Here is a 72089-nt window from a genome sequence, read left to right on the forward strand (position 1 = left end):
TAAATCATCTTTGTCCCCAACTGATTGCTCTTATAAAATTGCAGAAATACTGCGATAATGATCGAGAATGCACAGAGTGGACGGCAGGTTCAAGAGAAAGTCCCTGTGAATCGCTCCGTGCACTCTCCAGTACACGCTGAGCCACTCTTTTCCTTGGTTTGAGCAATTGGGGGAGACCCCAGGGGCACACAGTCAATAGTGGATGCCACAGTTTAACTCCTCCAACTCCCTGCACAAAGCATAGAGATCACTGAGCATGCACGTACATTACTCTCCCATAGAAGTCAATAGGAGATGCCACCATTGCACTTCTCCCTCTCCATTCACAATGCACAAAGGTCGCAGAGCAATCCCACAATATTCTCCCATAGAAATAAATAGGGGATACCACCGTTCAACTCTTCCAATTCCCATTCAGAATGCATAGAGGTCATAGAGCATGCCCACAACACTTCCCCATAGAAGTCAATGGGGATGCCACTGGTGAACTTCTCCCAGTCCCTGCACAATGCCCAGAGGTCACAGTGCAATCCCACAACACTTTTCCATAGAATTCAAAATGGGATGCCACAGATGAACTTTTCAACTTCTTTCATTCTCTGCACAATACCCAGAGATCACAGAGCATGCCCACAAAACTCTCCCATTGAAGTCAATAGGGGATGCCAGAGATCAACTTTTATAACTCCCTGAACAATGTACAGAGGTCACCGAGCATGCCCACAACACTTTCCCATAGAATTCAATGAGGATGCCCCCATTGCACTTCTTCCACTCTCTGCACAATGTACAGAGGTTACCGAGCATGCCCACAACACTCTCCCATAGAATTCAATGAGGATGCTCCTGTTGCACTTCTTCCACTCACTGCACAATGTACAGAGGTCACCGAGCATGCCCACAACACTCTCCCATAGAATTCAATGGGGATGCCCCCATTGCACTTCTTCCACTCTCTGCACAATGTACAGAGGTCATCGAGCATGCCCACAACACTCTCCCAAAGAATTCAATGGGGATGCCCCCATTGCACTTCTTCCACTCGCTGCACAATGTACAGAGGTCATCGAGCATGCCCACAACACTCTCCCATAGAATTCAATGGGGATGCCCCCGTTGCACTTCTTCCTCTCGCTGCACAATGTACAGAGGTCACCGAGCATGCCCACAACACTCTCCCATAGATGAATATATATAAGCCTCTCCCATCTCCAGACCACAGGCTCAGGTCCGTGTAGCTGCTATACAGAATACCTCAGAAGGTTCAGGTCAGATTTCCACCTCCATAATCTGCAAATCATAGAATAAAGAAACTCTACAATCAATAAACAATCAGCTAAGAAGAAAAGGATAAGCGGCTCTAATTGTGACAACACTTTCCTTTCAGGGGAATAATATCAATTTTGCTCCTTTTTCTGTAAAATTCTACCCAAATATTTTGAAGAAGGAGAGAGCGGCAACTTTTCCTTTTTCCATCGCTATATTTTGCGATGTCGTAATTAGTCTCATAGTCCAAGTATTATTTCCTATATTAGGCTTAATTTTTGGAAATAATGACAATTCCTCCTGGTTTAATAAGAGATTTAATGCCTGTGATTACGTCTCTGAAGGTTCAGAAGGTCATCGTCCTTCCCGCAGACACTTGCATCAGTTTTTAGGCACAACGAAACTTCCATTAGGGAATCTGGCTGTGACTTGTTGCTTGTACACGGTTAAGAAATTTTCCACGAAATCGAAGTGCACGGGTAACACCCAAGTCCTCACTGTAAGAGAAGAAATCGCCAGCTGTGAAGCAATATAGTCTTTCCTGGTTACAGCTGAGAAAATCCTAATTAGGGCATACGGCTCAGGAAAGATTGAGCTTTTATGAACCAATTCTTTCTGAACCTATAATTATGTGAAATTGCATGGTAGATCCCCTGTTAAAAAAGATATTTTGCATACAAATATTGTTTTAATCTATTTCCAGGCCTGGTCATGACCTGCATCTGATGAGATATCAATGAAAGAGGCTTATAAGGATTACATCACATCAATAGAGGAAAAAGACCTGGGTGAGGTTACGTAGACGATCTCTACTGATAAAATGGGAGATTCACCTGGATTTGGTAATGTCAAGAAACTATATTTTATGGTTTCTGACTTGGCCTAAACATCTTGTCATCACCACAACTTTAAAAAAAAAGGAGTCTCAGTACTTGTTCCCATTTATCTGGTTTTCCAGTTTTGTGCAGATGCTACCACATCAGAAGGCCCAAGTATCACAATAGTACGTGGTACAGGGTGATTCGCTCTCTACTTTACCAGGAAAGTTCTAAAAGAGACGATCTATCGAACTGAAATTTGGACTGTACATACCTTGGTTCATGAGAAACTGATGTTTTAAAGCAGGTGTTGAAAATGTCCACCGTTCGCATCCAAAGACGCCTGCTATGTGTTACGGATCCGGGTGGTGGAACCTCTTTGCTGAGGTGCAAGGAGGGACCAGAGGGGCGTAACTAGGTACCTACTCGGCCTGACCAAGGTCGCATGGCGGCTCAATCGACTCCGTGAACCAGGGAGGGACCGAGCAGGTGGACCAGGTGCAACTCTGGGACCGACCTTGTGTGAGAGCAGGTGACTCCCACAAGTCAGATGGCAGGAACTGACCGGTACAGCGGATGAGCACGGCAGGCAGGCTGACGGGTGGTCTGGGTAGACAAGCAGGCCGATTCGGTTGATAGCCAGATGCGTGCTCCGGGTAGGCAGGCTGGCGAGCACAACAGGTAACTGGCAGGTGCTTCCAGGTAAGCAGGCTGGAGGGTATGGCAGATAACAGACAGATGCTTCCAGGTAAGCAGGCTGGCTGGTAGGTACGGCAGGTAACAGGCAGGTGCTTCCAGGTAAGCAGGCTGGCGGACACGGCAGGTAACAGTCAGGTGCTTCCAGGCAAGCAGGCGGGCAGAGCCCATAGACAGACTGGCGGACTGGACTGTAGACAGACTGTCGGGCTGGATAGTAGTCAGGTTGGCGGACTGGACTGAAGAACAGACTAGCGGACAGAACTGACTGCAGAGTTTCCTGAGGGCTGAAGCAACAGTAAGAATCACAGAGCAACAACCTTGCACGGCACCTCCATATTGGAGGAGGTGCTTTCAATATGGAAAGTCCTCTGGCCATTGGACGTTTTAGGACGGCGCGTGCGGCCCCTATAAGAGGGAGGGAGTACGCACGCATGCGACTTAAGCACAGTGCCCGGGAATCTGCGCGCACCAGCAGCAGCAGCAGGGAAGCCGGAAGACGCCGGACCAGGAGCGCGGCGGTAAGGGGGACGACGTCTCTGCCTGGCCGGGGGCAGAGATGCCGATGCTACACTATGGAATGTGATGATGCTTTGTAAGTAAAATTAAAAAACTTAAACCCCTTCTTAAATACAATAGTCCCTATATAGAATAAAGAAAACATACTCATCTCAAGGACCTGTGCCATTCCTCCTCCGTTGGCATAGAGTCTCCGCTTCCACGTGACATTATTTGCACCAGGTTCCACCAGTGCAAACCCTGCTGACATCGCGGGAACGGAGATTGTCTGTGAGGTGAGCATATGTTCTCTTTATTTTTTATGTGGATTTTTAACATTTAAGAAAAGTGTTTAGAGTAGTGGAGACCCCTTTAAAACAGAAGTCCTGAGATCCCATTTTTCTTGCTGATGTTGGGATTGAGTAGAGCAGAAAGTTCATCCATGGCGGTTGTTACTGATGTCTATTTTACTACACTCGGCTATTTTCATCCGTTTGTGCACAATCATATCACTCCATTCGATCCTGAGTGCTGCGAGAAGAAACAGAGTCTCAGGACAACCTGTTTAGTGTTTATGGTGGTCCATTATTACCTGTCTTAAGTGCCAGTCCTAAGAAAGCCCTTTTCCAGTTCTTTGGTCATTTTTCTATGAGGGCTCCTTGTATTTTTGGGTATGAGCTATTGCTCGTTCCTTGGCGTCTTTGCAGAAGACTGGCATTTACGTCTTTTATTCTCATGATTGACCACTGAATTAACCGGGCAGATGTGTTTTCATCATCTCACCAACAATATAATTCAATAATTCAGGATTTGTGCTCCCTGGATCATTCTTGGCGCCACCCGAGAAATGTTCAATGTCAAGAAGCATTTGAGTCTGTTTTAGTTAAACTGTGCAGGTTCAAACAGTCAGTGCATCTCCAGAAGGTGGATAATGGCTTCCTTGACATCACGGAGTAAAGTTGGCACCACTTATTACATGTTGTTTAGATAAGTTAGGAAATTTTCTAAGAAAACCCCCAAAAGTTTGGTGCCAAACTGGCCTCGAGCTACAACACAGCCCACCAGCTGCCAACCTTCCAGGAGAAAGTGAGGAAGGTCGACCTTTGGACACGACATCTCTCCTGGAGGGAACACGTTATAAGAACAAGGTATTTTGAAATGATTAAGAAGATGTTTCTTCAAGATGCCTGGATGTTTATACAATTAGAAATGTGAAGCAATCAGATCGAGGCAATTATTAATTTCTAATCATAATGTATTATGCATGTCAGACAAGAGCAGCAGCCGCGTTCCAAGGTTGAGAGTTATGTCTGGCTACTACCAGCATTCGTTTTTTTTGAGTAAGATTTAATCAGGTTTTTATCCTTGGGCAACTTACATATGATTTCATCATGTTGATTATGAAATGTGTTTTCTTCAAAATCACGAATATGGCTGAAGTTAAAAACAACATTAGCTTGTTTTTCCAGGGTGAACACTTCACACAATTGTAAATTCAGACTTATCATGTCCAGGTAATTGTACAGATTTAGGGGCTGTGAAGACCTGGGGTCTTCCGTGGGCGTAATACTGCTCACACAACACAGGGTGAGGGTAAAACAGCGTGGCAATACTTTATTGAAACACCAAACGGACAATAAACACATAGAACAGTCCCAGCAAATACCCAAGATGGTACAACATTACACAGTCTCACCCTTCCTTCTCCACCCGCCTGGGATAGAACAGCTGCGACTATGGGACTTCCAGGGCCGACTACCTCAACCAGTGGCCCCCTGCTTTTGGCGGGCCTCCACAGAGAGAAGGTTGCGGCAAGCTTGGGAAGCTGACAGTCCATTGAGGTACAAGGCCAGGAGACACACGGGTCCCACTCTGGCCTCTTACGAGAGTTTCCATGGGGCCAGATGACCGGCTGGTCCTAATCTGGCTTCTCTGAATGTCTCCATGGGTTCCAGGCAACCGGAGAGTCTCACCTGGCAACCCCAAACAACATATCCATGAGTTCATCGTCCTAACCTAGTCTCCCCAAATGTATCCATGGGTTCTCTGATGGTCAATGGAGCAGATCTGTATCCTTCTAGTCAGAGCCGTGTACCTTTAGGCCGGAATCATGTAGAATCCAAATCTGTGTCTCTCTGGATCAAGCCATGTTACCAAACTACTGTCCTGAAGAGTCTGACTGATCTTTGATTCTCTTTGTAAAGTCTCTTTGCAGCAGGATAGAAAACCCTTTCAATATTTACATATGTGGCTAAGGTCATCAGTCACAGGTCTGGGTAGCGGGGAGGTGCAGCACTCAGTTCTCATTGTTTGAGCTAATCCCACTGCTCTTGTAAAGAAACTAGCTAGCTTAGTACAATATGCAATTAGCATAGTAACAAACATCATTCTTCCCAAACACTGAGTCACTGTCCTTCTTGACCAGCCAAAGAAAGACAAACATTCAGAAGTCAACACAAAGATAATAGTGGATTTCTCCTGGCTTAAGAAATCTAGATGTCTGGATGATTAAGATAAGAAGCTGTTTCGTCACAGGGGCTTGCAGCAATAGTCCAGACGAAGATCTAATTTCCTTCTGCCTGAGATGGACACAAGCAATGCAAAGTTGTGCACTTAGTGCACCGATCTGGCGCTGGACCTATCCGGTGCAACAACTGATCTGCCCAGTGACTGTGAACAACCACATAGAAATCTATGGGATCAGTTCTGGCATCCGTTTCCCTTCTGCTCTTCCTTACGAAGGTGCTATAATAGCCCTTAGTTATGGACGTAGACACTGGCTGTACCACATTCACTCTAGCATTATTACAGAGATATCGTATCCTCTTCGTATTACCAGTTTGGATGGTAATATACCAGTATGTAACCCCAGTACCAGCCATATATACAGTGGGAAAAATAAGTATTTGATTCACTGCTGATTTTGACATTTTCCCACCTACAATGAATGAAGAGGTCTGTAATTTTTATCGTAGTTCACTTCACCTGTGATAGGCAGAATCTAAAAATAAAATCCAGAAAGTCATATTGTATGATTTTTACATAATTAATTTGCATTTTATTGCATGAAATAAGTATTTGATCACCGACAAACGAGCAAGAATTCTGCCTCTTACAGACCTGTTAGTTTTTCTTTAAGAAGCCCTCCTACTCTGTACTCATTACCTGTATTAATTGCACCTGTTTGAACTCGTTACCTGTATAAAAGACACCTGTCCACACACTCAATCACACTCCAACCTCTCCACCATGGCCAAGACCAAAAAGCTGTGTAAGGACACCAGGGACAAAATTGTAGACCTGCACAAGGCTGGGATGGGCTACAGGACAATAGGCAAGCAGCTTGGTGAGAAGGCAACAACTGTTTGTGCAATTATTAGAAAGTGGAAGAAACACAAGATGAATGTCAATCTTCCTCGGTCTGGAGCTCCATGCAACATCTCGCCTCGTGGGGTAAGGATGATTCTGAGAAAGGTCAGGAATCAGCCCAGAACTACATGGGAGGACCTGGTCAATGACCTGAAGAAAGTTTGGACCCCAATCTCAAACATTACCGTTAGTAGCACATTATGCCGTCATGAATTAAAATCCTGCAGGGCACGCAAGGTTCCTATGCTCACACCAGCACATTTCCAGGCCCATTTGAAGTTCACCAATGACCATCTGGATGATCCAGAGGAGGCACTGGAGAAGGTCATGTGGTCAGATGACACCAAAATATAACTTTTTGGTATCAACTCCACTCGCCGTAATTGGAGGAAGAAGAAGGATGAGTACAAATCCAAGAACACCATCCCAACTGTGAAGCATGGTGGGGAAACCTCATACTTTGGGGGTGCTTTTCTGAAAAGGGGGCAGGACGACTGCACCTTGTTGAAGGGAGGGTGAATAGGGTCATGTATCACAAGATTTTGGCCAACAACCTCCTCCACTCAGTAAGAGCATTGGAAATCGGTCACGGCTGGATCTTACAGCATGACAATGACCTGAAACACACAGCCAGGGCAACTAAGGAGCGGCTCCGTAAGAGACATTTCAAAGTCCTGGAGTGTCCTAGCCAGTCTCCAGACCTGAACCCAATAGAAAATCTTTGGAGGGAGCTGAAACTCAATGTTGGCCAGCGACAACCCCGAAACCTGAAAGATTTGGAGAAGATCTGTATGGAGGAGGGGGCCAAAATCCCTGCTGCAGTGTGTGCAAACCTGGTCAAGAGCTACAGGGAACGTCTGACCTCTGTAATTGCAAAGAAAGGTTTCTGTACCAAATATTAAGTTCTGTTTTTCTATTGTATCAAATACTTATTTCATGCAACAAAATAGAAATTAATTATATAAAAATCTTACAATGTGATTTTCTGTTTTTTTTTTTAGATTCTGTCTCTCACAGGTGAAGTGACCTACGATAAAAATGACAGATCTCTCCATTCTTTGTAGGTGGGAAAACTTGCAAAATTGTCCGTGTATCAAATACTTATTTTCCTCACTGTAGTATCAATGATCGCTTCCATGGTTACAATGTCTTTTGTGTTTTTCATTTTGTCTACAATATAAACTTTTACTTTCTAGCAGACACTGCTGGTGTCAGAAATTATTGTAGCAGATCTGTCACTAGATTACATACATCACTAAGTAGATTTCTTAGACCTGGTGATCCTGGTGTACTTAGTTTGAAATCCATGTCAGAATGGCTGTATAATACTTGTTGAAAGCTTAGACACGATCTCCACCCACTTAGTCTGTTTGACAACTCCTCAGTGTCCCTCCTCACTGCTGCTGCTAAAGTTCCACCTTTTCCAGTCTGATTGCTTCTCTGTGCCCATTGTCCCTACTATGCCTCCAGTTATCTAGCATGATTTGTATCTCCTCAGTGTCCTGCCTCCCTGCTGCTGATGAATCTCTACTCACCTAATCTGATTGACAACTCCTCACTATCCCTCCTCCCTGCTGCTGAATCTCCACCCACTTAGTCTGATTGTCTGCTCCTCAGTGTCCCACCTCCCTGCTACTGTTGAATCGACAACCACCTAGTCTGACTGACAATTCCTCAGTGTCTCTACTTCCTGCTCCTGAATCGCTGCCCACCTAGCCTGATTAATAACTCATAAGTGTCCCTCATCCCTGCTGATAATGAATCTTCACAAAATAGGCTGATTGACGACTACCCAGTGTCCCACCTCACTGCTGCTGCTAGTTCTCCACCTTATTTAATCTGATTGGCTTTTTTCTCAGAGCTTCTTGTCCCTGCTATGCCTCCACCCATCTAGCATGATTGGCATCTTTTCAGTGTCCCGCCTCCCTGCTGCTGAATCTCCACCCACCTAGCCTGAAAGACAACTGCTCAGTGTCTCTCACCCGTGCTGCTGAATCTTCACCAAATTATTTTGATTGGCTGCTCCTCAGTGTCCCTCCTCTGTGCTGCATCTGAATCTTTACCCACCTAGCTTGATTAAAATCTCCCCAGTGTCCCTCCTCTCTGCTGCTGAATCGACACCCAATTAGTCTGATTGGCTGCTCCTCAGTGTCCCTCCTCTGTGCTGCTGAATCTCCACCCGCCTAGTCTGATTGGCTGCTACTCAGTATCCCTCCTTCCTTCTTCTGAATCTCCACCCACCTAGCCCAATTGACAGCTCCTCAGGGTCCCTCCTCCCTGCTGCTGAGATCTCTAACCGCTCAGTACTAGCTGCAGCTCTCAGCCAGGTGGGTGAGTGGAGATGGAATAGCTGTCAGTCTGGGACGAAATACACTTGTACTCACGACCTCTTGTTCTTTAGTTGGACTCAATACATCTTTATTTTAATATTAGGATAATGCAACTTTTCTTAGATGGATTTTCAATGTAAGTACACCTGTCTCATCAAGTCTAAGAAATCTATTTAATAATTGAGAAATCTTGTGCTTTCAGAATACTGTTAGGGTAGACAATAATCATAGGAAGTTATTGTGTAGAAGAGATCATTAAGGTTGGGGTTCAGAAGATCTCACACCCACCTTATTGCAGAAATCTTCACATCTACTCCTGGATCTGACAAACCCCCCACATCTGATAAAGTCCCACCAATATATCTGCCCACAGAAAAGCCCCCAGAGGCGGATAGATATGGTGGCACTGTCTGGGGGCATTATTAATCCTCCGCACATCATATATACTGGATTTATGGATAACTTATAGTTTTGTATTGGAGCTTTATAGAATTACATGGTATTGTAGGTTTCTGCTATTTGTACCTTCCTCCCATTCTTTTTCTCTATTTTCGACTGCACTTCACGTTCTTCCCCCATTGATGAGTGAGACATTTTCATGGCAGTAATGAATACGTCTCCAGGGGGTGCGGATATATCACTTATGGGGCGCTGGTGAGTGCCCTCTGCCCTTCTTCCCACTATTAAGGTGTCAGCTAGAATTAGTGACAGACTTTAGAGTCAATGTTAAAAGGAAAAGGCATCTGGTGAAATCCAACACTCACAAATCACCAACATCATAAATGTCTTTAATCCCCTTAATCTGGACTCCTTGGAGGACCCCTCAGCCGAAGTGTCATGCTTCTTAATGAAGTAGTCACTGAGCTTGTCCTGCAGTACCAGGAATGGCCACTATGAGGTGTAAGGAGCGGTGTCTGATGCAGGGGCTGAATAGGAGTCAGACCTCCGCCGATCTGATATTAATGACCGTGACATTTGCAGTCATATAAAACCCCATTAAAATGCACCATTGGCCCCACTCACAGTCCCTATAATATTAGTGGAGACCCCGTGTAAGGAATGACATAAGCATCCCTCCTAGAAGACTCCAGGACTCTGACTCATTAGCATTGACTGCAAGCAGTCACCTGTCTGGACCGTGTTCGGGGAGTGCTGCGCTCCACGTAGAATGACTCAGAAAGCGCTGGAGAGCGGCCAGCCCGAAAAAAAAAAAAAAAAAATGCAGAAAGAACTATTATGACAAGCGTCATGATGCAAAAGAAGAGCGAAATAAGCATTTCCACTTATTGAGTAGGTGACATAGCGAAGTCATAAATTTTCCAGAAATAAAGCAAGTCTTGAGTTATAGGATTCCAATGTAATAGCGCCCCTAGTGGGCAAAAAAAAAAAAAAAAATTAAAAAGGGCAAAAATAAATACTAAGGGAATTTTAAAAGTGGTGCATCTGAAAAGCAGGGCGCTACCCATAAACAAAAAAATAAGATTGCATCTTTTAATTTTTAAAAGGTTTTAATATGCAAATTGCCTCTTCAGAAGAGAAAAAGAGGACTTGTACTCTATAGCGCCACCTATTGGAAGTAGCAATCCTACAAGTCACAATCAACCCTTTAACGAGTCGTGCAATATGACTTAGGATAAAAGCCAAATCAGAATCTAAAAGGTTTTAATAAATTATCCTTTAAATAGGTCATCAGTACTAGATGGATGGGTGTCAGACCCCAATCAGCTGTTTGGAGCTCTGGTGATTAGTGAATGTACGCCGTGAACAGATCCAGAACAGCACAGCGCCATACGCTGTGTGGTGGCCGTTCTCAGGTACTGCAGCTCAGCTACAGTTACAGTGAATGTGATCTGAGCTGCAGTACCCCTGAACGGCCACTACACAGTGTATGCCGCTGATTACATCCAGCTGGGGATGGCGGCATTGAATTCCCACAATCCTGGTATTGATGGCCTATGCTGAGGATAAGTCATTAATACTGCCTCAAGCTGTGGACAACTACTAGACAAGGCAACACCCTTGGGCTTATGATAGATTGGCTTCAGGAATCATAAAATTGCCTTAAATTTGGAATATACATATATATACTGTATTTAAATAGTGCTGTTATATACAACACATCTAAAAAAAACCTTTATAAATAAATAATACTGCTATATACAGTATATAAATAGTACCATAATATGTTATAGATAGAAATGAAAACACTGTATACTCTATACAAATAATACTATATATTGTACTGCCAATAGTAATGCTATTATATACTGCAAATATAAAATAGAGCTATTATATACTGTTTATATAAGTGATGCTGCCATATACTTTTTATAAACAGTACCATAATATGTTATAGATAGAGATGAGAACACTGTATATTATGTACAAATAATGTCTGCGTATATATTATACTGCCAATAGTATAGGGCTGTGCGGCCCTCCAAAGAAATGCCACCCCACACCATTACTGACCCCCTGCAAACCGGTCATGCTGAAGGATGTTGCAGGCAGCAGATCACTCTCCACGGCGTCTCCAGACTCTGTCACGTCTGTCACATGTGCTCAGTGTGAACCTGCTTTCATCTATGAGGAGCACAGGGCGCCAGTGGCGACTTTGCCAATCCTGGTGTTCTGTGGCATTTCTTTGGAGGGCCGCACAGCCCTCCATGTGCTCGCCAGAGGTAGCCTGACAGCGATTAGGTACCGAGATGAGATCCTCAGACCCCTTGTGAGACCATATGCTGGTGCGGTTGGCCCTGGGTTCCTCCTAATGCAGGACAATGCCAGACCTCATGTGGCTGGAGTATGTCAGCAGTTCCTGCAAGATGAAGGCATTGAAGCTATGGACTGGCCCGCCCGTTCCCCAGACCTGAATCCGATTGAGCACATCTGGGACATCATGTCTCGCTCCATCCACCAATGTCACGTTGCACCACAGACTGTCCAGGAGTTGGCGGATGCTTTAGTCCAGGTCTGGGAGGAGATCCCACAGGAGACCATCCGCAACCTCATCAGGAGCATGCCCAGGCGTTGTAGAGAGGTCATACAGGCACGTGGAGGCCACACACAATACTCAGCCTCATCAGGAGCATGCCCAGGCGTTGTAGGGAGGTCATACAGGCACGTGGAGGCCACACACAATACTGAGCCTCATCAGGAGCATGCCCAGGCATTGTAGGGAGGTCATACAGGCACGTGGAGGCCACACACAATACTCAGCCTCATCAGGAGCATGCCCAGGCGTTGTAGGGAGGTCATACAGGCACGTGGAGGCCACACACAATACTCAGTCTCTTCAGGAGCATGCCCAGGCGTTGTAGGGAGGTCATACAGGCACGTGGAGGCCACACCCAATACTCAGCCTCATCAGGAGCATGCCCAGGCGTTGTAGGGGGGTCATACAGGCACGTGGAGGCCACACACAATACTCAGCCTCATCAGGAGCATGCCCAGGCTTTATAGGGAGGTCATACAGGCACGTGAAGGCCACACACAATACTGAGCCTCATCAGGAGCATGCCCAGGCTTTATAGGGAGGTCATACAGGCACGTGGAGGCCACACACAATTCTGAACCTCATCAGGAGCATGCCCAGGCGTTGTAGGGAGGTCATACAGGCACGTGGAGGCCACACACAATACTCAGCCTCATCAGGAGCATGCCCAGGCTTTATAGGGAGGTCATACAGGCACGTGAAGGCCACACACAATACTCAGCCTCCATCAGGAGCATGCCCAGGCGTTGTAGGGAGGTCATACAGGCACGTGGAGGCCACACACAATACTAAGCCTCATCAGGAGCATGCCCAGGCGTTGTAGGGAGGTCATACAGGCACGTGGAGGCCACACACAATACTCAGCCTCATCAGGAGCATGCCCAGGCGTTGTAGGGAGGTCATACAGGCACGTGGAGGCCACACACAATACTGAGCCTCATCAGGAGCATGCCCAGGCGTTGTAGGGAGGTCATACAGGCACGTGGAGGCCACACACAATACTCAGCCTCATCAGGAGCATGCCCAGGCGTTGTAGGGAGGTCATACAGGCACGTGGAGGCCACACACAATACTCAGCCTCATCAGGAGCATGCCCAGGCCCTAGCCGCTGATCTCCCGACGGTAGCCGCATGGAGGTCAGTGGCGCCGCCGGTCGGGGTACTTATGCTGCGAGCGCCGGTCATCTCCCGGCTGCATCGCCGCTGACCTCCGTGCGGCAGATGAGCCGCTAACGGCCGCTATCTTTTTCTGAAATCCCGCTTCACTGATTGGCCACGGCCGGACCAATCAGCGACGCGGGATTTCCTGGACAGAAGGACAGACAGACAGACGGGATAAGATGATTATATATATTAGATGCTGTCATAATGCTGTATTTACAGTGGGTACAGAAAGTATTCAGACCCTTTTAAATTTTTCACTCTTTGTTTCATTGCAGCCATTTGCTAAATTCTAAAAAGTTCATTTTTTTTCTCATTAAAGTGCACTCTGCACCCCATCTTGACTGAAAAAAAACAGAAATGTAGAAATTTTTGCCAATTCATTAAATGGCTGCAATGAAACAAAGAGTGAAACTTTAAAGGGGTCTGAATACTTTCCGTACCTACTGTAAATAATGCCATAATAATATAATGTGGATAAATATAAAACCACCATATACTGCACAGAAATAATTCCTCCATATATTATACTATAAATATACTAGTAAATGTACCGTATCTACACTGTGTGCAGAATGATTAGGCAAGTTGTATTTTAGAGGATTATTTTTATTATTGATCAACAACTATGTTCTCAATCAACCCAAAAGACTCATAAATATCCAAGCTTAATATTTTTGGAAGTTGGAGTGGGTTTTTTTAGATTTGGCTATCTTAGGAGGATATCTGTTTGTGCAGGTAACTATTACTGTGCAGAATTATTAGGCAACTTAATAAAAACCAAATATAATCCCATCTCACTTGTTTATTTTCACCAGGTAAACCAATATCAGTGCACAAAATTTAGAAATAAACATTTCTGACATGCAAAAACAAAAACCAAAAAAATTAGTGATGAATATAGCCACCTTTCTTTATGATGACACTCAACAGCCTCCATCCATAGATTCTGTCAGTTGCTTGATCTGTTTTCGATCAACATTGCGTGCAGCAGCCACCACAGCTTCCCAGACACTGTTCCGAGAGGTGTACTGTTTTCTCTCCCTGTAGATCTCACCACAGCCTCCCAGACACTGCTCCCAGAGGTGTACTGTTTTCCCTCCCTGTAGATCTCACATTTTATGATGGACCACAGGTTCTCTATGGGGTTCAGATCAGGTGAACAAGGGAGCCATGTCATTATTTTTTCTTCTTTTAGACCTTTACTGACCAGCCACGCTGTGGAGTAGTTGGATGCATGTGATGGAGCATTGTCCTGCATGAAAATCATGTTTTTCTTGAACGATATTGACTTCTTCCTGTACCACTGCTTGAAGAAGTTGTCTTCCAGAAACTGGCAGTAGGTCTGGGAGTTGAGCTTCACTCCATCCTCAACCCGAAAAGGTCCCACAAGTTCATCTTTGATGATACCAGCCCATACTAGTACCCCACCTCCACCTTGCTGGCGTCTGAGTCGGAGTGGAGCTCTCTGCCCTTTACTGATCCAGCCTCTGGCCCATCCATCTGGCCCATCAAGAGTCACTCTCATTTCATCAGTCCATAAAACCTTTGAAAAATCAGTCTTAAGATATTTCTTGACCCATTCTTGACTTTTTATCTTATGTTTCTTGTTCAAAGGTGGTGGTTTTTCAGCCTTCCTTACCTTAGCCATGTCCCTGAGTATCACACACCTTGTGCTTTTTGATACTCCAGTAACGTTGCAGCTCTGAAATATGGCAAAACTGGTGGCGAATGGCATCTTGGCAGCTTCATGCTTGATTTTCCTCGATTCATGGGCAGTTATTTTGCGCCTTTTTTGGCCAACACGCTTCTTGCGACCCTGTTGGCTATTTGCCATGAAACGCTTGATTGTTCGGTGATCACGCTTCAAAAGTTTGGAAATTTCAAGACTGCTGCATCCCTCTGCAAGACATCTCACAATTTTGGACTTTTCAGAGCCCGTCAAATCTCTCTTCTGACCCATTTTGCCAAAGGAAAGGAAGTTGCCTAATAATTAAGCACACCTTATATAGGGTGTTGATGTCATTAGTCAACACCCCTCCTCATTACAGAGATGCACATCACCAGATTTACTTCATTGGTAGTTGGCTCTCATGCCTATGCAGCTTGGAGTAGGACGACATGTATAAAAAGTATCATGTGAGCAAAATACTCATTTGCCTAATAATTCTGCACGCGGTGTAATGCTGCTAAATGTTGCAATTATAAAACATAACTTCAGATGCTATATAAAAAATAAAACTGCATGAAAATAGTACCATAATATATTGTAGACACATGTTAAACCACTATATATCATATGGAAATGATATCTTCATGTAAATATATATATATATATTTATACAGACGGGCAGCAAGATGGCATCTGCTGCTGACAGGAGGACATGGCCTCAGTGATGAGACACCTGAGAGGTTTTGGTTTAGTGGAGCAGGGGGTTCAGGTGTCAGGAGTGACTGGTAAGTGGTGGGTGGGACCGGTCGTTCCCATCCTCCAATCCAGGAGGTTCAGCTGGAGATAAAAGGTCAGCAGAGCTGCTCATATCTGTCTGGAGGTTTGACGACCTCTGAACCTTAGGTGTCTGGGTGAAGGACGTGAAGGAAACTGGTCAGTCTCGCAAGGGCCTGCAAAGCCTGGATGTTAGGCGTATGGACAATTCTGTTTGCTCCTTTTTCCATTACCTGGAGAGTTTTATGAAGTCAAATAAAACTTCCTTTGTACCGAGAAGTTTCGTGCCTGTGTGAATGCTACTCAGCTGCTTGAGAAAGAGAGAATCCCTACAATATATACAGTATAATCTCACTATGAATAAAGCTGTTATCTATGAATAAAGCTTTTATTTACTGTAAATATAAAAATTACCTTTATATTCTGTATAAATAATGCGGCCAGACACTGTATATAAATAATCGCTTTACCTGGCAAAATGCAGGATTAAAAAAACACTCAACACTGACAATGCAAAACGAAGAAGGAAAAGTGCTGGTGTGGCGCCCCTGAGGGTTCAGTCGCCACAGAGGTACTGCACCTCACCCAGAGGTGTGGTATCTCCTTCTCTCTGGTAAGGAGGGAGTGCTGCCCGGAACCCCAACACCTACATCCAACACTACACTGCTCCAGGCCGGCTGAAAGGGCAAGACGCAATGTGTTTTCCTGCTGAGCCCTGTCCCTTGCTGGAGTGGGGGGAACCCAAAGGTAGGGGGAACCAGTAGTGGGTGTGGGTGGAGGAAGCAGTTTAGGGGAGCACCATAGAAGGAGGTATATAAAGGGAAGCCATCTTAGGGTGGCAGTTCAGTCAATGAGAGGAGAGAGAGAGTGTGTTTTTAGAGTGGAGTCTAGTGTGCTCAGAGAGAGAGCAGCATGCAGGCTGCTGTGTGAGGCAAGTTCAGGCCTACAGCGTGCACTGAAGCCTAGTGAGGGCCCTGAGTTTGGCCGAAGGCGAGAGGGGAGAAGAAGCAACGAGGGGGCAGAGGAGCGTACCAGGCTCACCCCGAACTAGACACCGGACACCGGGTTCGCGCCTACAGGGTCCCTTTATACCCAGTAGGGACCACCGGATACCTGGAGGACTACAAGTCCCAGGTCGACCAACGCTGACTACCGTACCAGGGCTAGGAGTCACGGAGGCCCCATTGTCCAGGGAGAGTGATCTCCAAGAGAAGGCCCTACCACCATGTCAGCAGGTGCAAGAGAAAGAGAGAGACAGTATTAAACCAGGCCTAGCTCCAGGCAGGTCAGAAGCTTAGCAAGTGAAAGCAACGGATCAGGAGGCCCTATACCCGCTCACAGGGGAGAGTCCAGAAGTGCACCCTTCGTACCAAGTACCCTGGACCATACCTGCATCTACACCAGTAAAGGTACCGAAGCGAACCCCCGTGTGAGTGTCTGTCATTTCTCCCTGAACCGTTCTGGCCGTCTCTCACCTGTACCACCATCCATTTCCCCACGCTGCCCTGAGGCCCGCTCCACCTGTGGGGAGCCGTTCCATCATAAGCTGCCCTAACATCTGCCTCAGAGGACTGTCGCAGCGCTGGTAGACCTTACCAGGCACCACAGGTGGCATCACGAACTATTCCAAAACCCCATATAAACCCAAACCCCCCTTCCTTTTTTGGTTGACCGCCCTGGGCCACGGTCCGGGCCGGCCACTGTGATATCCCCCACCAGCATCCATAGGCCCGGCTGCCGAGTACCCCACAGCCCTGGGGGCGCGTCAACATCAATGATGGAAATCCCAGAATGGAGACATCACTCATCTAGAAATGAGCAAACATGGAAGCAAAAATTTACAAAACATCTTCAGTCTAGAGTCTGAGCCTTGTGCAGAAATCCCAGCACCTCCAGCCTCGGCTGCTGTCACTGAGGTCATTAATGGTCATCTGAGGAAGGTTCTGCCGCTGAATGCACTTGGGCAAATCATCAAGATCCACTGCCGGCAGCCCCTGTGTAATCACCAACCAATGACGTCCCCGATGTGCATGATGGAGACAAGTCCGGAGACGCTGCTGGCAGCTCCTGTGTAAACACCGACCAATGACGTCCCTGATGTACTCAAAGGGAGACAAGTCCGGATCCACTGCTAGCAGCTCCGGTGTAATCACCAAGGTCCACTGCTGGCAGCTCCGGTGTAATCACCGACTAATGACTTCCCCAATGTGCTCGATGGAGACAAGTCCGGAGACGCTGCTGGCAGCTCCTGTGTAATCACAGATCAATGACGTCCCTTATGTGCTGGATGGAGACAATTCCGGATCCATTGCTAGCAGCTCCGGTGTAATCACCAACTAATGATGTCCCCAATGTGCTCGATGGAGACAAGTCTGGAGACGCTGCCAGCAGCTCCTGTGTAATCACCAAGCAATGATGTCCCCGATGTGCATGATGGAGACAAGTCAGGAGATGCTGCTAACAGCTCCTATGTAATCACTGATCAATGAGGTCCCCGATGTGCTCAATGGAGGCAAGTCAGGAGACGCTGCTGACAGCTCCTGTGTAATCGCCGATCAATGACGTCCCCGATGTGCTGGATGGAGACAAGTCCGAAGACGCTGCTGATAGCTCCTTTGTAATCACCGACCAATGACGTCTGCGATGTGCTGGATGGAGATGTGGCGCCCCTCCGGATCCAGTTGCCACAGAGGTACTGCATCTCACCCAGAGGTGTGGTACCCCACTCTCAGTTAAGGAGGGAGTACTACCCGGGACCCACACACCCACATCCAATACACTCCACTTCAGAAGGAAGGGCGAGATTGCTCCCAAGGGAGAGCACCGTCCTGGTCCCTAGCTGGAGGGTGGAACTAGGTAGAGGTGGTGGGTGGAAGAAGATCAGTGGAGCACAGAGGGTAGGAGTATAAAAGAGAGGGTGGAAGGACCAATGATGTGCTCGATGGAGATAATTCCGGAGATGCTGCTGACAGCTCCTGTGTAATTACCGACCAATGACGACCCCGATGTGCTGGATGGAGACAAGTCCGGAGACACTGCTGACAGCTCCTGTGTAATCACCGACCAATGATGTGCTAGATGGAGACAAGTCTGGAGACGCTGCTGGCAGCTCCTGTGTAATCACCGACCAATGACGTCCCCGATGGAGACAAGTCTGGAGACGCTGCCAGCAACTCCTGTGTAATCACCGACCAATGATGCCCCCGATGAGCTGGATGGAGACAATTTCGGAGACGTTGCTGACAGCTCCTGTGTAATCACCGACCAATGATGTGCTCAATGGAGATAATTCCGGAGATGCTGCTGAAAGCTCCTGTGTAATTACCGACCAATGACGACCCCGATGTGCTGGATGGAGACAAGTCCGGAGACACTGCTGACAGCTCCTGTGTAATCACCGACCAATGATGTGCTCGATGGAAACAAGTCTGGAGATGCTGCTGGCAGCTCCTGTGTAATCACCAACCAATGATGTCCCTGATAGAGACAAATCTGGAGACGCTGCCAGCAGCTCCTGTGTAATCACCGACCAATGATGCCCCTGATGAGCTGGATGGAGACAATTTCGAAAACATTGCTGACAGCTCCTGTGTAATTACCGACCAATGACGACCCCGATGTGCTGGATGGAGACAAGTCCGGAGACACTGCTGACAGCTCCTGTGTAATCACCGACCAATGATGTGCTCGATGGAGAGAAGTCCGGAGACGCTGCTGACAGCTCCTGTGTAATCACCAACAAATGACGTCCTCCGATGTGCAGACAAGTCTGGAGACACTGCAGCCACGGGAGCAGGTTTAGGTCAAGCAGGCTGCTCACAGCAGCACCAGCAACATGCGGCCTCTGGGACACTTTGGAAAAATTGCTGCACCACTGTTCCAGTCAGGAACGTAATGATCAGAGTCTCAGGGTGTGCAACCACAATAGAGGGGGCAGGAGGCCCGTAGTTCTGCAGGGTCACCTACAGAGAAGTGGCAGCACAGTCTTAAATCTTGCATATACTGGAGTTCAGCGCAGTGCCATGTATGCCAGCGAAGAAGTGGCTTTTGAGTTAGACATGGGACAGGATCACATGCAGTGGCTGTGCTGTGCACTCCTGCCCTGTAAGCTGAGTAGCACTTGAGGCTGAGTTGCTTGAAGCATATGGGATGCCTGAGTGTCTATAGAATGTGCTGAGTGCTGGTTGGGGGCACAGAGGACAGGAAGTGGTAAGTTGGATTTTTGCGTGCCGTGTCCAAAAATTTGCTCCTGGTGTAAGGTGCCCCAGCGAGGTAGTCGTGGGCGAGCTGTAGCCCCCTCCCGCTAAGGCACCCTACAGACAATACGTGTCCTCCCTCTGAAGTGTGGCTGTGTATGTAGTGCTCTTCACTTACTTCAAGCCATCCGATCGCGGCTGTCTCCAGGCATTTCTCTTCTGGGACCAGGGCAGCGATAAATTCAGAGGACACGAGGTTCTTAACCAGAACTTGGACTTTACTTGGGGAAGAGGAATATGTACAATATTTACAGGCAGATATAATGGATAAGGCCCGACAGGTTATCATCTGTCACAGGTGCTGGTAACTCCTTCAGCCCTGGCTCCCTCTTTAAGCGAAGCATCTCTGTGACCCTAATCTCTGGCCCAAGAGACTCTTCTGTACTGACAGCATTCTGGATCCAATATCTCTCCCCCACGTCTTAGCCTGGAGTCCTATTTGTCTTCCTCTGCTTCCTGCAGACTAGAAGTGCCCCGTGTCCTCACCACGTTTGATGAGTTTCTCCGGCAAGCTAACAGGACTCGTGCTCTTGTGTGGGGAGACTTGCACACTGGAGATCCCCCTGTCTGAGGGTACGGAGCTCCCGTCTACCCTAGCAGCCACTATAGTCAGGCTGCCTGAACGATTTGCTGTCCAATCTCTTACTGAAGAATCACTTCCTGATTCTGGAAACTAAACAGAGATTTTCCTAATGTGCCCACCCTCAGTGAGCTGTCATCACACAGCATTAACTCATCCCTGTCTGTAACACTGCTAGCAGACTCAACCTGACATCTGCACCCAGGACAGTGGCATCTTGTGGCTGTTTACAGGTACTGCAGCCCACAATGAATTATGCCAGGAACAAGCTCTATATCACTCAAGGCTTGATCCGGGCACTAAGTTCCCCCTCTACTCTACTGACTGGACCACTGAAGCTAACCCCTTAGCTTGGCCTACCACAGTTCAGAGAGGATTAACTAAGGGAACATTTTCCTTAACTACTTCAGTGCCTAGGGAAGGCTACATCCTTCCCCACTATTACATTCCCCAACACTTTAATGTTGGTCGTCCCCGACCACACTAAACAATCAACAAAAATCAGCAGCTATGACATCATATCACATTACTATAGTTACTAAAACACTTTAGTATACGACTGGTCCTGAAGTCGTCTTCTTAGATGGGAGACCGGCCCTTCTCGGTTAAGGGCCCCAGAACAGCAATTCAGGACAGTCCATTATCAACTTTTCAAAACTTCTCAGAGGTACCGGTCCATCTTGGTAAGGACCCTGGAAACACAGTGTCCATGTCCATATTTTTAAGACAGGTCAACACCTCAATAGCCCCCATTCTCCTTCAAGGGCTGCATTCTGAGGCACACAGTCACAGGTAACACCCATGAGTCTCTTTCTTCTTGGCCCTAGCGGGGGTCACCGGTTCTTCCCGCTAGGCCGCAAGTCTCTTAGATTTGGAGGATATCCATCCTCAAGGTGTGCCTCAGCATTTTAAATTCCAGCAGAAAAAGGCACAATAAGCGCAACAAAAGAAAAATAGAAAGTAAAAACAAAAAGAGCAGCTCTCCTGGGCACACAACTTTGGTGCTGCTTAAGGCCTTCCTGGCCTGGGAGGTAGGGGAACAGTCCTCCATTTTTGTCTCCAACCTAATTCAACATGGGGCACTCCGCCCCCATTGGGAAACAGTCCCAGAATCAGGACCACAGCTGGTGGGTCCTAGTAGAAGAAAAGGTGAAAGGTCAACGGACCTTTTAGCCAGCTCACTTCTTCCGGACCTCCTTCCGTTCCTTCATGAAGGCGGCCCATGCTGCAGAGGAAGGTGGCTTCTTCCACCTCCATGGCTGATCGGGGTACTTAGTAGGCCCAGGGTCCTCGTCCAAGGATGTAGCACTGCCACAGCCGACCTGGGTAGGGCCGTAGCTGGTCACTGTAAAGCTGTGGATGACATTACTGGTGCCAGCTTGAATTTCCCCGACAGCTCTCTCAGCCTCTCCTGGGTATTGTGGCGCCGACTCCTCCTCTGGCACCTCACTAGGGAAATCAGCTTCCTTGCCACTTGCGAGATCTTCCTCTTCCTCGCTCACAATCTTCCCCCACTGCCGCCTCCTAGGCTCCTCTGCTGGCGGAGCACTGGCCTTAGTTGGGGGCAGAAAGCCTTTAGGGGCTTCCTTAGCCCAGCGCTGCTTAGCCTCCCTCTTGGCCCTCTTTCTGAAGACCTCTTCGTCCTTTTCCAGGACATCTTTCCATTCATACGGTCGCGTGAGTGCAGCCGCGTACCACCCTCCGGAAGACTCGCACTTAACGAAGTGCACTATGTCCCCCACATGCAGATTGTGAAGGCGATCAGGCAGATAATCTCACTTAATTACATCGCGAGTAACGAACACCTCGTGCCCGGTCCACTCTTCCTCCAGGAATCTGTACCCCTCACGGATGTGGAACTCAAGGACTCGTCCCCGAGTCTGGGAGGCCTCCACCGACTCTCTCCGTGCCTCGTTGGACCCTTCCAGCCAGCCTCTGAGGAAGGTGTCGGTCCATCGCCGCTGCTCTCGTGGCGTCATCGGGGGGTTGCGGGTAGTCCACTTCAGACTCCCGAGCTCGGCGTAACGCTTCGCCGAAGGGGTGTTGATGGCTTCCAACGCCAGCTGCCAAAAACTCTCTTGCGGGGCCTTCTTCCTGGGAGGCCTCGCCTCTGCCTCCGCACCACCCTCTTCAGGCCTAGGGGCCCCTGTCGCCGTGGAAGCTGTTGCGGCAGGTGCCGCAGGCGAAACCGGCCGCTGGGGTATAGGCTGCTCACCTCCGTCAGGCTCCGCTGCAGCTGTTGCTCCGGCCCCACCAGAATGTTCTCCACCCTCGGCCAAGGGGGGCGGGTCTTCCGGCATCCGGCTCCAGCACCACATGCGGAACTCATGGATAAGCAGGCCCAGCTCCGGATCGGGCCTAGTAGACCACTGGACAGCCACTGGGGGTAAAGACTCACGGGCGGCATTCGCGAGCGAGCGACTCTCGCTTGCAGCCCCTGGGGTACTTGGCTCTAGCATCTCTTCCTCAGCGCACATTCCGGACAGGTCATTCAATCCTCCGGTTGCCATCTTTGCAGAGCATCCACCGCAGCACCTCCTTCCTCTCGTGTGCTGGACAGAAAATGGCGCTGGTCGCTTACCAGTGACGCGCGTCCTGCGCGTCCAACTCCTCCTCTTCCTGGGCCGGCTTTCTGACGCGACCGCCGCGTCACTCGTCACTCTCGGCAGCTCCGCCTTCAGCCGCGCCCCTTCTCTGTGCGAGCTGATACTCACGGGGCCAGACTTCACTTTACGCTGCGCCCTCTTCCTCACTGGACGTCCCATCCTGGGACGCATCTTCACTGCTGGACCCATCCTTCTTTGGGCCGGAACTCGTAGGGGCTGGACATCTTTTCGCGCTCTCCGGCGCCATCCACTCCCACGATAGGCGGTTCTTCTCCCAGACTTTACCGCCATTGTCACCATCTTGGAATCCATGCTTAGGGCTGCCATCTTGGGCCGCATGCCTTCCAACACTTTCTTCCCAGTGTTCTGCGTCGGCTCTTCCCCGCTTTCTTCATGCGGGAGCTCGCATCCTGCCGACTACGCCAAATGTAAGGTGCCCCAGCGAGGTAGTCGTGGGCGAGCTGTAGCCCCCTCCCGCTATGGCACCCTACAGACAATACGTGTCCTCCCTCTGAAGTGTGGCTGTGTATGTAGTGCTCTTCACTTACTTCAAGCCATCCGATCGCGGCTGTCTCCAGGCATTTCTCTTCTGGGACCAGGGCAGCAATAAATTCAGAGGACACGAGGTTCTTAACCAGAACTTGGACTTTACTTGGGGAAGAGGATTATGTACAATATTTACAGGCAGATATAATGGATAAGGCCCGACAGGTTATCATCTCTCTCACAGGTGCTGGTAACTCCTTCAGCCCTGGCTCCCTCTTTAAGCAAAGCATCTCTGTGACCCTAATCTCTGGCCCAAGAGACTCTTCTGTACTGACAGCGTTCTGGAGTTCTGGATCCGATATCTCTCCCCCATGTCTTAGCCTGGAGTCCTATTTGTCTTCCTCTGCTTCCTGCAGACTAGAAGTGCCCCATGTCCTCACCACGTTTGATGAGTTTCTCCGGCAAGCTAACAGGACTCTTGCTCTTGTGTGGGGAGACTTGCACAGTGGGGATCCCCCTGTCTGAGGGTACGGAGCTCCCGTCTACCCTAGCAGCTACTATAGTCAGGCTGCCTGAACGATTTGCTGTCCAATCTCTTACTGAAGAATCACTTCCTGATTCTGGAAACTAAACAGAGATTTTCCTAATGTGCCCACCCTCAGTGAGCTGTCATCACACAGCATTAACTCATCCCTGTCTGTAACACTGCTAGCAGACTCAACCTGACATCTGCACCCAGGACAGTGGCATCTTGTGGCTGGTTACAGGTACTGCAGCCCACAGTGAATTATGCCAGGAACAAGCTCTATATCACTCAAGGCTTGATCCGGGCACTAAGTTCCCCCTCTACTCTACTGACTGGACCACTGAAGCTAACCCCTTAGCTTGGCCTACCTCAGTTCAGAGAGGATTAACTGAGGGAACATTTTCCTTAACTACTTCAGTGCCTAGGGAAGGCTACATCCTTCCCCACTATTACATTGGGACCATGGACCCTTAGTTATGTCTTTGGCCCAGCTACTTAACACCCATGGTTTTGGGGTGACCAACAAGCTCCTAAGTGTGATGGTCAGATGTGCACATACTTTTATTTTTGGGTCCATTGCCCCCCAATTTTCAATGTTGCGGTGTGATTATGTTCGGCACCATCATTGTTTTTGGTGTTTACAATTAGACAATTTGGAGGAAACACCCAGAAACTCAATGAGTCACCTAAAAATGCCATGCAGATTTTATAGCTACACAATGTGCATATAGGTGGACAACGATGACCCTGGGCCCCTGCTGCAGGTGCCCACCAACAGGAGAACTTGATGTTTGTTACCCTCCACCATCTTCTTTCCATTTCAGGAGAAAAAGGTGACATGACTCCGACTGCTTCCACCTCAGTTGGTTCCCAAGGACCTTCTCAATGGTGTGTCCCCTTGTTAGTCTGGTTGTAGCCACATCTGCAAGGCCTCAGTACCACCCAACACAACCAAGGAGCCGCCAAGTCACAGAACTTTGATTTTTGGCTCGGTCCAGTTGGCTTTCTGCTTAGCAAGCTCTTTAGCCGTCTTATATCATTGCTATAAGTTAATGCAGGTCATTCTTTGTATGCCAGCCTCGCCCACAGGAAAACTTGTCAATATTCCACCCTGTCGGCTGAAATTTGGAATTGAGACCATCTGACTCACATTACACCGCCACAGTGTGTGGAGCCGTGAAGGTATGATGCGGTGATTCACATTGCTGAATTTTGAGCATGGCGGAAAAAAAAGATTTATTTCTCAGGACTCTATTTGTCATCTTTTTGGCCGCCGCTCGGCGTTTTCAGTGGATTCGAGCTATTTCCAGATAATAGAAGTCACGTGTGTTACATTTAGGCCGGTGCACAGGATCAGCGCTTGTGCCAGTGAGAGGTAATCTCTGCGAATGCTCTCTGCTTGGCTACTCCATAAGTCAGCTCCACAAATGGAATTAACGGCAAGTGTTTTATATTATTTGCATGTACCGTAATTCGAAAAGGTTTTTCTAAGACGTGTGGAATGGAAGAAATGTGTTCGTAAGCAACCTTTCATAGCACAGGCCATTATATGTGCAGCGTGCTGCTTGTGTTACCAGAGAGCGGGATATTGGGATCACTGTGATCAGTAATCTGGAGAAATATGGAACAATTCTTTATGGAAACTCTTACATATTAACAATGGCTTCGATATATTATGCAGGGGTCCCGGTCATTCGCTTGGTGCCTCAGATTATACATGGCGGTCAATGACCCTGCATGTGAATCTGAATAACTCTGAATAATTCAGAATTTAGCCATAATTTGCAGCTAATTATGATTAGATTTCATCTGTTAAATGGCCACAGTGTGAACGTGTTCTTATACATTGCATGCATACGAATTTATGCTCCGGTTCATTTCTTTGGTTTTGCTGTAGTTTCTTGTACTTTGTACAATCAGGAGCGTGGCGCCCCTTTTTGAGCTAAACATTATACCTATACAGCTTCCCACGGGCAGGGGCCTGAACAGTCGGGCCTGTGTCCTGTTCTGCCCCCATCTACATTGAGGTCGTCTGACACAAGGTCAGGTTTTCATACTAAAAGATAGGACCGTCCCGATGGGGGCACCTTGTCATGGTGGGATAGCTTTTATGCTTTTTTTTAATCAAAAATAAAGTTTACTAACTCCTATGTTACTTACATGTACTATTGCTATTTACTTACTACAGGGTAAATTCTCAGTTTGTTTCTATCTTAGGTTTTAACCATATTTTGCCGCTAAATATAGTCTTAGGAATACCGTGTACACTTACAGCATGGCGTCCTATATAGTGATGTATTCCTCAGAAATGTTATGTCGTACCATACTCAACCATTACAACATCAATCACCGCTATTGAATGCTAATGAGGGTAGGTTTGGTGGCCTAGAGACCCTCAGAGCAAAATATTGACAGCTTTAACTGTGCCTTCTGCCATTTCCAGGTATTGCTTTATTACCGCCCCAATTCGCCTCTGACAATTCATCAGTTCAACAAGGTTTTACATTTTCAGGAAAAAGGACCCCAAAAATGATCTAAAAGACCTAAAACAACAAACAGAGCAGGCACTCAGCCTCCCCGGATCCAGCACCGGCACGTTGACAGCTCAAATCAGTGAGCTTGACAATTCAAGCTGTCTACCTCGTTAGAGACACTAAGTGGTTGTGTGGGCTGTCGAGGTGACGCCACCGAGCCCGGGGACTGCTTTCTTTTATGTATTTTAGACGATTTGGATCCACTTTCCTGAAAGTGGAAAACCCCTTTGATCCTGGAATTTTAGACCAATCCTTGAAGTTCTTCACCTCTCTCTGTCTGATCTCCTGTGTTTGACCCGACCTTCCCTTTGCTACACTTTTGGCTTCGATCTGTCCTTCTCCTTATTTTTTCGGCCAGTAGCTCCTCTTGGGGACACAACCAAGAAACAACATTTGCCAGATCCATGGAAAGAGCTGAATGAACGAAACATGGGGACCTGCTTTGCAAAGTGGCTAGTTTAAGGTCTCCTGGAAGCCACACATTTTCAGTTGAAAGAGCGTGCCTTTTATTGTACTTGGTGCATCTGTAAGGTGCCCCAGCAAGGTAGTCGTGGGCGAGCTGTAGCCCCCTCTCGCTCTGGCACCCTACAGACAATACGTGTCCTCCCTCTGAAGTGTGGCTCTGTATGTGGTGCTCTTCAGTTACTTCAAGCCATCCGATCGCGACTGTCTCCAGGCATTTCTGTTCTGGGACCAGGGCAGCAATAAATTCAGAGGACACGAGGTTCTTAACCAGAACTTGGACTTTACTTGGGGAGGAGGAATATGTACAATATTTACAGGCAGATATAATGGATAAGGCCCGACAGGTTATCATCTCTCTCACAGGCACTGGCAACATCTTCAGCCCTTGTTCCCTCTTTAAGTGAAGCATCTCTGTGACTCTAATCTCTGGCCCAAGAGACTCTTCTGCAATATCAACATTGATCGGGATCCAATATCTCTCCCCCACGTCTTAGCCTGGAGTCCTATTTATCTTCCTCTGCTTCCTGCAGACTAGAAGTACCCCGGGTCCTCACTACCTTTGATGAGTTTCTCCGGCCGGCTAACAGGACTCTTGCTCTTGCATAGGGAGACTTTCACACTGGTGATCCCACTGTCTGAGGGTATGGAGCTCCCGTCTACCCTAGCAGCCAATATACTCAGGCTGCCTGTAGGATTCTCTGTCCTATCTCTTACTGAGACACTCCTCCTGCTTCTGGAAACTTAAGCAGGAATTTTCCTAAAGTGCCCACCGTCGGTGAGCTGTCATCACACAGCATTAACTCATCACTGTCTGTAACACTGCTAGCAGACTAAACCTGACATCTGCACCCAGAACAGTGGCATCTTGTGGCTGTTTACAGGTACTGCAGCCCACAAGGATTTATGCCAGGAACAAGCTCTATGTCACTCAAGGCTTGATCAGGGCACTAAGTTCCCCCTCTACTCTACTGACTGGACCACTAAAGCTAACCCCTTAGCTTGGTCTACCAACAGTTCAGAGAGGTCTGACTTCAGGAACACTTCCTTTAACTATCTCAGTGCCAATGGAAGGCTACGCCCTTCCCCACTTTTACACATCTTTCAGCCAGCGTAAGAAATATACTCCAATCATGGACTAGAGTACATTTCTGTAGCAATCGACATCACTTTTGTGGCCTAATTAAGGATACATTTTATTTTCGACTGTATCCATCAACGCCCTTCTCCTCATGAAGTGCCGCCTAACTTTTCAAAAAGTTGGCAAAACAAATGCAAACTTATGCGACATTTTAAATAGTTTTATACCAGATTTCTGGAGCAAACTGTTTGAGGAATCGGCCTCATAGGGTTCTTATCATTATTTTACTTGTACTTTTTAACTATTTTTATTCAGTATGAAAAAGCTTTAACATTGGCTCCTCTGAACTTCAGCAGGGCTAATCCTCGTGTCATTGGACTCAGAAGTTAAAGCTTCTTCTGCAGATTATGGTCAAAGTTCACAGCAGATTTGCCAGGTGTAAGGATGTACTGTGTTAACATACATTATATACTACAGCTATCAGCTTCTGCAACATACTGGTGAGTGATTGGCTTGTTATATGACAGCTCGTCCACCTCTTAGCAACAGTGAACATGATTGGACAATGCCCCGATGAATAATCTTCGCCCCATAAGCATGTAAGTATGTAGAAAAAGGTACGAGACTCAATGGCATCTGATTATACTTTCCCAAAAAACAGCACCTATGGGCATAACAAAAAATAATTCGCACAATATCCCCCCTAAAATTATATAAATCAGAATTCACAATAAATACTTATCCTTAGGACCCTCAGCAATCCGAGAATGGAGATCCCAAAATCCCAAAAGATCACTATTGTATTCAAAGTTAGTCCCACAGACGTGAATGGTAGTCGGGCATATACTACTACTCCATGCACGCAGCAAGGACCCTCAGTAAATCAGTGGTCCCAGCAGTTTGACCCCAGTGCTTTTGTATATTTCTCCCTTTTCCTATGGATTGTATGGTATTGGTACAGTTTCCCATGAAAATTTGTGACACTAGAGAGAAGTGAATTTCCCAAAATTTGCTTTGGATAGATTCTCTGGAATTGGCAAAATGTTGGATTTGCTAAAATTGGGGAGATTCATAAGGAATGTGATGCTTTATGGAGCAATTGGCCCAATTCTATGTGACACCCAATGAGTCTTATGTACGTGGTCCAAGGTTTCCTATGCTAAGTAAGAGGACAGTGACGCAAGTGACAATTAAGGAATATTGGTGTTGGGTGGCGCATACAGATTTTGCTTGCAGTGTACCGTACCTATATTCTACGTAGAGGTTGATAATTTCCAACACAAAGGGTTCTGCCAGGGATGAAGAGTGTTTTGAAAAGGACTTTGGTTAAAAAAAAAGAAGTAAAATTCTCCCTGACCGATCTCTGGCAGCTTCTGCTCCTATACTATCTTGCTACCCAACAATCTTAAATTCATGGTCGTTTCTTGAAGAAACTATAAAAGGATACAAGTGCCGGCCCAGCCAATCACCGACATGGAAAAGTTCATGTCCGCTAATTTCTCGTTTGTTGAGATCGGACCCGAAAGTAGACAAGAGCGGAGACCGGTAAGTGCCAGAATTGACGTTACCGAGATCGGTTACTGATCACTTCTTTTTTTTCCCAATCCAAGCAATTTCTTTAAAATATTTTTCATCCCGTGGAAGACCCCATTAATCTGGCAATAAAGTTTAAGAAAGTCCACAAAATTTGTACAATCTTCTGAACAAACAATCTCACCAAAAAACATGCTGGACAAAATAGTGGTTTCTGAAATTGTCAAAATAGCAGGACATTTTTTTTGTCTCCAGAGTCCATCTTCTCTCCGGCTTTCACCTTTGCCCGATATTCTTCAGAATAAACATGTTCTTGACTCCTTGACCTCCGATTGCGTTCTTTTAGACAATTTTAATAACAGGACACAAAATTATCTTCAAAGTAGGAATCTTCCTGTTATTTATGGTCAAAATGATTTCCATATAAAATTCAGGTTGAAATGGCTGAGAAGTAAGATGGCCCAGCAGTAGTCAGGACCATGAAAAGTTTTAGGGAGCTATAAATATCTGCGCTGATGAAACACGAGGATTTCTCTCCGGTTTTATGATTCCACATGGTCAAGGTATGTAGCAATTTGACTTTTTTTTATAGAACACTCACGCTGAGCTTTTCATGTGTAGAAACATCTGCCTGAACTCATGTAGTAATGTATATTTGAAGGAGGTGATCGATGAGGAACACGGTGGACAACTTACTCAACATTAACATACCAACATGTCTTATCCACCAGTCAGGCTGCAGCTACACATGTGGACTTCTGTTCAGAACCAGCCAGTGCAAACGCAATATTAAATACCAGAAGGGGTTAAAAAAATTACTTGTCCAGACAAGCCTGGCATCTTATCTTCTGAGAAGACATATCTCCTGCAGAAGGAAGTCATTGTGCCACCCCACATAACTTAGGGCGACTTTGCACCAATTTCCGCTGCCAGCTTGTAATGTTCATTCTTATCCGCAAAACAATAGACAATAAACGTGAGAAACGGCCGAGGTAAGGAGTAGTGATGGGCGAGCACTAAAATACTTGGGTGCTCGATGCTCAAGTCGAGCAAATTGGAATACTCGGGTGCTTGGTCCGAGGAACGAGCCCAATGTAAGTCTATGGGAAACTTGAGCATTTTTCCGGCGGCTCCCCCTGGCGGTCTGCAGAGGGCCTAAAAATTGCCCAAATTTATGGGAACAGTGCTCAAATGACATGGGAACAGCATGGGGAAGACCCCTGGAAGCATTTCTGACTCCCAGGTCACTGCTGTCAACAACGTTTTACGGACTCACAATAAAAGAAACAAAAACGAAACCAAAATTGATTTTACTGGGAAAAATGTTAAGGAACATCCTTTCCAGGGTAATGACTTGTATTTGTATATAAGGCAAAATAAATAACCAAAAACAAAAATATTCCTCCACACCTTGGGTTATGTTCACACGCAGCGTCTTTGATGCATTTTTTCAGTTTTGCATTGCTTTCAACAGTGAAAAATGCATTCACCGGTAAATGTCATTTTAACATTTTACTACCTTATCTGACCATGTGGTGTGTGAGATATCATCAGACACATCGTGTTTCATTTATGATGGAGGGACTCTGAAAGTCACAAAGACTATTTTTATAGGGCCATCAGGCAGCCCTTACTATTCTTAAAGGGCCAGCAGTCGGCTATGCTTTGTTGTTCCCATTATTAAAGAGTGGGTCTCCTATACTGTTATTTCATTTGCAGTGACTGCAAGGGCTGCCAAAAATATGGACGCACCCCAATACCCCTTTGAAGAGACACAGAGGAGGGACTCAGTAAAAAAAATGTTCCCATGATAAAGGAGTGGGTCTCCTATAGTGGTAATGCCCATGCATTGACTGCAAGGGCTGACAAAATTAGGGAAAAACCCCAACAACAATTTAAAAACACATAGAGGTGGGCCACAGTAACGACATGTTCCCATTAGAAAGGAGCGGGTCTGCTATACAGTTATAGGGTATGCAGTGAAGCCAACAGCTGCCAAAATTTAAGAAAAACTCCAATAACAATTTAAAGACATAGAGAAGTGGGCCACAGTAACGATATGTTCCAATTAGAAAGGAGCGGGTCTCCCATACTGTTCTTGCTTATGCAGTGAATGCAACGGCTGCCAAAAATTTGGATGAACTCCAATGCCCCTTGCAAGAGACGTAGATATGATGATGTGGTAGATATGGTGGTGATATGGTGGTGGAGGATGAGGATGAGGAGAAGGAGGAGGACAAGAGCAAATATACAAAATCAGGAAGCGTATACCTATGCCTGGTTGTGAAGACAGAGGTGCATGGGAATACACCTCCCAAAAAAAGACACTGTTTTTGAGTTTAGGTTACGCTGCTATCATTCGGTGGTGTTGAGAAGTCTGGCCCAATCCAGTCCTTGTTCATTTTTATAAGAGTCAGCCTGTCAGCATTTTCAGTTGACAGACGGATGCGCTTATCAGTTATAATTCCACCAGCGGCACTAAAAACCCGCTCTGACAAAACGCTAGCAGCACGGCTGGCCAGGACCTCCAAGGCATAGACAGCCAGTTCATGCCATGCGTCCAGCTTGGATACCCAATAATTATAAGGCACAGAGGAATCACGAGGACGTTGGTACGGATGGCAAGGTACTCCCTCAGCATCTTCCGAACCTTTTCCTTCCTTGGTAGAGTACCCCGCCCTTCAGGGCCTTTGCAATGGGAGGGTCTGAGAAAATTCTCCCAGAACTTTGATAGTGTTCCCCTGTCTCTGCTGGATTGAAGTTGTGTCTCTCTCGCCTGTACTTCTTGGTTGTCCAACGAACTGTTACCTCTGCTGCCAGCGTTTTCAGATGGGAATTTTTTTAATAATTCCGCAAAAAGGGCCTTCTCGTACTGACCCATTTTATTAGGCCTGTGCGGCATGGGAGTAAGAGACAGAAAGTTCTCCTTGTAGCGTGGGTCTAGAAGTGTCACCAACCAGTAATGACTGTCACCCAAAATTTGGACAATGCAAGGGTCAAAGGAAAGGCAGCATAACATAAACTCAGCCATGTGTGCCAGACTGCTAACAGGCAAGACTACCGTGTCCTCACCAAGAGGACGACTGACCATGCTCTCCTCCTCATCCTCCTCTTCCTCTCTGTCCTCAGGCCATCCACGCTGAACAGACGTTATGACAGTTGTGCAGGTAGTACCGTCTATAGCGCAGGCAACTAGCTCCTGTTCTTCCTCCTCCTTTTCCTCATTGTCACCCAATCCACATTGGGATGAGATGAGGCTAGGTTGTGTGCAATCACCCTGTATGGCTCCTTGCTCCATCTCATTGTGCTCTGCCTGCAATGTATCGTCTTTAATTGAGAGCAGAGAGCGTTTCAGAAGACAGAAAAGCGGGATGGTGATGCTAATTATGGCATCATCACCGTCACCATCTTGGTGGAGTCCTCAAAGTTTTGAAGGATGGCACAACCATGAGGTTAAGCACATAGGCCAGGCATGGTACATGTGTGAGCTTGCCTCGCTTCAGAGCCACCACAAGGTTCCGGCCATTGTCACACACAACCATGCCTGGCTGTCAGTTCAGCGGTGTCAGCCACAGATCTGCCTGCTCTTTCAGCATTGTGCGACTTGCCACCTAAGCATATTAGCTTCAGCACAGCCTGTTGCCGCTTGGTCGAGGCAGTGCTGCAGTGCATCCAGCTTGTGACTGATGTGGTCATTTCGGAGATGGAGGCTGAAGAGGAGGAGGAGGTGCAGGAGCTGTAAAATGTGGGGGCGAACCTGACTGACCCAGGGCCCGCAATCCTCGGCGTCGGGAGGGCGTGTTTCATCCCAAGGTACGACTGGGTTCCGGCTTCCACTATATTAACCCAGTGTGCCGTCAGCGAGATGTACCGTCCCTGCCCACAATCACTTGTCCACGTGTCCCTGATTAGGTGGACTTTCCCATTAACTACGTTGTTGTTAATGTCTAATGTTGTGGGTCTCGTGCTCGTGTAATGAGGGGACAGCACACCGGGAGAAATAGTGGCGGCTGGAGACCGAGCAGTGAGGGACGGCCGCCGCCATCATGTTGCGGAAAGCTTCCGTCTCCACGACCCTAAAAGGCAACATTTCTAGCCCAAGCATTAGGGAAATGTGTGAATTTAGTAGTGAGGCCTCTGGAGCGTTGACTGCGTATTTGCGTTTGCGTTCCAAGGACTGGGGTAGGGATAACTGAACGCTGTGCTAGAAAACGACGTTGACGTGCTTGCTGATGATGCTAATTGAGAGTGTATAACAACACGTGCAGGGCGGGAGGCATCTTCTCATGCGCCATGGACAGGGGATTGGCGTGCACGCACAATAGTGGAAGAAGCAGTGATGTCACTCACAGACCCTGTTTCTGGACCCTGAAGTTCGGCCCACCTAGTTGGGTGCTTTTCTGTTATATGCCTGATCATGCTGGTGGTGGTCAGGCTGCTAGTTTTGCTACCCCTGCTGATGCTGGCCTGGCAGGTGGTGTAAATGGCCTTTTTTGGGGTTATCGGCAGAGTCTTTAAAAAACAACCAAACTCAGGAAGACCTAACAGTTGTTATGGCATCTTCTGTCGTGTTGGCGTTACGGGAAACACTTTCCCGCCTTGTGTCTGCAACCACCACACTGCTTCTTCCTGTCTGCTGGGGTGCTCTGCCTCCCTGCCCCTGTGTGTTGCTGTCCTTGCTCTGTATGTCCCCCTGCCAGGTTGGGTCAGTTACTATATCATCCACCACCTCATCTTCCACTTCTGCACTCTGGTCCTCCTCCTGACTTTCTGGCAATTGTGTCTCATCATCATCATCCACCTCTTGCGACAGTAATTGCACTTTCCCACCATTGCCTTCGTGTAACCATGGCTGTTCAAATATTTGGGCATCGCTACACGAGTTCTCCTCTTGACTCGCTTGAAGCTGGCCGAGCGAGAGGCCCGAATCTACAAATGGAAAAGTGAACAGCTCTTCGGAGTGTTCAAGTGTGGGATCAGTTGTCTCTGGGCACTCGGCATGGTGGGAGGAAGGACAATCAGGGTGAGGAATATGCGGTCCAGACTCACGGCTACTGACACTTGACTGTGTGGAAGACAGGGTGGTGGTGGAGGCAAAGTGACTGGAAGTGACGCGCCCCTGGGCCTGTGTCGCGCTGCGTTGCGCACGCGGGAGCTTACCCGGAGCCGGATCTGTTGAGGGTTGTAGTCTCGTGGCGGTGACCCGGTCCGTGCCCAGGGAGTCAAACTGAGCGGCGATGTATCAGCGGTAGATGTTGGACGACTACGCCACCCGTTGAGTACAGCTAAGGAGCTGCTGCTGCAGGGCAGACCGCTGAGGCCGGTGGTAGGATTGTGCAGCGTGATAGTATAACCCCCAACGGGAGGGGTATGGCCTCAGGGCAGCCGACGTGGATGATGGGGGTAGCAGGAACCACTCGGAGACGGTACGGTGTAGTTCAGGGTCTTTACTGGTGACAAAGATAGACCCTCCCGGAGTACTGGCTAGCGATTGGGGCCTGGTCAGTCCTTGAGCAGATGGGATCTCCCCTGGCCAGGCGGAGTTGTAGGCCTCCCAAACTAACTGTACTCTTCTGGCTACCTTGCTAGAGGCGGGTATAAGTAGCCCACATCCCTCAGTGTACCGTGTGGTGCTCACCCGTATGGCCGGTGACTCGGGGCTTTCTAGTAGCTTCCGCTCCACGACGGCGGTGCTGGTCCCATGCGTGTGACCGTGCCTTCGGGTTTCTTGGCCAGAGGACCTGGAATCCCCTGCCTGACGGATTCTGCTGCTGGGTAGGAGTTAGTCCCCACAGCCTCGGACTCCGGGTCCGGTAAGAAATCTTCTCAGTCAGGGCGAGCTCTGCAGCTGCCAGCCCCTGACTCCTTGTAACACTGCTCCCACAGAGCTCCTGATGTTCTGTTCCTATATTTGCTTCTTTTCTCTGTCTCTACTTCTTCTCTACTCACTAACCCTGCCTCAGCCCTAGGTTTATATAGGGGAAGTTCTTCCCCTCCCAGGACTGGGCAGGAGGTGTGGCATGCATAGGATTCCTGACCAAGAGACCTCCCACCTGCTCTCAGACGTAATATCTCTATCACTGTGGCAACCAGACCCCTGGGGTGTCACATTCCCCCCTAGTGAAATTTAGTACTCCGGGACTAAACATATTTTAGAAAAACATAACAAGATATAACAATAACAATACAATAAAGAAACACATAAAGGTGGTCACGGCATGTCCGTAACCGGGTGCAGTCTTTGAAGAAAGCAAGGTGTCCATTTCACCAAAACAGGGAGACGTAACCAGGTAGGGGTCTGTCCTGCCCCGAGTCCTTAACAGTCTTTAGTCCGTCCTGGGTTACGCTCCAACTATGTACACAGGATTCCCGGTAAATCCACCAAAGACTCCTATAAACAACTAGAAACACATAATTATACACAAGCAACAAGAAAAACAGGTAACCACAAATAAAACAATTTATACACTTCAAATCCTCCAACGTGCGGGTAACTGGCCTCTAGTGGCCCTAGTGGACCTACGGAGCTGACTGTCTAGCCCTGAACTACAGGGTGTAGGAGCTGTCAAGGGTAAACTGGGCAGCTGTCTACCGGCTCTTTGGCTCACTAGGGGTACGGCAGGCTCACTATAAGCAGAGGGTTGATCCTCCTGATCTGCTGGTGTGGGGTCTTCTGCCTCCTGGACCGGCTGTTCTTCCAGCTCTACCTGTTGCTCCGTAGGTGCTTGGGATGCTGGTTGGAGGAAGGTGAGTACGGGTACCACAACTGCACCATTGACTTGAGTCCAAGACCGAGGGAAGTCTCCGAGCACAGTACTAACCATATCTTCCCTTTCCTCTACGGGTCGATGGTCTTCTTGTTCCTCTTCAGGGTTCCGTAGCTGTTCAGGACACTTCTTCAGGTTATCCCGGGATACAATGGCTGTGGTCTCCCCTCCGTCTTTACTGATGGTACAGACCTTCGGGTTCTCGTGGCTTGAGGGCAGTACGGTGTACGGGTCCTTCTCCCACTGGTCGTCCAACTTGTGTAGCCGTCTTTTCCTCTTCAAGACCTGCTCTCCGGGCACCAGGGGAACAGCGGGAGCATACTGGTTGTAAGTTTTCTCTTGTCTCTCCCTAGCCTGACAGAGACTTCGCTCCACGCTCTCCTGTACTTTCCGGTACTGCTGCTGCCTCTCTGTGTCCCAGTCTGCTTCTGGTGAAGTGTCCTCGGGTGTCAGGACTCCCATTTCCAGGTCAACAGGTAACTTACCAGGTCTCGCCCTCATTAGGTAAGCCGGGGTACAGTTGGTGGAACCTACCGGGATGTGGTTGTATAGGTCCACCAGATCGGGCAGCTTCTCAGGCCACAGACTGTGTTCTTCCAGGGGCAACGTTTTCAGAAGATCCATTACCACCTGGTTCATTTTCTCACAAAGTCCATTAGTTTGCGGATGATAGGGTGTCGTCCTTATCTTCCGGCAGCCATACAGATTGCAGAATTCCTGGAAGACCTCCGCTTCAAAGGCAGGTCCCTGGTCCGTCAGCACTTGGTCCGGGTACCCGTGTGGACGGCAGAAGTGCTGCTGGAAGGCTCTAGCTGCTGTTTGAGCCGTTAAGTCCTTGACGGGGACGACAACCAAGAACCGGGAGTAATGATCCACGATGGTTAACGCGTAGACGTAGCCACTTCTGCTTGGGGTCAGTTTTACATGATCCAAGGCTACCAGTTCCAACGGCTGCCGGGTGACGATGGACTGCAGGGGAGTCTTCTGGCTGGCACGGTCCTTACTCCTCAGGTTGCACGGGCCACAGTCTCTGCACCACCTCTCGATGGTTCCCCTCATGCCTACCCAATGGAACCGCCCGCGCAGCAGGAACTCCAGCTTCTTCCATCCGAAATGCCCAGCTCCATCGTGGTATGCCTCCATCACCATGGCTGCGTCTCGTCGTGGCACCACTACTTGCCAGATTAGTTCATGCGTCCGGGAGTTAACCATCCTGCGGCACAACTTCCCCTTGTAAAGGAACAGTCTACTCTTTTCTGCCCACAGTTGCTTGGCTTCCTCCGGAGCGTCTGGGTCAAGGCGAGCCTCTGGCCGAGTCAGCATCTCCTTCACCAGCCGGACGGCAGGGTCACTGTCTTGCGTTTCCGCCCAGTTGTAGTGAGGTAAGGGGTTAAGCGTAGCGCCTTGCTTACTCCTTACCCGATGGGAATACTGGATAGTCCCATGACGGTGAAACGCGGGGAGTTCGACTTCTTCCAGTCCCTCTGGATCTTCTCCTACGTCCGGTAGGTTTGGCATCCTGGACAGGGCGTCCGCGTTGGTATTGGAGCGTCCTGCCCGGTATTTGATGGTGAACTCATAGTTGGACAGGCGGGCCATCCATCTCTGCTCTAGGGCACCGAGTCTTGCCGTGTCCAGGTGTGTCAACGGGTTGTTATCCGTGTACACGACGAACCGGGAAGAAGCGAGGTAGTGCTTAAAGCGTTCGGTGACTGCCCACACCACTGCCAGGAACTCTAGCTTAAATGAGCTGTAATTCTCAGGGTTTCTTTCGGTGGGTCGCAGTTTTCGGCTGGCGTAAGCGATTACTCGCTCTTTCCCCTGCTGGATCTGGGACAGCACGGCTCCTAGCCCGATGTTACTTGCGTCGGTGTAGAGGATAAAGGGCTGGCTGTAATCCGGGTACGCCAGGATTTCATCCCCCGTGAGGGCCATCTTCAGCTGGCGGAAGGACTCTTCTTCCAACTTCTCCCATCTGAAGGGCGGCTTCTGGTTCTTGGCCTTCCGGGACTGGCCTATCAGGAGGTCCTGCATAGGAGCTGCCTTTTTGGTGAAACCGGGGATGAACCTGCGGTAGTAGCCTACCAACCCGAGGAACTGCCGCACTTCCTTTACACTGGAGGGACTTGGCCATTCCTTAATTGCGGTGATCTTATCAGGGTCGGGAGCCACTCCGTCAGCGCTCACCACGTGTCCCAGGTACTGCACCTTTGGTTTCAGGAGGTGACACTTGGAGGGTTTCACCTTTAGGCCGTAGCTTGCCAGAGCTTCGAACACTTCCGCCAGGTGTTTCAGGTGGTCCTCATAAGTCTTAGAATATACGATGACATCGTCCAGGTACAACAGGACCGTCTGGAAGTTTCTGTGGCCCAGACAGCACTCCATTAATCGTTGGAAGGTTCCTGGTGCGTTGCAGAGTCCGAACGGCATACAGGTAAACTCACTAGGTCCCATCGGGGTGGTGAATGCGGTCTTCTCCCGGTCCGCCTCTGCTACAGGAACCTGCCAGTACCCACTAGTGAGATCCAAGGTAGAGAAGAAGTTAGCAGATCTTAAAGCAGCCAAAGACTCCTCTATCCTTGGTAAGGGGTACGCATCCTTGTGTGTGATACGGTTGATTTTCCGGTAATCTACACACATCCTCATGGTGTTGTCTTTCTTTTTGACTAAGACTAGTGGAGCTGCCCAGGGGCTACAGCTATCCCTGATCACCCCAGCCTCCTTCATGTCTCTAAGCATCCCCTTGGCGTGTTGGTAGTGTGCAGGGGGTACGGGTCGATACCTCTCTTTTATGGGAGGATGGTCTCCCGTGGGGATGTGGTGTTCTACCCCCTTGACTCGCCCGAAGTCTAACGGGTGTTTACTAAACACTCTCTCGTACTCTTGAACCACCCGATAGACTCCCTGTTTCTGGTGTGAGGGAGTGGAGTCAGTACCCAAATGTAGTTGCTGACACCAGTCCTCCATTGTTTTCTTAGAGCCGTTACCTTCCTCCGGGTGAGATGGAGGCAAGGGTTCCACAGATTGTATAGCATTTTGGTTAATGGTATATAATTTGGCTAGCGTGGCATACCGGGGCAGGTACACTTCCCTCTTCCCGATATTGATTATGCGAACGGGCACCCTCCCATGGCGTACATTAACCACCCCCCGTGCTGTCAAGATGGTGGGCCTACTGTCTGAGTAAACTGGTTCTACCATTGCCTGGTAATCTCTACCTCTCAGACCAATAGCTGCCCGGCACCAAATCATCATTTCACTTTTTGGGGGCATGGCAATAGGGAAAGGGTCACACATTCTCACGCTACCAATCTCACCGCCGGAGAGTTCCACCTGTTGCCGTCGCATCAGTGCCCGGATCTCTTTTTGGAGCACTCGCTGCTCGCCGGAGCTGGCGTTCTTGGCAACCTGCTGTAAAAGGAAAATCACCTCTGCAAGACAATTTTCAATTACATTAGTTCCTAGAGTTATCTTTGGGTGACTCTCGTGTTTGTCAATGTCTACAATGATCAGTCCCTGTGCTGCCAGTTCAACTCTACCAATTTTAATGGTCACCTCTTTAAATCCGATCTGTGGCACGGGCTGACCATTGCTGGCGATGATACTCAAGTCGTCGTCAGGGTAGCGGGTAATATCCGAGTCATTCCAGTACTGCTTGAAGTGCACGTAGGGGATGGTGGTGACCTGTGACCCGGTGTCCAGTAGGGCACTCATAGGAATGCCATCCAGTACCACAGGCAAGACTGGACGTCCTCCCACATATTTGTCGCGCCAGTTCGATGGGCCTGATGAACTTTTTCCTAGGGGTTGGCCCTCTACCCTAGGTTGTGCCAGTTTAAAGGACAGTACCTTGCCATATGTCCGGGTTGATTACAGCGGCGGCAGATGGGTCGTCCGTCCTCGTTGTATCGGTCGCTGGGTCTTCCTCTGGCCGGTGGGGTCCTCCTTGGTCGACGCCACGGGATGTCCTCCGGTCCGGATGCCAGCTGGATCTTCCCTGGAGTAGAAACCTGTAAAGACTGCACAGTTCGGGTTAGCGCAGCAACGCTTTTAGCTAGCTCTTGGACCTGATGGTGCAGGTCTGGAGCCGGGTCATTGCTCAAAGCCTGCGCATCAGCTCCCACAGGCCCTGCCGACAAGGGCGCCGCCTCCTGGTGGTAAGTAGTAGTGGGGCGTCTGTGGGTCACAACGCCACCTGGTGCCGGTTCTCGGAGCACCCGGATGGCTCTGTCCTTGAACTGTGCAAATCCTAGATGAGGGTCCTGTAAGGCCATTGCCCGCAACTGGGTTCGGTGGGCATTGCAATATAAACCCTCTATAAATTGTTCAGTCAACAGCCTGTCCTCGTCTCCCACGCCGTCAGGGTCGGTCTGCTTAATGGCTCTCAGGGCTTCTTGTAGGTTTAATGCATAGTCCCTTATACTCTCATGTGCCCGCTGTTTGCACCCGTAGAATCTAAGCTTGATCTCGGCTGAGGTGCGGGTATCAAAGGTGTCCCTCAGCCGGGTTAGTATCCCTGCGACAGTCCTCCCCCCAGGTGGCCAGGACTTTACCTCCCTTCGGGCTGCCCCAGTTAATTGGGCCACCAGGATGCTCACTTTTTGCTCTTCTGTGAGGGGGTACACCTGGAAGAGGCTATCCAGCTTTTCTCTAAAGTCATGCAGGGTATGTGACTCCCCTGAGTACTGGGGTAGCCAGGCCGCTCCCGGGATATAGGGCATGGTGAAAGGCATGACTGCAGCAGCGGTGGCGCTGGCGGGGGTTGAGGCAGTGAAGCTCTCCTCCGTATCCGACATCCTCCTCCCCCCTAGTGGACCGTGGCCTGCCTTGCGATGATCCTCTTCCGTAGGCCGCGGCTCCGCAGTAGATCGTCAGGGTTGAGGACCTTCCGTCGCGCTCCTGTGACGTCGGCGTCTGCTGGGCTCCTTCCAGGACCTTACGCGACGTCCGGACGTGAGGCGGGGCTTCAGTTCTCGCGCGCTTTCGGAGTCCACGCCCCTCTTCTTCCCGCGCGACATCTTCAAGATGGCGTCCAACGGCGGGAAAACTCCACGGAAGGCGGGAAGAAGGCTGAAAATGGCGCCGGATGGCGGGAATCTTCACCGATGGCGGGAAGAAGGCTGAAGATGGCGCCGGATGGCGGGAATCTTCACCACAGGTAAGTTTGAACAGTCTTTTTCAGGCACGCAGTACCCGGTGGTTGCGGGCACGAAATCCTGCCGACTACGCCAAAAGTTGACGCGCCCCTGGGCCTGTGTCGCGCTGCGTTGCGCACGCGGGAGCTTACCCGGAGCCGGATCTGTTGAGGGTTGTAGTCTCGTGGCGGTGACCTGGTCCGTGCCCAGGGAGTCAAACTGAGCGGCGACGTATCAGCGGTAGATGTTGGACGACTACGCCACCCGTTGAGTACAGCTAAGGAGCTGCTGCTGCAGGGCAGACCGCTGAGGCCGGTGGTAGGATTGTGCAGCGTGATAGTATAACCCCCAACGGGAGGGGTATGGCCTCAGGGCAGCCGACGTGGATGATGGGGGTAGCAGGAACCACTCGGAGACGGTACGGTGTAGTTCAGGGTCTTTACTGGTGACAAAGATAGACCCTCCCGGAGTACTGGCTAGCGATTGGGGCCTGGTCAGTCCTTGAGCAGATGGGATCTCCCCTGGCCAGGCGGAGTTGTAGGCCTCCCAAACTAACTGTACTCTTCTGGCTACCTTGCTAGAGGCGGGTATAAGTAGCCCACGTCCCTCAGTGTACCGTGTGGTGCTCACCCGTATGGCCGGTGACTCGGGGCCTTCTAGTAGCTTCCGCTCCACGACGGCGGTGCTGGTCCCATGCGTGTGACCGTGCCTTCGGGTTTCTTGGCCAGAGGACCTGGAATCCCCTGCCTGACGGATTCTGCTGCTGGGTAGGAGTTAGTCCCCACAGCCTCGGACTCCGGGTCCGGTAAGAAATCTTCTCAGTCAGGGCGAGCTCTGCAGCTGCCAGCCCCTGACTCCTTGTAGTACTGCTCCCACAGAGCTCCTGATGTTCTTTTCCTATATCTGCTTCTCTGTCTCTACTTCTTCTCTACTCACTAACCCTGCCTCAGTCCTAGGTTTATATAGGGGAAGTTCTTCCCCTCCCAGGACTGGGCAGGAGGTGTGGCATGCATAGGATTCCTGACCAAGAGACCTCCCACCTGCTCTCAGACGTAATATCTCTATCACTGTGGCAACCAGACCCCTGGGGTGTCACAGAAGCATTATCTGCTATTCAACAAACAACTGCACTGCTCTGTGTTCAATAGTGATGTTCTGCGGTCCCTTTGTAATTTGGACAGGAAGGTCCAGTGACAAGATGTGGGTGTTTGTTGTGGCATAATTTCGGCTTGCCCACGGCCTCGGTTTCAGCCTCTGCATGCACCATCACCATCACGTCCACTTCCCTGTCTCTTGCCATGCACCCATTTTAAATGGAGGACAATATTTTCCACTTTCAGTACAAATGGCTGAATTTGAAACGCAGTTATAGGTGATACATCTGACAGAAAACCACAGTTTTAAATATCGGGCCTGTAGGTTACTGTTCTTCACAGCGACCTTGTGTAAATAGCTTCCCTGACACACTGCAACAAAATGGAAATGGAGGCCATAAATGGCTGAATTTGGAACGCAGTTATTTGTGAAACGTCTGACGGGGAACCACGGTTTTAAATTGCAGGCCTGTAGTTTACTAATACTATTCTTTACAGTTACCTCATATGAATTGCTTCGCTGACACACTGCAACAAAATGGAAGCCAGAAATGGCTGATTTTGGAATGCCGTTATATGTGGTACGTCTGTTAGAGAACCATGGTTTTAAATTGCAGGCCTGTAGTTTACTAATACTATTCTTTACAGTGACCTCGTTTGAATAGCTTCGCTGACACACTGCAGCAAAATGGAAATTTAGGCCAATATTTTCCACGTCAACTGCCAATTTCTGGATTTTTATCGCTGTAATGTAGAAAAGATCTGGCTGTGTTTTGCAGTGCTAACAAGCAAATGGAGCAGAAAAATGGTGTACTCTGAATTGCTTTTTAAGCAAATAATCAGGATTAAGATAAAATAAAAATTAGCCCTGGCCCCTGATACCTGGGGCTATGTCTAGAAATATCTGTAATAGCAGCTGTCAGAATGTGCTATGGACCTTCTTGTGCTGTAAGCACTGCAGTCTGCACATACACTGCCTGCCTGCCTAACTCCTGCTATCACCAGTAATATATGCAGCTGGATTAGTCCTCAGAAGGACTGTTGGTTCAGTTGGATATAGATATCTGTTGTAGAATACCTACACTAACTATGAAGAAGCAAAGCTCTCCCTGACACAGCAGCAGCTCTCCCTACACTGTCTGATCCGGAGTGACTGTGACGAGCATGACGGCGGCTGGTCTGATATAGACCTGATGACGCTGTGCGGCCAGCCAATCACTGTAATGCCACAACCAACATGGCTACGGCAAGACAGTGTGTGCCAAGCAATCCCTGCATGTTCATTGGCTCTCTAAAGAGCGCCAAACATGCAGGGAGGGGACCCGAGCTCCCGCCCGAGCAACCCGGAAATACTCGCCGAGCTTGTCAAGCACCGTGATGCGACTACCGAGTAGTGGCGAGCACGTTCACTCATCACTACTAAGGAGTAAAAAGTCTACAACCTTCTACATTCAACAGTTAGATATAAAAGCTGTGTATTATTAATCTTAACAAAATACAAATGCTGTTCTCTACAAAAGAGAAAATTACTAAAAAACATGCACATGCTGAACGCTATCTACAACAATATAGCTAATATAATAATTCCCCCTATGTACAAGAATATAACTACTATAATACTGCTCCTATGTACAAGAATATAACTAATATAATAATTCCCCCTATGTACAAGAATATAACTACTATAATACTGCCCCTATGTACAAGAATATAACTACTATAATACTGCTCCTATGTACAAGAATATAACTACTATAATACTGCCCCTATGTACAAGAATATAACTACTATAATGCTGCCCCTATGTACAAGAATATAAATACTATAATACTGCTCCTATGTACAAGAATATAACTACTATAATACTGCTCCGATGTACAGGAATATAATTACTATAATACTGCCCCCTATGTACAAGAATATAACTACTATAATACTGCTCCTATGTACAAGAATATAACTACTATAACACTGCTCCCTATGTACAAGAATATAACTACTATAATACGGCTCCTATGTACAAGAATATAACTACTATAACACTGCTCCCTATGTACAAGAATATAACTACTATAATACTGCTCCTATGTACAAGAATATAACTACTATAATACTGCCCCTATGTACAAGAATATAACTACTATAATGCTGCCCCTATGTACAAGAATATAAATACTATAATACTGCTCCTATGTACAAGAATATAACTACTATAACACTGCTCACTATGTACAAGAATATAACTACCATAATACTGCCCCTATGTACAAGAATATAACTACTATAATACTGCTCCTATGTACAAGAATATAACTACTATAATACTGCTCCGATGTACAGGAATATAACTACTATAATACTGCCCCCTATGTACAAGAATATAACTACTATAATACTGCCTCTATGTACAAGAATATAACTACTATAACACTGTCCCCTATGTATAAGAATTTAACTATTATATTACTGCTCCTATGTACAAGAATATAACTACTATAATACTGCTCCTATGTACAAGAATATAAATACTATAATACTGCCCCGATGTACAAGAATATAACTACTATAAAATTGCTGACTATGTACAAGAATATAACTACTATAATACTGCTCCCTATGTACAAGAATATAACTACTATAACACTGTCCCCTATGTATAAGAATTTAACTATTATATTACTGCCCCTATGTACAAGAATATAACTACTATAATACTGCTTCTATATACAAGAATAAAACTACAATAATACTGCCCACTATGTACAAGAATATAACTACTATAATACTGCTACTATATTTAAGAATATAACTACTTTAATACTGTCCCTATGTGCAAGAATATAACTACCATAATGCTGCTTCTATGTACAAGAATATAACTACTATAATACTGCTCCCTATGTACAACAATATAACTACCATAATACTGCCCACTATATACAAGAATATAACTACAATAATACTGCCCCTATGTACAAGAATATAACTACTATAATACTGCCCCTGTGTACAAGAATATAACTACTATAATACTGCTCCCTATGTACAAGAATATAACTACTATGATACTGCTCCTATGTGCAAAAATATAACTACTATAATACTGCCCCTATGTACAAGAATATAACTACTATAATACTGCTACCTATGTACAAGAATATATCTACTATAATACTGCTCCCTATGTACAAGAATATAACTACTATAATACTGCTCCTATGTTCAAGAATATAACTACTATAATACTGCTCCTATGTACAAGAATATAACTACTATAATACTGCTCCTATGTACAAGAATATAACTACTATAATACTGCTCCTATGTACAAGAATATAACTACTATAATACTGCTCTCTATGTACAAGAATATAACTACTATAATACTGATCATATGTACAAGAATATAACTACTATAGTACTGCTCCTATGTACAGGAATATAACTACTATAATACTGCACCTATGTACAAGAATATAACTACTATAATACTGCTCCTATGTACAAGAATATAACTACTATAATACTGCCCCTATGTACAAGAATATAACTACTACAATACTGCTCCCTATGTACAAAAATATAACTACTATAACACTGCCCCTATGTACAAGAATATAACTACTATAAAATTGCTCCCTATGTACAAGAATATAACTACTATAATACTGCTCCCTATGTACAAGAATATAACTACTATAATACTGCCCCTCTGTACAAGAATATAACTACTATAATACTGCCCCTATGTACAAGAATATAACTACTATAATATTGCTCCCTATGTGCAAGAATATAACTACTATAATACTGCTCCCTATGTACAAGAATATAACTACTATAATACTGCTCCTATGTACAAGAATATAACTGCTATAATACTGCTCCTATGTACAAAAATATAACTACTATAATATTGCCCTCTATGTACAAGAATATAACTACTATAATACTGCCCCTATGTACAAGAATATAACTACTATAATACTGCCCCTATGTACAAGAATATAACTACTATAATACTGCCCCTATGTACAAGAATATAACTACTATAATACTTCCCCCTATGTACAAGAATATAACTACTATAATATTGCCCCCTATGTACAAGAATATAACTACTATAATACTGCCCCTATGTGCAAGAATATAACTACTATAATACTGCCCCTCTGTACAAGAATATAACTGCTATAATACTGCCCCTATGTACAAGAATATAACTACTATAATACTGTCCCTATGTACAAGGATATAACTACTATAATATTGATCCCTATGTGCAAGAATATAACTACTATAATACTGCTCCTATGTACACGAATATAACTACTATAATACTGCTCCTATGTACAGGAATATAACTACTATAATATTGCCCCCTATGTACAAGAATATAACTACTATAATACTGCCCCTATGTACAAGAATATAACTACTATATAACTGCCCCCATGTACAAGAATATAACTACTATAACACTGCTCCTATGTACAACAATATAACTACTATAATACTGCTCCCTATGTGCAAGAATATAACTACTATAATACTGCCTCTATGTACAAGAATATAACTACTATAATACTGCTCCTATGTACAAGAATATAACTACTATAATACTGCCTCTATGTACAAGAATATAACTACTATAATACTGCTCCTATGTACAAGATTATAACTACTATAATACTGCTCCCTATGTACAACAATATAACTACCATAATACTGCCCACATTATACAAGAATATAACTACTATAATACTGCCCCTATGTACAAGAATATAACTAGTATAATACTGCCCCTATGTACAAGAATATAACTACTATAATACTGCCCCTGTGTACAAGAATATAACTACTATAATACTGCTCCCTATGTACAAGAATATAACTACTATGATACTGCTCCTATGTGCAAAAATATAACTACTATAATACTGCCCCTATGTACAAGAATATAACTACTATAAAATTGCTCCCTATGTACAAGAATATAACTACTATAATACTGCTCCCTATGTACAAGAATATATCTACTATAATACTGCTCCCTATACACAAGAATATAACTACTATAATACTGCTCCTATGTACAGGAATATTACTACTATAATACTGATCCTATGTACAAGAATATAACTACTATAATACTGCCCCCTATGTACAAGAATATAACTACTATAATACTGCCCCCTATGTACAAGAATATAACTACTATAATACTGCTCCCTATGTGCAAGAATATATCTACTATAATACTGCTCCCTATGTACAAGAATATAACTACTATAATACTGCTCCTATGTACAAGAATATAACTGCTATAATACTGCTCCTATGTACAGAAATATAACTACTATAATATTGCCCCCTATGTACAAGAATATAACTAATATAATACTGCCCCTATGTACAAGAAAATAACTACTATAATACTGCCCCTATGTACAAGAATATAACTACTATAATACTGCCCCTATGTACAAGAATATAACTAATATAATACTTCCCCCTATGTACAAGAATATAACTACTATAATATTGCCCCCTATGTACAAGAATATAACTACTATAATACTGCCCCTATGTGCAAGAATATAACTACTATAATACTGCCCCTCTGTACAAGAATATAACTACCATAATACTGCCCCTATCTACAAGAATATAACTACTATAATACTGTCCCTATGTACAAGAATATAACTACTATAATATTGATCCCTATGTGCAAGAATATAACTAATATAATACTGCTCCTATGTACAGGAATATAACTACTATAATACTGCCCCTATGTACAAGAATATAACTACTATAATACTGCCCCTATGTACAAGAATATAACTTCTATAATACTGCTCCTATGTACAAGAATATAACTACTATAATACTGCTCCCTATGTGCAAGAATATAACTACTATAATACTGCCTCTATGTACAAGAATATAACTGCTATAATACTGCTCCTATGTACAAGAATATAACTACTATAATACTGCATCTATGTACAAGAATATAACTACTATAATCCTGCTCCTATGAACAAGATTATAACTACTATAATACTGCTCCTATGTACAAGATTATAACTACTATAACACTGCCCCCATGTACAAGAACATAACTACTATAATACTGCCTCTATGTACAAGAATATAACTACTATAATACTGCCCCCTATGTACAAGAATATAACTACTATAATACTGCCTCTATGTACAAGAATATAACTACTATAATATTGCCCCTATGTACAAGAATATAACTACTATAATACTGCCTCTATGTACAAGAATATAGCTACTATAATACTGCTCCTATGGACAAGATTATAACTACTATAATACTGCCCCCTATGTACTGGAATATAACTACTATAATACTGCTCCTATGTACAAGAATATAACTACTATAATCCTCCCCCCTATGTACAAGAATATAACTACTATAATACTGCCCCCTATGTACTGGAATATAACTACTATAATACTGCCCACTATGTACAAGAATATAACTACTATAATACTGCTCCTATGTACAAGATTATAACTACTATAATACTGGCCCCTATGTACAAGAATATAACTACTATAATACTGCTCCTATGTACAAGAATATAAGTACTATAATACTGCCCCCTATGTACAAGAATATAACTACTATAATAATTCCCCCTATGTACAAGAATATAACTACTATAATACTGCTCCTATGTACAAGAATATAACTACTATAATACTGCCACCTATGTACTGGAATATAACTACTATAATACTGCCCCTATGTAGAAGAATATAACTACTATAATACTACTCCTATGTACAAGAATATAACTACTATAATACTGCCCCTATATGCAAGAATATAACTACTATAATACTGCCCCCTATGTACAAGAATATAACTACTATAATACTACTCCTATGTACAAGAATATAACTAATATAATACTGGCCCCTATGTACAAGAATATAACTACTATAATACTGCTCCTATGGACAAGAATATAACTACTATAATACTGCTCCTATGTACAAGAATATAACTACTATAATATTCCTCCTATGTACAAGAATATAACTACTATAATAATTTCCCCTATGTACAAGAATATAACTACTATAATACTGCTCCTATGTACAAGAGTATAACTACTATAATACTGCCCCTATGTACAAGAATATAACTACTATAATACTGCTCCTATGTACAAGAATATAACTTCTATAATACTGCTCCTATGTACAAGAGTATAACTATTATAATACTGCTCCTATGTACAAGAATATAACTACTATAATACTGCTCCTATGTACAAGAATATACCTACTATAATACTGCTCTTATGTACATGAATATAACGACTATAATACTGTCCCTATGTACAAGAATATAACTATTATAATACTGCCCCTTTGTACAAGAATATAACTACTATAATACTGCCTCTATGTACAAGAATATAACTACTATAATATTGTCCCCTATGTACAAGAATATAACTATTATATTACTGCCCCTATGTACAAGAATATAACTACTATAATACTGCCCACTATGTACAAGACTATAACTACTACAATACTGCTCCTATATTTAAGAATATAACAACTTTAATACTTTCCCTATGTGCAAGAATATAACTACCATAATGCTGCTTCTATGTACAAGAATATAACTACTATAATACTGCTCCCTATGTACAACAATATAACTACCATAATACTGCCCACTATATACAAGAATATAACTACAAAAATACTGCCCCTATGTACAAGAATATAACTACTATAATACTGCCCCTATGTACAAGAATATAACTACTATAATACTGCCCCTGTGTACAAGAATATAACTACTATAATACTGCTCCATATGTACAAGAACATAACTACTATGATACTGCTCCTATGTGCAAAAATATAACTACTATAATACTGCGCCTATGTACAAGAATATAACTACTATAATACTGCCCCTCTGTACAAGAATATAACTACTATAATACTGCCCCTATGTACAAGAATATAACTACTATAATACAGTCCGTATGTACAAGAATATAACTACTATAATATTGATCCCTATGTGCAAGAATATAACTACTATAATACTGCTCCTATGTACAGGAATATAACTACTATAATATTGCCCCCTATGTACAAGAATATAACTACTATAATACTGCCCCTATGTACAAGAATATAACTACTATAATACTGCTCCCTATGTGCAAGAATATAACTACTATAAAATTGCTCCCTATGTACAAGAATATAACTACTACAATACTGCTCCCTATGTACAAAAATATAACTAGAATAATACTGCCCCTATGTACAAGAATATAACTACTATTATACTGCTCCTATGTATAAGACTATAACTACTATAATACTGCTTCTATGTGCAGGAATATAATTACTATAATATTGCCCCCTATGTTCAAGAATATAACTACTATAATACTGCACCTATGTACAAGAATATAACTACTATAATACTGCCCCTATGTACAAGAATATAACTACTACAATACTGCCCCTATGTTCAAGAATATAACTACTATAATACTTCCCCCTATGTACAAGAATATAACTACTATAAAACTGCTCCTATGTACAAGATTATAACTACTATAATACTGGCCCCTATGTACAAGAATATAACTACTATAATACTGCTCCTATGTACAAGAATATAAGTACTATAATACTGCCCCCTATGTACAAGAATATAACTACTATAATAATTCCCCCTATGTACAAGAATATAACTACTATAATACTGCTCCTATGTACAAGAATATAACTACTATAATACTGCCACCTATGTACTGGAATATAACTACTATAATACTGCCCCTATGTACAAGAATATAACTACTATAATACTACTCCTATGTACAAGAATATAACTACTATAATACTGCCCCTATGTACAAGATTATAACTACTATAATACTGCCCCCATGTACAAGAACATAACTACTATAATACTGCCTCTATGTACAAGAATATAACTACTATAATACTGCCCCCTATGTACAAGAATATAACTACTATAATACTGCCTCTATGTACAAGAATATAACTACTATAATATTGCCCCTATGTACAAGAATATAACTACTATAATACTGCCTCTATGTACAAGAATATAGCTACTATAATACTGCTCCTATGGACAAGATTATAACTACTATAATACTGCCCCCTATGTACTGGAATATAACTACTATAATACTGCTCCTATGTACAAGAATATAACTACTATAATACTGGCCCCTATGTACAAGAATATAACTACTATAATACTGAACCCCTATGTACTGGAATATAACTACTATAATACTGCCCACTATGTACAAGAATATAACTACTATAATACTGCTCCTATGTACAAGATTATAACTACTATAATACTGGCCTCTATGTACAAGAATATAACTACTATAATACTGCTCCTATGTACAAGAATATAAGTACTATAATACTGCCCCCTATGTACAAGAATATAACTACTATAATAATTCCCCCTATGTACAAGAATATAACTACTATAATACTGCTCCTATGTACAAGAATATAACTACTATAATACTGCCACCTATGTACTGGAATATAACTACTATAATACTGCCCCTATGTACAAGAATATAACTACTATAATACTACTCCTATGTACAAGAATATAACTACTATAATACTGCCCCTATATGCAAGAATATAACTACTATAATACTGCCCCCTATGTACAAGAATATAACTACTATAATACTACTCCTATGTACAAGAATATAACTAATATAATACTGGCCCCTATGTACAAGAATATAACTACTATAATACTGCTCCTATGGACAAGAATATAACTACTATAATACTGCTCTCTATGTACAAGAATATATCTACTATAATACTGCTCCCTATGTGCAAGAATATAACTACTATAATACTGCTCCTATGTACAGGAATATTACTACTATAATACTGCTCCTATGTACAAGAATATAACTACTATAAAATTGCTCCCTATGTACAAGAATATAACTACTATAATACTGCTCTCTATGTACAAGAATATAACTACTATAATACTGCTCCTATGTACAAGAATATAACTACTATAATACTGGCCCTGTGTACAAGAATATAACTACTATAATACTGCTCCTATGTACAAGAATATAACTACTATAAAATTGCTCCCTATGTACTGGAATATAACTACTATAATACTGCTCTCTATGTACAAGAATATAACTACTATAATACTGCTCCTATGTACAAGAATATAACTACTATAATACTGGCCCTGTGTACAAGAATATAACTACTATAATACTGCTCCTATGTAGAAGAATATAACCACTATAATACAGCTCCTATGTACAAGAATATATCTACTATAATACTGCCCCCTATGTACAAGAATATAACTACTATAATACTGCCCCTATGTACAAGACTATAACTACTATAATACTGCCCCCATGTACAAGAACATAAGTACTATAATACTGCCTCTATGTACAAGAATATAACTACTATAATACTGCCCCCTATGTACAAGAATATAACTACTATAATACTGCCTCTATGTACAAGAATATAACTACTATAATATTGCCCCTATGTACAAGAATATAACTACTATAATACTGCCTCTATGTACAAGAATATAGCTACTATAATACTGCTCCCATGGACAAGATTATAACTACTATAATACTGCCCCCTATGTACTGGAATATAACTACTATAATACTGCTCCTATGTACAAGAATATAACTACTATAATACTGGCCCCTATGTACAAGAATATAACTACTATAATACTGAACCCCTATGTACTGGAATATAACTACTATAATACTGCCCACTATGTACAAGAATATAACTACTATAATACTGCTCCTATGTACAAGATTATAACTACTATAATACTGGCCCCTATGTACAAGAATATAACTACTATAATACTGCTCCTATGTACAAGAATATGAGTACTATAATACTGCCCCCTATGTATAAGAATATAACTACTATAATAATTCCCCCTATGTACAAGAATATAACTACTATAATACTGCTCCTATGTACAAGAATATAACTACTATAATACTGCCACCTATGTACTGGAATATAACTACTATAATACTGCCCCTATGTACAAGAATATAACTACTATAATACTACTCCTATGTACAAGAATATAACTACTATAATACTGCCCCTATATGCAAGAATATAACTACTATAATACTGCCCCCTATGTACAAGAATATAACTACTATAATACTACTCCTATGTACAAGAATATAACTAATATAATACTGGCCCCTATGTACAAGAATATAACTACTATAATACTGCTCCTATGGACAAGAATATAACTACTATAATGCTGCTCCTATGTACAAGAATATAACTACTATAATATTCCTCCTATGTACAAGAATATAACTACTATAATAATTTCCCCTATGTACAAGAATATAACTACTATAATACTGCTCCTATGTACAAGAGTATAACTACTATAATACTGCCCCTATGTACAAGAATATAACTACTATAATACTGCTCCTATGTACAAGAATATAACTTCTATAATACTGCTCCTATGTACAAGAGTATAACTATTATAATACTGCTCCTATGTACGAGAATATAACTACTATAATACTGCTCCTATGTACAAGAATATACCTACTATAATACTGCTCTTATGTACATGAATATAACGACTATAATACTGTCCCTATGTACAAGAATATAACTATTATAATACTGCCCCTTTGTACAAGAATATAACTACTATAATACTGCCTCTATGTACAAGAATATAACTACTATAATATTGTCCCCTATGTACAAGAATATAACTATTATATTACTGCCCCTATGTACAAGAATATAACTACTACAATACTGCTTCTATATACAAGAATAAAACTACTATAATACTGCCCACTATGTACAAGACTATAACTACTACAATACTGCTCCTATATTTAAGAATATAACAACTTTAATACTGTCCCTATGTGCAAGAATATAACTACCATAATGCTGCTTCTATGTACAAGAATATAACTACTATAATACTGCTCCCTATGTACAACAATATAACTACCATAATACTGCCCACTATATACAAGAATATAACTACAAAAATACTGCCCCTATGTACAAGAATATAACTACTATAATACTGCCCCTATGTACAAGAATATAACTACTATAATACTGCCCCTGTGTACAAGAATATAACTACTATAATACTGCTCCCTATGTACAAGAACATAACTACTATGATACTGCTCCTATGTGCAAAAATATAACTACTATAATACTGCGCCTATGTACAAGAATATAACTACTATAAAATTGCTCCCTATTTACAAGAATATAACTACTATAATACTGCTCTCTATGTACAAGAATATATCTACTATAATACTGCTCCCTATGTGCAAGAATATAACTACTATAATACTGCTCCTATGTACAGGAATATTACTACTATAATACTGCTCCTATGTACAAGAATATAACTACTATAAAATTGCTCCCTATGTACAAGAATATAACTACTATAATACTGCTCTCTATGTACAAGAATATAACTACTATAATACTGCTCCTATGTACAAGAATATAACTACTATAATACTGGCCCTGTGTACAAGAATATAACTACTATAATACTGCTCCTATGTACAAGGATATAACTACTATAAAATTGCTCCCTATGTACAAGAATATAACTACTATAATACTGCTCTCTATGTACAAGAATATAACTACTATAATACTGCTCCTATGTACAAGAATATAACTACTATAATACTGGCCCTGTGTACAAGAATATAACTACTATAATACTGCTCCTACGTACAAGAATATAACCACTATAATACTGCTCCTATGTACAAGAATATATCTACTATAATACTGCCCCCTATGTACAAGAATATAACTACTATAATACTGCCCCTATGTACAAGAATATAACTACTATAGTACTGCTCCTGTGTACAGGAATATAACTACTATAATACTGCCCCCAGTACAAGAATATAACTGCTATAATACTGCTCCTATGTGCAAGAATATAACTACGATAAAATTGCTCCCTATGTACAAGAATATAACTACTACAATACTGCTCCATATGTACAAAAATATAACTACTATAATACTGCCCCTATGTACAAGAATATAACTACTATAAAATTGCTCCCTATGTACAAGAATATAACTACTATAATCCTGTCCCTCTGTACAAGAATATAACTACTACAATACTGCCCCTATGTACAAAAATATAAGTGCTATAATACTGTCTCTATGTACAAGAATATAAGTACTATAATATTGCTCCCTATGTGCAAGAATATAACTACTATAATACGGCTCCTATGTACAAGAATATAACTGCTATAATACTGCCCCTATGTACAAGAATATAACTACTATAATACTGCCCCTATATATAAGAATATTACTGCTATAATACTGCCCCTATGTACAAGAATATAACTACTATAATACTGCCCCTTTGTACAAGAATATAACTACTATAATACTGCCCCTATGTACAAGAATATAACTACTATAATACTGCCCCTATGTACAAGAATATAACTACTATAATACTGCTCCTATGTACAAGAATATAACTGCTATAATACTGCTCCTATGTACAGAAATATAACTACTATAATATTGCCCCCTATGTACAAGAATATAACTACTATAATACTTCCCCTTTGTACAAGAATATAACTACTATAACACTGCCCCTATGTACAAGAATATAACTACCATAATACTGCCCCTATGTACAAGAATATAACTACTATAATACTTCCCCCTATGTACAAGAATATAACTACTATAATATTGCCCCCTATGTACAAGAATATATCTACTATAATACTGCCCCTATGTGCAAGAATATAACTACTATAATACTGCCCCTCTGTACAAGAATATAACTACTATAATACTGCCCCTATGTACAAGAATATAACTACTATAATACAGTCCGTATGTACAAGAATATAACTACTATAATATTGATCCCTATGTGCAAGAATATAACTACTATAATACTGCTCCTATGTACAGGAATATAACTACTATAATATTGCCCCCTATGTACAAGAATATAACTACTATAATACTGCCCCTATGTACAAGAATTTAACTACTATAATACTGCCCCTATATACAAGAATATAACTACTATAATACTGCTCCTATGTACAAGAATATAACTACTATAATACTGCTCCCTATGTGCAAGAATATAACTACTATAATACTGCTCCCTATGTACAAGAATATAACTACTATTATACTGCTCCTATGTATAAGACTATAACTACTATAATACTGCTCCTATGTGCAGGAATATAATTACTATAATATTGCCCAATATGTTCAAGAATATAACTACTATAATACTGCACCTATGTACAAGAATATAACTACTATAATGCTGCCCCTATGTACAAGAATATAACTACTACAATACTGCTCCTATGTTCAAGAATATAACTACTATAAAACTTCCCCCTATGTACAAGAATATAACTACTATAATATTGCCCCCTATGTACAAGAATATAACTACTATAATACTGCACCTATGTACAAGATTATAACTACTATAATACTGCCCCTCTGTGCAAGAATATAACTACTATAATACTGCCCCTATGTACAAGAATATAACTACTATAATACTGTCCCTATGTACAAGAATATAACTACTATAATATTGCTCCCTATGTGCAAGAATATAACTACTATAATACTGCTCCTATGTACAAGAATATAACTACTATAATATTGCCCCCTATGTACAAGAATATGACTGCTATAATACTGCCCCTATGTACAAGAATATAACTACTATAATACTGCCCCTATGTACAAGAATATAACTTCTATAATACTGCTCCTATGTACAAGAATATAACTACTATAATACTGCTCCCTATGTGCAAGAATATAACTACTATAATACTGCCTCTATGTACAAGAATATAACTACTATAATACTGCTCCTATGTACAAGAATATAACTACTATAATACTGCCTCTATGTACAAGAATATAACTACTATAATACTGCTCCTATGTACAAGATTATAACTACTATAATACTGCTCCTATGTACAAGATTATAACTACTATAATACTGCCCCCATGTACAAGAACATAACTACTATAATACTGCGTCTATGTAAAAGAATATAACTACTATAATACTGCCCCCTATGTACAAGAATATAACTACTACAATACTGCTTCTATATACAAGAATAAAACTACTATAATACTGCCCACTATATACAAGAATATAACTACTACAATACTGCTCCTATATTTAAGAATATAACAACTTTAATACTGTCCCTATGTGCAAGAATATAACTACCATAATGCTGCTTCTATGTACAAGAATATAACTACTATAATACTGCTCCCTATGTACAACAATATAACTACCATAATACTGCCCACTATATACAAGAATATAACTACAAAAATACTGCCCCTATGTACAAGAATATAACTACTATAATACTGCCCCTATGTACAAGAATATAACTACTATAATACTGCCCCTGTGTACAAGAATATAACTACTATAATACTGCTCCCTATGTACAAGAACATAACTACTATGATACTGCTCCTATGTGCAAAAATATAACTACTATAATACTGCCCCTATGTACAAGAATATAACTACTATAAAATTGCTCCCTATTTACAAGAATATAACTACTATAATACTGCCTCTATGTACAAGAATATAACTACTATAATACTGCTCCCTATGTGCAAGAATATAACTACTATAATACTGCTCCCTATGTACAAGAATATAACTACTATTATACTGCTCCTATGTATAAGACTATAACTACTATAATACTGCTCCTATGTGCAGGAATATAATTACTATAATATTGCCCAATATGTTCAAGAATATAACTACTATAATACTGCACCTATGTACAAGAATATAACTACTATAATGCTGCCCCTATGTACAAGAATATAACTACTACAATACTGCTCCTATGTTCAAGAATATAACTACTATAATACTTCCCCCTATGTACAAGAATATAACTACTATAATATTGCCCCCTATGTACAAGAATATAACTACTATAATACTGCACCTATGTACAAGATTATAACTACTATAATACTGCCCCTCTGTGCAAGAATATAACTACTATAATACTGCCCCTATGTACAAGAATATAACTACTATAATACTGTCCCTATGTACAAGAATATAACTACTATAATATTGCTCCCTATGTGCAAGAATATAACTACTATAATACTGCTCCTATGTACAAGAATATAACTACTATAATATTGCCCCCTATGTACAAGAATATGACTGCTATAATACTGCCCCTATGTACAAGAATATAACTACTATAATACTGCCCCTATGTACAAGAATATAACTTCTATAATACTGCTCCTATGTACAAGAATATAACTACTATAATACTGCTCCCTATGTGCAAGAATATAACTACTATAATACTGCCTCTATGTACAAGAATATAACTACTATAATACTGCTCCTATGTACAAGAATATAACTACTATAATACTGCCTCTATGTACAAGAATATAACTACTATAATACTGCTCCTATGTACAAGATTATAACTACTATAATACTGCTCCTATGTACAAGATTATAACTACTATAATACTGCCCCCATGTACAAGAACATAACTACTATAATACTGCGTCTATGTAAAAGAATATAACTACTATAATACTGCCCCCTATGTACAAGAATATAACTACTACAATACTGCTTCTATATACAAGAATAAAACTACTATAATACTGCCCACTATATACAAGAATATAACTACTACAATACTGCTCCTATATTTAAGAATATAACAACTTTAATACTGTCCCTATGTGCAAGAATATAACTACCATAATGCTGCTTCTATGTACAAGAATATAACTACTATAATACTGCTCCCTATGTACAACAATATAACTACCATAATACTGCCCACTATATACAAGAATATAACTACAAAAATACTGCCCCTATGTACAAGAATATAACTACTATAATACTGCCCCTATGTACAAGAATATAACTACTATAATACTGCCCCTGTGTACAAGAATATAACTACTATAATACTGCTCCCTATGTACAAGAACATAACTACTATGATACTGCTCCTATGTGCAAAAATATAACTACTATAATACTGCCCCTATGTACAAGAATATAACTACTATAAAATTGCTCCCTATTTACAAGAATATAACTACTATAATACTGCTCTCTATGTACAAGAATATATCTACTATAATACTGCTCCCTATGTACAAGAATATAACTACTATAATACTGCTCCTATGTACAGGAATATTACTACTATAATACTGCTCCTATGTACAAGAATATAACTACTATAAAATTGCTCCCTATGTACAAGAATATAACTACTATAATACTGCTCTCTATGTACAAGAATATAACTACTATAATACTGCTCCTATGTACAAGAATATAACTACTATAATACTGGCCCTGTGTACATGAATATAACTACTATAATACTGCTCCTATGTACAAGAATATAACTACTATAAAATTGCTCCCTATGTACAAGAATATAACTACTATAATACTGCTCTCTATGTACAAGAATATAACTACTATAATACTGCTCCTATGTACAAGAATATAACTACTATAATACTGGCCCTGTGTACAAGAATATAACTACTATAATACTGCTCCTATGTACAAGAATATAACCACTATAATACTGCTCCTATGTACAAGAATATATCTACTATAATACTGCCCCCTATGTACAAGAATATAACTACTATAATACTGCCCCTATGTACAAGAATATAACTACTATAGTACTGCTCCTGTGTACAGGAATATAACTACTATAATACTGCCCCTATGTACAAGAATATAACTACTATAATACTGCTCCTATGTACAAGAATATAACTACTATGAAATTGCTCCCTATGTACAAGAATATAACTACTACAATACTGCTCCATATGTACAAAAATATAACTACTATAATACTGCCCCTATGTACAAGAATATAACTACTATAAAATTGCTCCCTATGTACAAGAATATAACTTCTATAATACTGCCCCTCTGTACAAGAATATAACTACTACAATACTGCCCCTATGTACAAAAATATAAGTGCTATAATACTGTCTCTATGTACAAGAATATAAGTACTATAATATTGCTCCCTATGTGCAAGAATATAACTACTATAATACGGCTCCTATGTACAAGAATATAACTGCTATAATACTGCCCCTATGTACAAGAATATAACTACTATAATACTGCCCCTATATATAAGAATATTACTGCTATAATACTGCCCCTATGTACAAGAATATAACTACTATAATACTGCCCCTTTGTACAAGAATATAACTACTATAATACTGCCCCTATGTACAAGAATATAACTACTATAATACTGCCCCTATGTACAAGAATATAACTACTATAATACTGCTCCTATGTACAAGAATATAACTGCTATAATACTGCTCCTATGTACAGAAATATAACTACTATAATATTGCCCCCTATGTACAAGAATATAACTACTATAATACTGCCCCTTTGTACAAGAATATAACTACTATAACACTGCCCCTATGTAAAAGAATATAACTACTATAATACTGCCCCTATGTACAAGAATATAACTACTATAATACTTCCCCCTATGTACAAGAATATAACTACTATAATATTGCAACCTATGTACAAGAATATATCTACTATAATACTGCCCCTATGTGCAAGAATATAACTACTATAATACTGCCCCTCTGTACAAGAATATAACTACTATAATACTGCCCCTATGTACAAGAATATAACTACTATAATACAGTCCGTATGTACAAGAATATAACTACTATAATATTGATCCCTATGTGCAAGAATATAACTACTATAATACTGCTCCTATGTACAGGAATATAACTACTATAATATTGCCCCCTATGTACAAGAATATAACTACTATAATACTGCCCCTATGTACAAGAATATAACTACTATAATACTGCCGCTATATATAAGAATATAACTACTATAATACTGCTCCTATGTACAAGAATATAACTACTATAATACTGCTCCCTATGTGCAAGAATATAACTACTATAATACTGCTCCCTATGTACAAGAATATAACTACTATAATACTGCTCCTATGTACAAGACTATAACTACTATAATACTGCTCCTATGTGCAGGAATATAATTACTATAATATTGCCCCCTATGTTCAAGCATATAACTACTATAATACTGCACCTATGTACAAGAATATAACTACTATAATACTGCCCCTATGTACAAGAATATAACTACTACAATACTGCCCCTATGTTCAAGAATATAACTACTATAATACTTCCCCCTATGTACAAGAATATAACTACTATAATATTGCCCCCTATGTACAAGAATATAACTACTATAATACTGCACCTATGTACAAGATTATAACTACTATAATACTGCCCCTCTGTGCAAGAATATAACTACTATAATACTGCCCCTATGTACAAGAATATAACTACTATAATACTGTCCCTATGTACAAGAATATAACTACTATAATATTGCTCCCTATGTGCAAGAATATAACTACTATAATACTGCTCCTATGTACAAGAATATAACTACTATAATATTGCCCCCTATGTACAAGAATATGACTGCTATAATACTGCCCCTATGTACAAGAATATAACTACTATAATACTGCCCCTATGTACAAGAATATAACTTCTATAATACTGCTCCTATGTACAAGAATATAACTACTATAATACTGCTCCCTATGTGCAATAATATAACTACTATAATACTGCCTCTATGTACAAGAATATAACTAATATAATACTGCTCCTATGTAAAAGAATATAACTACTATAATACTGCCTCTATGTACAAGAATATAACTACTATAATACTGCTCCTATGTACAAGATTATCAATACTATAACACTGCTCCTATGTACAAGATTATAACTACTATAATACTGCCCCCATGTACAAGAACATAACTACTATAATACTGCCTCTATGTAAAAGAATATAACTACTATAATACTTTCGCTATGTACAAGAATATAACTACTATAATACTGCTCCTATGGACAAGATTATAACTACTATAATACTGCCCCCTATGTACTGGAATATAACTACTATAATACTGCTCCTATGTACAAGAATATAACTACTATAATACTGGCCCCTATGTACAAGAATATAACTACTATAATACTGCCACCTATGTACTGGAATATAACTACTATAATACTGCCCACTATTTACAAGAATATAACTACTATAATACTGCTCCTATGTAGAAGAATATAACTACTATAATACTGGCCCCTATGTACAAGAATATAACTACTATAATACTGGTCCTATGTACAAAAATATAAGTACTATAATACTGCCCCCTATGTACTGGAATATAACTACTATAATAATTCCCCCTATGTACAAGAATATAACTACTATAATACTGCTCCTATGTACAAGAATATAACTACTATAATACTGCCACCTATGTACTGGAATATAACTACTATAATACTGCCCCTATGTACAAGAATATAACTACTATAATACTACTCCTATGTACAAGAATATAACTACTATAATACTGCCCCTATGTGCAAGAATATAACTATTATAATACTGCCAACTATGTACAAGAATATAACTACTATAATACTGCCCCCTATATGCAAGAATATAACTACTATAATACTGCTCCTATGTACAAGAATATAACTACTATAATACTGGCCCCTATGTACAAGAATATAACTACTATAATACAGCTCCTATGGACAAGAATATTACTGCTATAATACTGCCCCTATGTACAAGAATATAACTACTATAATGCTCCTCCTATGTACAAGAATATAACTACTATAATAATTCAACCTATGTACAAGAATATAACTACTATAATACTGCTCCTATGTACAAGAGCATAACTACTATAATAATGCCCCTATGTACAAGAATATAACTACTATAATACTGCTCCTATGTACAAGAATATAACTAATATAATACTGCTCCTATGTACAAGAATATAACTACTATAATACTGCTCCTATGTACAAGAATATACCTACTATAATACTGCTCTTATGTACATGAATATAACTACTATAATACTGTCCCTATGTACAGTAATATAACTATTATAATACTGCCCCTTTGTACAAGAATATAACTACTATAATACTGCCTCTATGTACAAGAATATAACTACTATAATACTGTCCCCTATGTACAAGAATATAACTATTATATTACTGCCCCTATGTACAAGAATATAACTACTATAATACTGCTTCTATATACAAGAATAAAACTACTATAATACTGCCCACTATGTACAAGAATATAACTACTATAATACTGCTCCTATATTTAAGAATATAACTACTTTAATACTGTCCCTATGTGCAAGAATATAACTACCATAATGCTGCTTCTATGTACAAGAATATAACTACTATAATACTGCTCCCTATGTACAACAATATAACTACCATAATACTGCCCACTATATACAAGAATATAACTACAATAATACTTCCCCTATGTACAAGAATATAACTACTATAATACTGCCCCTATGTACAAGAATATAACTACTATAATACTGCCCCTGTGTACAAGAATATAACTACTATAATACTGCTCCCTATGTACAAGAATATAACCACTATGATACTGCTCCTATGTGCAAAAATATAACTACTATAATACTGCCCCTATGTACAAGAATATAACTACTATAAAATTGCTCCCTACTTACAAGAATATAACTACTATAATACTGCTCCCTATGTACAAGAATATATCTACTATAATACTGCTCCTATGTACAGGAATATTACTACTATAATACTGCTCCAACGTACAAGAATATAACTACTATAAAATTGCTCCCTATGTACAAGAAAATAACTACTATAATACTGCTCTCTATGTACAAGAATCTAACTACTATAATACTGCTCCTATGTACAAGAATATAACTACTATAATACTGGCCCTGTGTACAAGAATATAACTACTATAATACTGCTCCTATGTACAAGAATATAACCAATATAATACTGCTCCTATGTACAAGAATATATCTACTATAATACTGCCCCCTATGTGCAAGAATATAACTACTATAATACTGCCCCTATGCACAAGAATATAACTACTATAGTACTGTTCCCTATGTGCAAGAATATAACTACTATAATACTGCTCCCTATGTACAAGAATATAACTACTATAATACTGCTCCTATGTACAAGACTATAACTACTATAATACTGCTCCTATGTGCAGGAATATAATTACTATAATATTGCCCCCTATGTTCAAGAATATAACTACTATAATACTGCACCTATGTACAAGAATATAACTACTATAATACTGCCCCTATGTACAAGAATATAACTACTACAATACTGCCCCTATGTTCAAGAATATAACTACTATAATACTTCCCCCTATGTACAAGAATATAACTACTATAATATTGCCCCCTATGTACAAGAATATAACTACTATAATACTGCACCTATGTACAAGATTATAACTACTATAATACTGCCCCTCTGTGCAAGAATATAACTACTATAATACTGCCCCTATGTACAAGAATATAACTACTATAATACTGTCCCTATGTACAAGAATATAACTACTATAATATTGCTCCCTATGTGCAAGAATATAACTACTATAATACTGCTCCTATGTACAAGAATATAACTACTATAATATTGCCCCCTATGTACAAGAATATGACTGCTATAATACTGCCCCTATGTACAAGAATATAACTACTATAATACTGCCCCTATGTACAAGAATATAACTACTATAATACTGCTCCTATGTACAAGAATATAACTACTATAATACTGCTCCCTATGTGCAAGAATATAACTACTATAATACTGCCTCTATGTACAAGAATATAACTAATATAATACTGCTCCTATGTACAAGAATATAACTACTATAATACTGCCTCTATGTACAAGAATATAACTACTATAATACTGCTCCTATGTACAAGATTATCAATACTATAATACTGCTCCTATGTACAAGATTATAACTACTATAATACTGCCCCCATGTACAAGAACATAACTACTATAATACTGCCTCTATGTAAAAGAATATAACTACTATAATACTGCCCCCTATGTACAAGAATATAACTACTATAATACTTTCGCTATGTACAAGAATATAACTACTATAATACTGCTCCTATGGACAAGATTATAACTACTATAATACTGCCCCCTATGTACTGGAATATAACTACTATAATACTGCTCCTATGTACAAGAATATAACTACTATAATACTGGCCCCTATGTACAAGAATATAACTACTATAATACTGCCCCCTATGTACTGGAATATAACTACTATAATACTGCCCACTATTTACAAGAATATAACTACTATAATACTGCTCCTATGTAGAAGAATATAACTACTATAATACTGGCCCCTATGTACAAGAATATAACTACTATAATACTGGTCCTATGTACAAAAATATAAGTACTATAATACTGCCCCCTATGTACTGGAATATAACTACTATAATAATTCCCCCTATGTACAAGAATATAACTACTATAATACTGCTCTATGTACAAGAATATAACTACTATAATACTGCTCCTATGTACAAGAGCATAACTACTATAATAATGCCCCTATGTACAAGAATATAACTACTATAATACTGCTCCTATGTACAAGAATGTAACTAATATAATACTGCTCCTATGTACAAGAATATAACTACTATAATACTGCTCCTATGTACAAGAATATACCTACTATAATACTGCTCTTATGTACATGAATATAACTACTATAATACTGTCCCTATGTACAGTAATATAACTATTATAATACTGCCCCTTTGTACAAGAATATAACTACTATAATACTGCCTCTATGTACAAGAATATAACTACTATAATACTGTCCCCTATGTACAAGAATATAACTATTATATTACTGCCCCTATGTACAAGAATATAACTACTATAATACTGCTTCTATATACAAGAATAAAACTACTATAATACTGCCCACTATGTACAAGAATATAACTACTATAATACTGCTCCTATATTTAAGAATATAACTGCTTTAATACTGTCCCTATGTGCAAGAATATAACTACCATAATGCTACTTCTATGTACAAGAATATAACTACTATAATACTGCTCCCTATGTACAACAATATAACTACCATAATACTGCCCACTATATACAAGAATATAACTACAATAATACTTCCCCTATGTACAAGAATATAACTACTATAATACTGCCCCTATGTACAAGAATATAACTACTATAATACTGCCCCTGTGTACAAGAATATAACTTCTATAATACTGCTCCTATGTACAAGAATATAACTACTATAATACTGCTCCCTATGTGCAAGAATATAACTACTATAATACTGCCTCTATGTACAAGAATATAACTAATATAATACTGCTCGTATGTACAAGAATATAACTACTATAATACTGCCTCTATGTACAAGAATATAACTACTATAATACTGCTCCTATGTACAAGATTATCAATACTATAATACTGCTCCTATGTACAAGATTATAACTACTATAATACTGCCCCCATGTACAAGAACATAACTACTATAATACTGCCTCTATGTAAAAGAATATAACTACTATAATACTGCCCCCTATGTACAAGAATATAACTACTATAATACTTTCGCTATGTACAAGAATATAACTACTATAATACTGCTCCTATGGACAAGATTATAACTACTTTAATACTGCCCCCTATGTACTGGAATATAACTACTATAATACTGCTCCTATGTACAAGAATATAACTACTATAATACTGGCCCCTATGTACAAGAATATAACTACTATAATACTGCCCCCTATGTACTGGAATATAACTACTATAATACTGCCCACTATTTACAAGAATATAACTACTATAATACTGCTCCTATGTAGAAGAATATATCTACTATAATACTGGCCCCTATGTACAAGAATATAACTACTATAATACTGGTCCTATGTACAAAAATATAAGTACTATAATACTGCCCCCTATGTACTGGAATATAACTACTATAATAATTCCCCCTATGTACAAGAATATAACTACTATAATACTGCTCCTATGTACAAGAATATAACTACTATAATACTGCCACCTATGTACTGGAATATAACTACTATAATACTGCCCCTATGTACAAGAATATAACTACTATAATACTACTCCTATGTACAAGAATATAACTACTATAATACTGCCCCTATGTGCAAGAATATAACTACTATAATACTGCCAACTATGTACAAGAATATAACTACTATAATACTGCCCCCTATATGCAAGAATATAACTACTATAATACTGCTCCTATGTACAAGAATATAACTACTATAATACTGGCCCCTATGTACAAGAATATAACTACTATAATACAGCTCCTATGGACAAGAATATTACTGCTATAATACTGCCCCTATGTACAAGAATATAACTACTATAATACTCCTCCTATGTACAAGAATATAACTACTATAATAATTCAACCTATGTACAAGAATATAACTACTATAATTCTGCTCCTATGTACAAGAGCATAACTACTATAATAATGCCCCTATGTACAAGAATATAACTACTATAATACTGCTCCTATGTACAAGAATATAACTAATATAATACTGCTCCTATGTACAAGAATATAACTACTATAATACTGCTCCTATGTACAAGAATATACCTACTATAATACTGCTCTTATGTACATGAATATAACTACTATAATACTGTCCCTATGTACAGTAATATAACTATTATAATACTGCCCCTTTGTACAAGAATATAACTACTATAATACTGCCTCTATGTACAAGAATATAACTACTATAATACTGTCCCCTATGTACAAGAATATAACTATTATATTACTGCCCCTATGTACAAGAATATAACTACTATAATACTGCTTCTATATACAAGAATAAAACTACTATAATACTGCCCACTATGTACAAGAATATAACTACTATAATACTGCTCCTATATTTAAGAATATAACTACTTTAATACTGTCCCTATGTGCAAGAATATAACTACCATAATGCTGCTTCTATGTACAAGAATATAACTACTATAATACTGCTCCCTATGTACAACAATATAACTACCATAATACTGCCCACTATATACAAGAACATAACTACAATAATACTTCCCCTATGTACAAGAATATAACTACTATAATACTGCCCCTATGTACAAGAATATAACTACTATAATACTGCCCCTGTGTACAAGAATATAACTACTATAATACTGCTCCCTATGTACAAGAATATAACCACTATGATACTGCTCCTATGTGCAAAAATATAACTACTATAATACTGCCCCTATGTACAAGAATATAACTACTATAAAATTGCTCCCTACTTACAAGAATATAACTACTATAATACTGCTCCCTGTGTACAAGAATATATCTACTATAATACTGCTCCTATGTACAGGAATATTTCTACTATAATACTGCTCCAACGTACAAGAATATAACTACTATAAAATTGCTCCCTATGTACAAGAAAATAACTACTATAATACTGCTCTCTATGTACAAGAATCTAACTACTATAATACTGCTCCTATGTACAAGAATATAACTACTATAATACTGGCCCTGTGTACAAGAATATAACTACTATAATACTGCTCCTATGTACAAGAATATAACCAATATAATACTGCTCCTATGTACAAGAATATATCTACTATAATACTGCCCCCTATGTGCAAGAATATAACTACTATAATACTGCCCCTATGTACAAGAATATAACTACTATAGTACTGTTCCTATTTACAGGAATATAACTACTATAATACTGCCCCTATGTACAAGAATATAACTACTATAATACTGCTCCTATGTACAAGAATATAACTACTATAAAATTGCTCCCTATGTACAAGAATATAACTACTACAATACTGCTCCCTATGTACAAAAATATAACTAGAATAATACTGCCCCTATGTACAAGTATATAGCTACTATAAAATTGCTCCCTATGTACAAGAATATAACTACTATAATACTGCTCCCTATGTACAAGAATATAACCACTACAATACTGCCCCTCTGTACAAGAATATAACTACTATAATACTGCCCCTATGTACAAAAATATAAGTGCTATAATACTGTCTCTATGTACAAGAATACAACTACTATAATATTGCTATCTATGTGCAAGAATATAACTACTATAATACTGCTCCCTATGTACAAGAATATAGCTACTATAATATTGCTCCTATGTACAAGAATATAACTGCTATAATACTGCTCCTATGTACAGAAATATAACTACTATAATATTGCCCCCTATGTACAAGAATATAACTAATATAATACTGCCCCTATGTACAAGAATATAACTACTATAATACTGCCCCTATGTACAAGAATATAACTACTATAATACTGCCCCTATGTACAAGAATATAACTACTATAATACTGTCCCTATGTACAAGAATATAACTACTATAATATTGATCCCTATGTGCAAGAATATAACTACTATAATACTGCTCCTATGTACAAGAATATAACTACTATAATACTGCTCCTATGTACAGGAATATAGCTACTATAATATTGCCCCCTATGTACTAGAATATAACTACTATAATACTGCCCCTATGTACAAGAATATAACTACTATAATACTGCCCCTATGTACAAGAATATAACTTCTATAATACTGCTCCTATGTACAAGAATATAACTACTATAATACTGCTCCCTATGTGCAAGAATATAACTACTATAATACTGCCTCTATGTACAAGAATATAACTACTATAATACTGCTCCTATGTACAAGAATATAACTACTATAAAACTGCCTCTATGTACAAGAATATAACTACTATAATACTGCTCCTATGTACAAGATTATAACTACTATAATACTGCTCCTATGTACAAGATTATAACTACTATAATACTGCCCCCATGTACAAGAACATAACTACTATAATACTGCCTCTATGTAAAAGAATATAACTACTATAATACTGCCCCCTATGTACAAGAATATAACTACTATAATACTGCCTCTATGTACAAGAATATAACTACTATAATACTGCCCCTATGTACAAGAATATAACTACTATAATACTGCCTCTATGTACAAGAATATAACTACTATAATACTGCTCCTATGGACAAGATTATAACTACTATAATACTGCCCCCTATGTACTGGAATATAACTACTATAATACTGCTCCTATGTACAAGAATATAACTACTATAATACTGGCCCCTATGTACAAGAAAATAACTACTATAATACTGCCCCCTATGTACTGGAATATAACTACTATAATACTGCCCACTATGTACAAGAATATAACTACTATAATACTGCTCCTATGTAGAAGAATATATCTACTATAATACTGGCCCCTATGTACAAGAATATAACTACTATAATACTGGTCCTATGTACAAAAATATAAGTACTATAATACTGCCCCCTATGTACTGGAATATAAGTACTATAATAATTCCACCTATGTACAAGAATATAACTACTATAATACTGCTCCTATGTACAAGAATATAACTACTATAATACTGCCACCTATGTACTGGAATATAACTACTATAATACTGCCCCTATGTACAAGAATATAACTACTATAATACTACTCCTATGTACAAGAATATAACTACTATAATACTGCCCCTATGTGCAAGAATATAACTACTATAATACTGCTCCTATGTACAAGAATATAACTACTATAATACTGGCCCCTATGTACAAGAATATAACTACTATAATACTGCTCCCTATGTACAAGAATATAACCACTACAATACTGCCCCTCTGTACAAGAATATAACTACTATAATACTGCCCCTATGTACAAAAATATAAGTGCTATAATACTGTCTCTATGTACAAGAATACAACTACTATAATATTGCTATCTATGTGCAAGAATATAACTACTATAATACTGCTCCCTATGTACAAGAATATAGCTACTATAATACTGCTCCTATGTACAAGAATATAACTGCTATAATACTGCTCCTATGTACAGAAATATAACTACTATAATATTGCCCCCTATGTACAAGAATAT

Source organism: Phyllobates terribilis, unplaced genomic scaffold (assembly GCF_046119375.1).
Source record: "Phyllobates terribilis strain yellow unplaced genomic scaffold, ASM4611937v1 Scaffold_1__5_contigs__length_1240528914, whole genome shotgun sequence".
In the NCBI taxonomy this organism is placed as follows: Eukaryota; Metazoa; Chordata; class Amphibia; order Anura; family Dendrobatidae; genus Phyllobates; species Phyllobates terribilis.